The sequence below is a fragment of the Mixophyes fleayi genome, chromosome 6 (genome assembly GCF_038048845.1).
Source record: "Mixophyes fleayi isolate aMixFle1 chromosome 6, aMixFle1.hap1, whole genome shotgun sequence".
Taxonomy (NCBI): Eukaryota; Metazoa; Chordata; class Amphibia; order Anura; family Limnodynastidae; genus Mixophyes; species Mixophyes fleayi.
Window position 1 is genome coordinate 160,979,772 of NC_134407.1, and position 72,089 is coordinate 161,051,860.

Sequence of the window (72,089 nt, forward strand, 5' to 3'; positions counted from 1 at the left end):
CTCCCCTGGTATTTATCAGGGACCCCTGCAAGGTAGTATTGGCTTAGCTGAAAAGGGTGCACAGGTCTTTCAATTCTCCAAGACAGTCACCAGTGAAGTGATGGATGAAGACAGGAGTAGACAAACGATATGGGTCAGAACCAACCAGGAAGTGAGGTACACAAGGGCGATCCAGATAATTGTCAGAGCAAGCTAGGAGTCAGGACCAGAGTGATCAAATAGTAGCAAAATCATGATCCGAAAGGTAGGTCTGGAGAAAAAGCCAGGTCAGGAGCCTATATCACTAAGAGTAGGGGACAGGAAGCAGGTAAGTGGATATAGCTAGGAGAACGCTGGAGCAGGAAGTGATCCAATACTCTGGCACCCTAGTGGTGCCATAGCCTTCTATTTATAGTGGAGAGTTAGCCCTGATTGGGTAGGAGGAAATTCGTCGGCATCACTGACCGCTGATAACTGAGCCAGGGAGCGTCCTGTTGCCAGAAATGGGACGCAGCTCCTAATGCGCATGTACGTGCAGAGCATCTGCCAAAAGAGAAGGAAGCATCCCACTTCTTGGCAACAGGCCGCGGCTGCATAGAGGAGACAGATAGCCGTCCCCGGCCCCTGATAGTTACTAAGTGTCACAATGTATACAGGTGATCTTTGGATCCCCCGGATCTGCCCAGTTTGGCACTACTCTACCCAAAGGCGCAGAGTCTAAAGGAGCAGGTGGTCTTCGCCAGGAACCCCCGCAAGGAGGTATGTTCTTTGCAGCCCCTGCCCCACAGGTCGTGGCCCCTTGGGTGAGCACCAGACAGACCCGCTAGGAGAGCAGGAAACAGAGAAACGGTTACTAATGGTAACCGGAAACTGTGGTCTGTACACAAGGAGGTGACACTGAATAAAGGATTGTAGAGTCTTTGGAAGAGCATGGAGTCCAATACAAATGGTCTGCGGATAGGTAGACACTGAACTGTGAGCAGTACACGAGGAGGTGACACCAAATAACAGATTGTAGAGTCACTGGAACAACATGGAGTCCAATACAAATGGTCTGCGGATAGATAGCACTGAACTGTGGACTGTACACGAGGAGGTGACACTGAATAAAGGATTGTAGAGTTACTGGAACAATGTGGAGTCCAATGCAAATGGTCTCTGGATAGATAGCACTGAACTGTGGGCTGTACACCAGGAAGTGACACTGAATAACGGATTGGAGTCACTGGAACAGTGTGGAGTCCAATACAGTAGTGTCACGGGCACTAGGAGTCTTTACCCAGGGATCACCAGATGGTAGGCTTTCCAGAGCAATGTAGATGGTAATCGAGTACTCTGGTAGCTAGGTGATCACGGAACATGAAATGATGGCCGATGAGATGCTCAGGAAAGTCTATGACTAGCAACACTGGTAATAATGAGGTAATAATACACAAGGAACTGTATGGACAAGGACACGTGAAGATAGTCAGTGGTCTGCGATAGCAAGCTGTACCACTGCTATAGGGAGGAGGAATGTCCAACAGAAACAAGGAGGTGATGAGAGTCAGCGGTCTGCGGGTAGCAAGTTGTACCGCTGTCTGAGTGAAGGAATGGAATCCAAGTGGAGGTATCCGGGTAGTCAGTGGTCTGCGGCAGCAAGTTGTACCACAGCTATGTGAGAGGATGATGGAACAGGTGATACCGGAAACAGGGATCAGTGGTCTGACATCAGCAAGTTGTACCACTGAATATATATGTGAGGAGGTGCACAGGGGAAGACTGCAACACAGGATATACACAGGCACCTATACACGATCCACAGTAATATGCACAATATAGATATACATATAGATATAAATGACTGAGCAGGTCTGCAATCTAGAAAGTCTCTTGAAGTAGTCCAGCACAATTATAACACAGTCAATGATGGCAATAGACTCAGCGGATAGCAGACTCCAGAGAGAACCAAACACAGTCCAGCAAGATATGCAATACACAGCACAGTCAATGAGAAGTATGCATACCGTGGTTCAGCAGTAGCAGTCAGATGGGATAGCAGCGGTACCTGAGCGGCGGGAGACCGCCTGGATAGGAAGTCCCTGGATAGGTGAGGCAGCGGTCTAGCAGGTGCAGTGCACAGGTGAGTAGACCAACAGGGACACGAATTCACAGGAGTCAGCAACACGTGGAACTGGACTCATAGGAGACCCAGGAGAATGGAGATGATCCAGCAGAGGGTAGTAGATGAGATACAAATCAAATGCTGACAGGAGGGTAGAGACCAGTGGAACACGTGAAGGCGTGGAGAGTGGATCAGCAGGAGATGGAGGATAGCGCTGACCACAGCAGCAGGACTCAGCGGCACACGGAGGTAACCAGTAGCAACCACAGGAACCAACAGCGATGGGAAACAGGAGTGCAGCGCAGGGCAGGAGCTGTTGATCACGAAGTGTAGCAGATGGTAATGAAAGCGGCAGGCTCGAGGAAGTCACAGCAAAGATGAGATGAGACTGTAGTGCACGGAGGCAGCGGATAGTAATCAGCTGGCAGTCACGATGTTGAACACAGACGAGTTGAAAGCAGGAGACTGTAGTGCACGGAGGCAGCGGATAGTATTCAGCTGGCAGTCACGATGATGAACACAGGCGAGTTGCAAGCAGGAGACTGTAGTGCACGGAGGCAGCGGATAGCAATCAGCTGGCAGTCACGATGTTGAACACAGGCGAGTTGCCAGCAGGAGACTGTAGTGCACGGAGGCAGCGGATAGGAATCAGCAAACAGACTTGATGAGAAGCAGGTGAGTGAAGTAAAAGCTGGAGTGCACGGAGGCAGCGGATAGCAATGAGCAAACAGTCACATAGATGTAAAATAACGTAGAAGTGGTTTAGAAGACTGTAGTGCACGGAGGCAGCGGATAGGAATCAGCAAACAGTCATGATGATACAGTTGATGGTAGAAGTGGTATGGAACCACAGTAGTAGAAGTGGTTTGGAAACCACAGGAATCAGCAGCGCTGAATACACGAGTAATACAGGAACACCTTCAGAGACTCATGAGGAATGAGACTCCAAGATCAGGCAACGTGGTGTTGACCACAGGTGCTTAATATAGGGAGGTTGCCTGATCTGCCAATTGAGTTAAAGGGACATACACTGAAGTATAGGAAAGGGCTGCGCATGCGCAGACCCTCAGGATGGAGGACGGCCACGGTTCCTAAATGTCCGGGAAGAGGCACTCACAGTACGGTGAGTGACAGTACCCCCCCTTTTAAAGGTGGGCACAGAACGCCTGGAACCGGCCTTGTCCGGATTTTTGGAGTAGAACTTCTTCAAAAGGGCAGGAGCATTAAGATCTTCAGCTTTGATCCAAGAGCGCTCCTCAGGACCAAAGCCCTTCCAATGAACGAGGAAACGGAGGACTCCTCGCGAAATTTTTGCATCTAGTACCTCGGTAATCTCAAAATCCTCCTCCTGATGAACTTGAACTGGCTGCGGAGCTGAGGGAGGAGTTGAGAAACGGTTGATAATAAGAGGTTTGAGCAAGGATACATGGAAGGCATTAGAAATCCGAAGACTCTTAGGAAGAAGGAGTTTCACACATACTGGATTGATAACTTGAATGATCCTATATGGACCAATAAAACGAGGGGCGAATTTCATAGATGGAACCTTCAAACGAATGTTTTTAGTAGATAACCAGACACGATCTCCAATTTTTAGTGGTGGAATAGCCCGCCTCCTCTTATCTGCGAAAGATTTATATTTGATAGATGTCTTCTTTAAACAGGTTTTGACCTGAGACCAGATATTTTTAAAGGTCTGACAAGCAGTTTCCACTGCAGGGACTTGGGTGGGCGGGAGGGCAGGAAATTCCGGAAAAGACGGATGGTGACCGTGAACCACCAGCACTTGACTTTTTGAAGATGACTCCTGAGATCCATCTTCAACGTCCGATGACGTCACGAACGCCCGATGAGGAGGAAGGCGTTCAGACTGAACCTTATCACACAGATCCGTAGATGAAGGATCCTGTGGAGGAGGACCTGGTGGAATAGACGAATGCTGTCTTTTGAATGAAACCATTTGAGAGAGACAACGATGATGACATTCAGCTCCCCAAGATGTAACTTGAGAAGTGCGCCAGTCAATCTGGGGAGAATGACATTGAAGCCATGGAAGGCCTAAGACAATCGGACTTGTCGTAACAGGAAGAATTAAAAACGAAATCTCTTCATGGTGTAGCCCACCAATCTGAAGCGTTACTGGAGACGTACTCTGGGTGATGAGACCATTGATGAGACGTGATCCATCCATAGCAGTCACAGTAATCGGTGTTTTCAAAGTAATCACTGGTAGGGACCATTGATTCACTAGGGATTTAGAAATGAAATTTCCTGCTGCTCCAGAATCAATCAATGCCTGTGACTCAAAGGATTTGGTAGCAAAGGAAATCGTAACATCAAAAGCGCAGGCTTTTAATTTCGTAGAAGATGGAGAGGACTCCAGGAACCCTAACCTTATCTCCCCAGTATTGGTTAGAGCCCGGCATTTCCTGGGACAAGAATTGAGCATATGCGTAGAATCGGCACAATAGATACAAAGTCTATTCTTTATTCTTCGGTCCCTCTCCTCTAAAGTTAATTTGGAGCGACCTATCTCCATGGGTATCACCGGAGATGAAGCTGTGTGAAATTGAGGATTTGAGAGAAGAGGTGTTTTAACCGAAGTTGTTTTCTCAGGTTCTCTTTCACGAAACCTCAGGTCTACACGATGGCAAAGAGAGATCAAATCTTCTAAAGAGGAGGGTAGTTCTTGTGAAGTCAGTGCGTTTTTAATTTTATCGGAAAGCCCCTGCCAGAAGGCGGCAATTAATGCTTCAGTGTTCCACTGAAGTTCAGAGGCTAAGATCCTAAATTGAATGACATACTGAGCCACAGTGCGAGATCCTTGGCGAAGACGGAGAATGCTGGATGCAGCGGAAATAACACGACCTGGTTCATCGAATACACTTCGGAACCTGGAAATAAATTCGGCACTATCCTGTAACAATGGATCGTTTCTCTCCCACAGAGGGGAAGCCCATGCGAGAGCTTGTCCAGAAAACAATGAAATAAGATAGGCCACTCTGGAACGATGGGTAGAAAAATTTTGAGGTTGGAGCTCAAAATGAACTGAGCATTGAGTAAGAAAACCCCTACAAGTTTTGGGGTCTCCATCGTATTTTGACGGAGTAGGCAGGTGAAGCGTGGAAGCTGTAAACACCTGGGATGGCACTGGGGAAACGGAGGAAGGCACAGGAGCATCAACAGTAGTTGTGGCATCTTGCACAGACGGTCTTTGGGAGGCTAACGCCTGGTAACACCGCAGTAAATGCCGTTGGCGAACTTCCTGTTGCTCAATACGGGTAACCAGATGCCGCAGCATCTCTTTGGCTGTAGGCTCCGTATCTGGGTCTGTCATGGCCTGATCTTACTGTCACGGGCACTAGGAGTCTTTACCCAGGGATCACCAGATGGTAGGCTTACCAGAGCAATGTAGATGGTAATCGAGTACTCTGGTAGCTAGGTGATCACGGAACATGAAATGATGGCCGATGAGATGCTCAGGAAAGTCTATGACTAGCAACACTGGTAATAATGAGGTAATAATACACAAGGAACTGTATGGACAAGGACACGTGAAGATAGTCAGTGGTCTGCGATAGCAAGCTGTACCACTGCTATAGGGAGGAGGAATGTCCAACAGAAACAAGGAGGTGATGAGAGTCAGCGGTCTGCGGGTAGCAAGTTGTACCGCTGTCTGAGTGAAGGAATGGAATCCAAGTGGAGGTATCCGGGTAGTCAGTGGTCTGCGGCAGCAAGTTGTACCACAGCTATGTGAGAGGATGATGGAACAGGTGATACCGGAAACAGGGATCAGTGGTCTGACATCAGCAAGTTGTACCACTGAATATATATGTGAGGAGGTGCACAGGGGAAGACTGCAACACAGGATATACACAGGCACCTATACACGATCCACAGTAATATGCACAATATAGATATACATATAGATATAAATGACTGAGCAGGTCTGCAATCTAGAAAGTCTCTTGAAGTAGTCCAGCACAATTATAACACAGTCAATGATGGCAATAGACTCAGCGGATAGCAGACTCCAGAGAGAACCAAACACAGTCCAGCAAGATATGCAATACACAGCACAGTCAATGAGAAGTATGCATACCGTGGTTCAGCAGTAGCAGTCAGATGGGATAGCAGCGGTACCTGAGCGGCGGGAGACCGCCTGGATAGGAAGTCCCTGGATAGGTGAGGCAGCGGTCTAGCAGGTGCAGCGCACAGGTGAGTAGACCAACAGGGACACGAATTCACAGGAGTCAGCAACACGTGGAACTGGACTCATAGGAGACCCAGGAGAATGGAGATGATCCAGCAGAGGGTAGTAGATGAGATACAAATCAAATGCTGACAGGAGGGTAGAGACCAGTGGAACACGTGAAGGCGTGGAGAGTGGATCAGCAGGAGATGGAGGATAGCGCTGACCACAGCAGCAGGACTCAGCGGCACACGGAGGTAACCAGTAGCAACCACAGGAACCAACAGCGATGGGAAACAGGAGTGCAGCGCAGGGCAGGAGCTGTTGATCACGAAGTGTAGCAGATGGTAATGAAAGCGGCAGGCTCGAGGAAGTCACAGCAAAGATGAGATGAGACTGTAGTGCACGGAGGCAGCGGATAGTAATCAGCTGGCAGTCACGATGTTGAACACAGACGAGTTGAAAGCAGGAGACTGTAGTGCACGGAGGCAGCGGATAGTATTCAGCTGGCAGTCACGATGATGAACACAGGCGAGTTGCAAGCAGGAGACTGTAGTGCACGGAGGCAGCGGATAGCAATCAGCTGGCAGTCACGATGTTGAACACAGGCGAGTTGCCAGCAGGAGACTGTAGTGCACGGAGGCAGCGGATAGGAATCAGCAAACAGACTTGATGAGAAGCAGGTGAGTGAAGTAAAAGCTGGAGTGCACGGAGGCAGCGGATAGCAATGAGCAAACAGTCACATAGATGTAAAATAACGTAGAAGTGGTTTAGAAGACTGTAGTGCACGGAGGCAGCGGATAGGAATCAGCAAACAGTCATGATGATACAGTTGATGGTAGAAGTGGTATGGAACCACAGTAGTAGAAGTGGTTTGGAAACCACAGGAATCAGCAGCGCTGAATACACGAGTAATACAGGAACACCTTCAGAGACTCATGAGGAATGAGACTCCAAGATCAGGCAACGTGGTGTTGACCACAGGTGCTTAATATAGGGAGGTTGCCTGATCTGCCAATTGAGTTAAAGGGACATACACTGAAGTATAGGAAAGGGCTGCGCATGCGCAGACCCTCAGGATGGAGGACGGCCACGGTTCCTAAATGTCCGGGAAGAGGCACTCACAGTACGGTGAGTGACAGTACCCCCCCTTTTAAAGGTGGGCACAGAACGCCTGGAACCGGCCTTGTCCGGATTTTTGGAGTAGAACTTCTTCAAAAGGGCAGGAGCATTAAGATCTTCAGCTTTGATCCAAGAGCGCTCCTCAGGACCAAAGCCCTTCCAATGAACGAGGAAACGGAGGACTCCTCGCGAAATTTTTGCATCTAGTACCTCGGTAATCTCAAAATCCTCCTCCTGATGAACTTGAACTGGCTGCGGAGCTGAGGGAGGAGTTGAGAAACGGTTGATAATAAGAGGTTTGAGCAAGGATACATGGAAGGCATTAGAAATCCGAAGACTCTTAGGAAGAAGGAGTTTCACACATACTGGATTGATAACTTGAATGATCCTATATGGACCAATAAAACGAGGGGCGAATTTCATAGATGGAACCTTCAAACGAATGTTTTTAGTAGATAACCAGACACGATCTCCAATTTTTAGTGGTGGAATAGCCCGCCTCCTCTTATCTGCGAAAGATTTATATTTGATAGATGTCTTCTTTAAACAGGTTTTGACCTGAGACCAGATATTTTTAAAGGTCTGACAAGCAGTTTCCACTGCAGGGACTTGGGTGGGCGGGAGGGCAGGAAATTCCGGAAAAGACGGATGGTGACCGTGAACCACCAGCACTTGACTTTTTGAAGATGACTCCTGAGATCCATCTTCAACGTCCGATGACGTCACGAACGCCCGATGAGGAGGAAGGCGTTCAGACTGAACCTTATCACACAGATCCGTAGATGAAGGATCCTGTGGAGGAGGACCTGGTGGAATAGACGAATGCTGTCTTTTGAATGAAACAATTTGAGAGAGACAACGATGATGACATTCAGCTCCCCAAGATGTAACTTGAGAAGTGCGCCAGTCAATCTGGGGAGAATGACATTGAAGCCATGGAAGGCCTAAGACAATCGGACTTGTCGTAACAGGAAGAATTAAAAACGAAATCTCTTCATGGTGTAGCCCACCAATCTGAAGCGTTACTGGAGACGTACTCTGGGTGATGAGACCATTGATGAGACGTGATCCATCCATAGCAGTCACAGTAATCGGTGTTTTCAAAGTAATCACTGGTAGGGACCATTGATTCACTAGGGATTTAGAAATGAAATTTCCTGCTGCTCCAGAATCAATCAATGCCTGTGACTCAAAGGATTTGGTAGCAAAGGAAATCGTAACATCAAAAGCGCAGGCTTTTAATTTCGTAGAAGATGGAGAGGACTCCAGGAACCCTAACCTTATCTCCCCAGTATTGGTTAGAGCCCGGCATTTCCTGGGACAAGAATTGAGCATATGCGTAGAATCGGCACAATAGATACAAAGTCTATTCTTTATTCTTCGGTCCCTCTCCTCTAAAGTTAATTTGGAGCGACCTATCTCCATGGGTATCACCGGAGATGAAGCTGTGTGAAATTGAGGATTTGAGAGAAGAGGTGTTTTAACCGAAGTTGTTTTCTCAGGTTCTCTTTCACGAAACCTCAGGTCTACACGATGGCAAAGAGAGATCAAATCTTCTAAAGAGGAGGGTAGTTCTTGTGAAGTCAGTGCGTTTTTAATTTTATCGGAAAGCCCCTGCCAGAAGGCGGCAATTAATGCTTCAGTGTTCCACTGAAGTTCAGAGGCTAAGATCCTAAATTGAATGACATACTGAGCCACAGTGCGAGATCCTTGGCGAAGACGGAGAATGCTGGATGCAGCGGAAATAACACGACCTGGTTCATCGAATACACTTCGGAACCTGGAAATAAATTCGGCACTATCCTGTAACAATGGATCGTTTCTCTCCCACAGAGGGGAAGCCCATGCGAGAGCTTGTCCAGAAAACAATGAAATAAGATAGGCCACTCTGGAACGATGGGTAGAAAAATTTTGAGGTTGGAGCTCAAAATGAACTGAGCATTGAGTAAGAAAACCCCTACAAGTTTTGGGGTCTCCATCGTATTTTGACGGAGTAGGCAGGTGAAGCGTGGAAGCTGTAAACACCTGGGATGGCACTGGGGAAACGGAGGAAGGCACAGGAGCATCAACAGTAGTTGTGGCATCTTGCACAGACGGTCTTTGGGAGGCTAACGCCTGGTAACACCGCAGTAAATGCCGTTGGCGAACTTCCTGTTGCTCAATACGGGTAACCAGATGCCGCAGCATCTCTTTGGCTGTAGGCTCCGTATCTGGGTCTGTCATGGCCTGATCTTACTGTCACGGGCACTAGGAGTCTTTACCCAGGGATCACCAGATGGTAGGCTTACCAGAGCAATGTAGATGGTAATCGAGTACTCTGGTAGCTAGGTGATCACGGAACATGAAATGATGGCCGATGAGATGCTCAGGAAAGTCTATGACTAGCAACACTGGTAATAATGAGGTAATAATACACAAGGAACTGTATGGACAAGGACACGTGAAGATAGTCAGTGGTCTGCGATAGCAAGCTGTACCACTGCTATAGGGAGGAGGAATGTCCAACAGAAACAAGGAGGTGATGAGAGTCAGCGGTCTGCGGGTAGCAAGTTGTACCGCTGTCTGAGTGAAGGAATGGAATCCAAGTGGAGGTATCCGGGTAGTCAGTGGTCTGCGGCAGCAAGTTGTACCACAGCTATGTGAGAGGATGATGGAACAGGTGATACCGGAAACAGGGATCAGTGGTCTGACATCAGCAAGTTGTACCACTGAATATATATGTGAGGAGGTGCACAGGGGAAGACTGCAACACAGGATATACACAGGCACCTATACACGATCCACAGTAATATGCACAATATAGATATACATATAGATATAAATGACTGAGCAGGTCTGCAATCTAGAAAGTCTCTTGAAGTAGTCCAGCACAATTATAACACAGTCAATGATGGCAATAGACTCAGCGGATAGCAGACTCCAGAGAGAACCAAACACAGTCCAGCAAGATATGCAATACACAGCACAGTCAATGAGAAGTATGCATACCGTGGTTCAGCAGTAGCAGTCAGATGGGATAGCAGCGGTACCTGAGCGGCGGGAGACCGCCTGGATAGGAAGTCCCTGGATAGGTGAGGCAGCGGTCTAGCAGGTGCAGCGCACAGGTGAGTAGACCAACAGGGACACGAATTCACAGGAGTCAGCAACACGTGGAACTGGACTCATAGGAGACCCAGGAGAATGGAGATGATCCAGCAGAGGGTAGTAGATGAGATACAAATCAAATGCTGACAGGAGGGTAGAGACCAGTGGAACACGTGAAGGCGTGGAGAGTGGATCAGCAGGAGATGGAGGATAGCGCTGACCACAGCAGCAGGACTCAGCGGCACACGGAGGTAACCAGTAGCAACCACAGGAACCAACAGCGATGGGAAACAGGAGTGCAGCGCAGGGCAGGAGCTGTTGATCACGAAGTGTAGCAGATGGTAATGAAAGCGGCAGGCTCGAGGAAGTCACAGCAAAGATGAGATGAGACTGTAGTGCACGGAGGCAGCGGATAGTAATCAGCTGGCAGTCACGATGTTGAACACAGACGAGTTGAAAGCAGGAGACTGTAGTGCACGGAGGCAGCGGATAGTATTCAGCTGGCAGTCACGATGATGAACACAGGCGAGTTGCAAGCAGGAGACTGTAGTGCACGGAGGCAGCGGATAGCAATCAGCTGGCAGTCACGATGTTGAACACAGGCGAGTTGCCAGCAGGAGACTGTAGTGCACGGAGGCAGCGGATAGGAATCAGCAAACAGACTTGATGAGAAGCAGGTGAGTGAAGTAAAAGCTGGAGTGCACGGAGGCAGCGGATAGCAATGAGCAAACAGTCACATAGATGTAAAATAACGTAGAAGTGGTTTAGAAGACTGTAGTGCACGGAGGCAGCGGATAGGAATCAGCAAACAGTCATGATGATACAGTTGATGGTAGAAGTGGTATGGAACCACAGTAGTAGAAGTGGTTTGGAAACCACAGGAATCAGCAGCGCTGAATACACGAGTAATACAGGAACACCTTCAGAGACTCATGAGGAATGAGACTCCAAGATCAGGCAACGTGGTGTTGACCACAGGTGCTTAATATAGGGAGGTTGCCTGATCTGCCAATTGAGTTAAAGGGACATACACTGAAGTATAGGAAAGGGCTGCGCATGCGCAGACCCTCAGGATGGAGGACGGCCACGGTTCCTAAATGTCCGGGAAGAGGCACTCACAGTACGGTGAGTGACAAGTAGTTGCAGATTCAGTGTGGAGTCCAATACAATAATAAGAGCTGGAAGATATGGAGGAGCACAAGCAGCCAGATCCTAACACAAACAGGAGTGAGCACAAAGAACAGGCACCTAATAGGTATATCAGGTACCTTAAATGCCCAGCCAATGAAGAAGGATCAAGAGGGGAGGTTTTAAATAGAGGAGCTTATCTGTGCATCTGCAGACCTCAAGACAAGATGGCACCCACCATCAGAACGATGCGGTGCCACCTGCAGGAGAAACTACCCGCCTGTGACACTGTGAGACTAAGCTTAGTAATGTACATAAAAGTATAGTTGTTTTTCACGGAGAACAAATTATATGAAAGCAATAAAATATAACATATATCTACATATGGTGTTTTGAATGACAGGGTGCCTCTCCAGATAGCACATTTTCTCAAGAACAGTCCAACTATCTTAGATTTTCAATAACAAATGGTGATTTCCGCCAACGATACCAGATTTTCTAATATTTATCAAATTTATTATGACTCTTATACATGTATCTTTAGTGACCAACTACAGTCATGGCCAAAAGTTTTGAGAATGGTCTTTACAAAGTTTGTTGCTTCAGTGTTGTTAGACCTTTTTGTCAGATGGTATACTGAAGTAAAATTACAAGCATTTCATAAGTGTCAAAGGCTTTTATTGACAATTACATTAAGTTTATGCAAAGAGTCAATATTTGCAGTGTTGACGCTTTTGTTTGAAGACCTCTGCAATTCGCCCTGGCATGCTGTCAATCCACATTCTGACTGATGGCCACCCATTGTTGCCTAATGAATTTTTATTGTCCACCCGCCTCTTGAGGATTGTCAACAAGTTCTCAATGGGATTAAGGTCTGGGGAGTTTCCTGGCCATAGACCCAAAATTTAGAAGTTTTGATCCCCGAGCCACTTAGTTATTACTTTCGCCTTATGGCAAGGTGCTCCATCATGCTGGAAAAGGCATTGTTCGACACCAAACTGTTCTTGGATGGTCGGGAGAAATTGCTCTTGGAGGATGTTTTGGTACCATTCTTTATTCCTGGCTGTGTTCTTAGGCAAAATGTGAGTGAGGCCACTCCCTTGACTGAGAAGCAACCCCACACATAATTGGTATGAGGATGCTTTACTGTTGGCATGACACAGGACTGATGGTAGCGCTCACCTTTCCTTCTCTGGACAAGCGTTTTTTCAGATGCCCCAAACAATCTGAAAGGGGATTCATCATAGAAAATTACTTTATCCCAGTCCTCAGTAATCCAATCCCTGTACCTTTTGCAGAATATCAGTTTGTCCCTGATAATTTTCCTGAAAGTGGTTTCTTTGCCTGTCTTCATGACACCAGGCCATCCTCCAAAAGTCTCTGCCTCACTGTGCGGGCAGATGCACTCACACCTGCCTACTGCCATTCCTGAGCAAGCTCTGCACTGGTGTTGCCCCAATCCCGCAGCTGAATCAACTTTAGGAGCTGGTCCTAGTGTCTGTTGGAAGTTCTTGGGCGCCCTGAAGCCTTCTTCACAACTATTGAGCCTCTCTCCTTCAAGTTCTCGATGATCCAATAAATGGTTGATTTAGGTGCAATCTTACTAGCAGCAATATCCTTGCTTGTGAAGCCCTTTCTGTGCAAAGCTATGATGACTGCACGTTTCCTTGCAGATAACCATGATTAACAGAGGAAGAACAATGATTTCAAGCACCACCCTCTTTTTAAAGCTTCTAGTCTGTTATTCTAACTCAATCAGCATGACAGCGTTATCTCCAGCCTTGTCCTCATCAACACTCTCACCTGTGTTAACGAGAGAATCACTGACCTGATGTCAGTGGGTCCTTTTGTGGCAGGGCTGAAATGCAGTGTTGGGATAAAGTTCATTGTCATGGCAAAGAGGGAGAAATTAATTGCAATTCATCTGATCACTCCTCATGACATTCTGGAGTATATGCAAATTGTCATCATAAAAACTGAGGCAGCAGACTTTGTGAAAAATAATATTTGTGCCATTCTCAAAACTTTATAAAAGCCTGTAAAAAAACTGTATATCATTGACCAGATCAACCAATCTCCAAAGAATGGACGTTCTGGTGCCATCCATTTTCTGGCAATAATAACTTTTGCCAACATAAAGAGAGTGGACATTAGCTGTCTAATTAGTTTATGTATCTTTTCGGTTAGACCTAAACCAGATATACACATTTTTGGACTAATAGATGGAATTTCCAAATTAGATTTCATTATACAATCCATGACTTCTCCCCAGAACGTAGCTACATGAGAGCAATCCCACAGCATATGCCAGAAGTTGCCCTGCTGGCCCACATGTAGGACAGGTTTCCACTTGATTTCCATTAAATTTGCAGAGACGAATAGGAGTAAAGTAAGCCCTATGTAAGAGAAAAAATTGGATTTGCCTAAATCTTGCTGATGCAGTGACTTTATAAGTACTCTACTACATAAATGTTTAAAAGTAGGTCCTAGGAATTCCATGCACCAATTCAAGTTGGTCAAATCATCGAAGAGACCCTCCCTCATATTGTTTACCCAGATAGTAGATCCCAAATTTGCGCCAGGCAGCCGCAACATCCATACTTATAAGTTCACCAAGGTTAGTATTGAATCAAAGGGGGGTTCCCGGATCATATCCGGAACCATCAATGAGCTTGGAAGAAAGGTGCCATATTTTCAATGCATGAGACAGCAAAGGGGAACATTGCCTATTGTGTCTATTTGCCATAAGGAAATGGATCCGTACATAAAGGGAGCCTTCTTCAGCAGTTAAGTAGTCATGTAGGTCAGTGTAAGATCTAGACATCACCCATTGCCTAATATGTGATAACTGTGAGGCATAATAGTATAACTGGAAACTTGGGAGGGCAAGTCCACCCATTCTTTGAGATCTACACAGAGTGGTGAGCTTAAACTCTTGTCCCCCCATACCAAGGACACTATATAATGATCTTCTGAAAAACAGCTTTAAGGACATAAAAAGGCAATTCTTGCAGGACATACTGTATAACAATTCCGCTAGTACAATCATTTTAATGAGATTGATACGCTCTGTGATTGTGAGTGGCATCTTCTTATAAGCCTGCATCCTATCTTTCATATAGTCAATTTGACGCTGAATATTATATTTGAAATATCGGGACATATTGTTCGAGATCCAGATATTCAAGTACATAAATTTATCGGTCCATTGCAAGGCAGGATGTGGAACAGGAGTAGTCGGACAGTGTTCCGGAATTGAAGATATGTTAGATTTGTCCCAGTTGACTCTAAGTCACTAGAATGACACAAATATAGTTAATACAGACAAGAGAGCTGATAAGGAGTGTTGCATGCCCAAAAGAAATAATAATATATCAACCGCACACAATGCTATGGTATCCATCTCCAATCTATCTCCAACGCGCAGGCCATGTATATCTGGATGTACTTGTATCATATAAGCCAGTTTTCTTTGATTTTTCGTGGTCAATCTAAGGTCTAACTCTTTCTTGTTGTGTTCAAGATTTCTCTGAAACTCCTATATTTTACATTTTTTTTAACTTGTCTCTTTAAGTCTCAATTTCCATGGTGTATACCTGAAGGATCATCGTATCATGTCTGATTAATAAATTTATGAACGCCACAGAACATTGTGTGAGGGTTTTCACCCACTCTTTCTTTAATTCAGAGATGACAATTCATAACATGGACAAATTTTAGTTCTCAAGGAATCATATTTTGTTTCAAATAACTCTAGAACGTCACCCTGTTCCACCATGCTTTGGATTGTTTGAATAGGAATTGTTTCAATTTAATTAAATCATCATGCCAACTTTTGTGATGGCATGACCATAGTGATTTTCTTGAAATAATACATGTAATATATGTAATAGTATATGTGTGGAATGGAAAGAGATACCTTAATTCTGTATGATAAGATTATGATTATATGCTCAATAGGGAATAGAACCATTTAACATATTCTAGGGAAATATAAATCTGTTTATGTAGTATAGCCTTATACAGGCAAAATAATGAGATAATTTGGGAATTTGTGACAGATCATCTATAGGTGAATTACATAGACAAAACCCTTTCATTAGAAGGGATTTATTTAAATCTCAGACTTTTGAAATAATAAGGACTTACTTCTATATTTTGTCCTCATTTACTAAATCCAATGTTTTATTTGCCATAACATGTGACATAACAAATCCCCATTTAACAACATGTATTTCTAGAGGACTACTAATAAAATTTGGGATTATGCCAAATATCTCCCAGTGATACAAGTAATGAATGTATGACATGAAGAAAAAATGGTCTATATACTAATTGGGTATTATGGCTTGGACCATCTGTAATTTATATCCTACATTCATTTCCATGATTAAAAAAGCATCAATAGAGAACTTTCTTCATATTGTCTGAAATGTTTGCTTATGCGATTGTGTTTAAGTAGGTTTCTATGTGGTGACCTTTCTGTATAATAATTTCAGCAGATAGAAAATTATTTTAGCTGTATAATTTGGAGAAATAGCTTTACAATATGGCTATTTCCGCTGTCTGTTGACAAATAGTTCCTTTGTCATCCTTAATTTTATGAATATGAGTCAAAGCTCCTTGTTTATTAGTGCTTTAGCTATACTAGGCTTATATCCTCACCTAAAAAATGTATATCATTGCAAATAGTATTGAAGAGAAAGTATGCCTTTTTGAAGATGACACACAGATATGCAACATGGTCGACAAACCAGGAGGGATAAAACAAATGATTGATGATCTAGGCAGACAACAAGAATGGTTAAGACTGTGCCAACTACAGTTCAATGAAGAAAAATGCAAAATCATGCAGTTGAGTCTCAAAAATCCAAAGGCTAATTAGAGTATTAATGGCACTATAATGGAAACTACTGAGGTGGAAAGAGATCTAGGAGTTACTATTTCAGGTGACTTAAATGCAGGAAAGCAATGTAACAAAGCAATGAGAAAGACAAGTCAGATGCTTGGTTGCATAGGGAGAGGAATCAGGAGCAGAAAGAAAGAAGTAATAATGCCACTGTATAGGTCATTGGTGCGGCCTCATCTAGAATACTGTGTTCAGTTCTGGAGGCCATATCTCCAGAAGGATATAAATACATTAGAGACTGTACAAAGAAGGGCAACTAGAATGGTGCATAGCCTACTGTACCCAGAAAGACCAAAAGATCTTAATTTGAATAGTTTGGAGCAGAGAAGGGAAAGGGGGGACGTAACAGAAATGTTAAACTATATCAAGGGTTTCAGCAAAGTACAGAAGGGAAACATTCTTCAATGGCGGTATTGGCACACGAGGACATGCAGTGAAACTGGAGGGAAGTAGGTTCAGAGGGAATTTGAGGAAAAATGACTTCACAGAAACAGTAGTGGATTAGTGGAATAGCCTCCCATCACAGGTGGTAGAGGCTAATACAGTAGAGCAATTTAAACATGCTTGGGATAGACATAAGGATATCCTTACAAAGAACTAGGAATCAAATAGGGTTTGAGGTTACCATAGGTTAAAAAAAGGGCAGACTAGATGGACCAAGTGGTTTTTATCTGCTGTCAAATTTTATGTTTCTAAAAATACACTTTAAATATCCACCTACTATCACAATGCCTTGCTGAAGGTTTTCAATCTGCTCCAACATCTGGAAGTTTATACATATTACTGGAAGTCAAGGGTCGATGTAAGAAATGAGGGTATATGAAACGGGACAGGAGGGTGAAGAGTGAAGGCAAGGAAAACAGCATTAAAATCACACAAATTAAAGCATAAAGCTATAACAAAACATAAATTTAACTGTAAAATAAATTATAGATATACATAAAAATATGTTGCATGAGTGGACTGGTCACAAACATTTGCAGCTAGCAGCCATCAATTAGGGGTATATGATGATGTTACACTGAAATATAAACTTTACATACCTGATTGGTCATGTTGGTCATTTTGGAGGAAGGTCAGCTGATGCTAGGATGACAACCCACCACTGACCAGTTTGCAAAAATCATCAAATAACTATTAGACTGCAGATTTCATGTAAGTATTAATGAAGAAGTATAATAAGTTTCATAGCAGAAATTCACCCATCCTTATATATCATGTCATCACTTGCTCTTGATTCATAAATGTCAAGTCTATTTTAGAAATATCATGTACAAGCACTAAACTTTTCCATGTGTTTATTTTTATAAATATATTCACTGAAGGTGTTCTTGTTTTCAAGCTTGACCTTTTAGAGATTAGAGCATATACCATTAGCAATTGGAAATCCCCCTCTTCAGGGTCTTCATCTTTATGTCAAACTGATCAATCAAACTCACAATAATTTTTGTAATCATATAAAAAGCTAAACATATAATATTCAGCGTTCATGGCCCATCATCCATTTTCTAGAACGGTAAGTAGGTTTGCCAATTGCAGGATCACTTTAAGACATTAGTGATTGTTTTTTTGTTTTGTTTTTCTAATTTGACATAAGGTATTTTAGGAAGAACATAGTCAAGCAAGGACCTTTTTTGTTGGGACACAAAGGGGCTAATGTAGAAGCTATTTTAGGCCCTCTTCTAGCCATTACAGTGCCTAGAACAAATACCCCTTTTTAAAATAGTCATGGCCACCTGTCCTATTTTTACAGGACAATTCAGTTTTCTAATCAGACATTGACAAATGACAGCATCTAAAGCAGGGGTATCCAACCTTTTAGCTTCCCTGGGCCACATTGGAAGATGACAAGTTGGTTTGGGCCACACATAAAATACACTAACCCTAAGGATAGCTGATCATCGAAAAAAACATAGAAAACATAGTTAACATATCAAACTTACTTGGAAATGAAGTTAGTAAGAGTTAGGAAACCTGTTGCAGAATCCTGATTAAAGCAGTATTCCCATTACCAGCTACAATCTAACTTACCTGCATCTGTCCCTTAGTGGGGTTCGGGGAATTAAATGCCCAAAACTTTTTTTTCCTCTCTTTCTGCACCCATGAATCATTTTTTTTATTGACCAGTATGAAATGGTCACCGATATAGATAGCATCAGGAGGACTAATAGAAATCTACAGAGATTTAAAGATAGGGTGGCGGGAAAAATGGCTCATGGAGCAGCCTCCGATGAGGGTAACAGTGGGTGATATTTTCACCCTACACAGCACTGCACATTTAAAATGGTTTAAAATATTAAAAATACAATCATCTCTTAATATTTATATTAGATACATACAGAGAACACAGCTAGTTCATAACTGCATGGTGCAGAAAGCCAAATTCAGAGTAACAACAATAAGATACTGGATAATCTTTCACTGCTGCTGATAGTTTGCGCGGGTGACTCCTCTGTGCTGCACTACGCAATGGATGTCGGGTATGATGATGTCACCCCCGACATTCACTGCGAGCGCCACACGGAGGATGAGACCAGGGAGGGAGCCGGAGCGCCAGCTGACGTGACCGCAAGGTAAGTATTTTCTTTTTTTTTTTTTTTGCAGGATTTTTTTTTTCAGTGCTGCCCCTTGCCACAACCAAAACTCCTGCTGGGCCACATTTACAGGCATGCTGGGCCGCATGCGGCCCGCGGGCCGCGGGTTGGACAACCATGATCTAAAGTGTATCAAGTGCTTTATTAACTGGATTTGCCTGTTAAGTGAGCTCCTGATTGGCTGATAAGTTGTTGAAACTTTCTGTGATGTCACTTTCCATTTCTTTGTGTCTGAATCAATTGATCTATACAGAGCATTTATTTATTTATGTTAATGGGGAGACTACCAGCCTTTCACTCATGCTAGTTCACAACCTCATTCTACTCCAGAAGTTTAGTCTTCCTATACCTTTCGACACCTAAAATGTGGAGCTTTAATAGATTGAGAAAACATGATGTTAGATATGTGGCCCAGTGTTTGGTTTAAACTATATGGAAACCAATTAATGTAAGAAGGTAAACTATATTTTGTTTTCTGAAAGTATCTCCACCCCATAAAATATATGTTATTGTTTAATGTTTGTGTGTGTGTTGGGAGCTGTGTAAAATAAATATGTATTTAGCGACTACCACATCATCTCACCTCCTTATTTTACCAAAGTGAACCTGTCAATGCGCCTGACCCAGTATTCTATTTACAGCGGTTACAGAATGCTTCACACTACTATAGATGCCGCAGATAGAATGCCAGGACATGGCGCAGGTAAGTTTGATTTTTGTTGGGTTGCAAAGGTCACAAGCACCATTTAATTAAAATATAAATTGATACAGTCAGGGCGTAAAAATATACACAAGCATTTTATAATAATTTATTCATTTCTGACATACCATATACTGACATTTTATCACTCAAGAACTACCAAGGCTCCAACCGTACTAGATTAGTAGCAATCAAAAGCAAATTTACAGAGCTTTATTGTGGCTTAGCATTGCTAATCAGTATAAATCAGAAAAGCTATTCTAGATTTCAAAATGCATATTATAAGACATTTGTATAGACAATTTTCGTACTCTTAATTTTTGTTTTTATTCATATAGAGGATTGGTTAATTTTATGGGTGAACTACTGTAAGTTATGCTTTATGGAAACTTATGGATACAATTCTACTGATTTTTATTTGACTGTATTTTCTTAGATTTGAAGATATGTGTGAAATTCACTCAGCTGCTCTCCAACCCACTGTGGCTTAATCAAGAGGTGAAATTCAAACACAGGAGGAGAATAGACATGTATCAAAGTGCTGAGGGATTGAATAGCTCACAAACAGTGCGGTCACGGATTTTCAATCCCACCTATTCTGCCTTTCGTGTAAAGGTGGTGTTGCTGGTTAAACATATGTAATATCTAAAGGGGTTATTCACTTTTGGACAACATCCTTAGTATAATCTGCCCATGTATAGCCTACTCCCAAGAATACCTCCCAATCTATTTCCAGAAGGAGGAGTTAGCTTGCGCCATAACTCATAAAGCTAAAGGGCTTAGTCAGTCCAGTCTTCTTAAACAGAGCTTTATTGTAGTTCTCAGTTTTGAGCTGTATCACTGCAGAGTGAGAATAAGCAGAGTCCTGCGTGATCCAGCTTTAATTCATTTTACACTGAGATTACTTTTTCCAGGTTTTTTTTCTTATATTCATTAGCAAAGTAAATAGATTGTTTTAGCTTGAAATAAAGTAAGCTATATCTTGATTTATACTGTAAATCTTTACAATGACCTAGCTACCTTGATTAAGGTACAGTATACAACATGACTGCTGTTGAGTCCTAATTTGTTTTTTGCTTTTAGTTTAATATTTTTTTTTTTTATTTAAACATATAGAAAATTTTACTTACAAAAATCATATAATGATATTCTATTATAATGACTGCTATAAGTGTTATGATGATTTTGTGTGTTTACCAAAATATTGGTCATTCCGCACAGAGAGCCTTTAGTTTACCATTTATTACTAACATTGCTGGGAATTGACATTAGTAAACAATACTAATCATATAACCATGGGTCGAAGTGGGCTGCTATATGCTAGTATGTCATAATGCCACTTCTACTACTGCCTTCATTGTAAAACTATCTGATTACATTCCATACCACCACTTCTAAATATCCACTTCGATCACTGCACAAAATGCAGTGTTACAGTGACTCTAGTCACTAAATAATAAATCATACAACATTTTGTCAAAAGTTAACATAGTATCCAATATTTAAAAAAAAATAAAGTCATAAATTGACCATGTGACAGACTTAGAGCCCATATGTTTTACAAAGACCAAGTCACAAAATTGTACGTCTTTTAGACATTGGTACCGTTGGGTATATGTTCTTACCAAGCAAAAACTTTTGAAGAAATGTATTATGTATTCATAGATATTACTGTTTTAATATTGAACATACATTGTCTGTAATGTATTTTTATGGTAGGTAAGACAAAATTTGCTTTAAGGTGTAGTCTCCCATTAAAAACCTTTAATACTATAATGTTTGATAAACTTACAACTACCTTCAAAGATAGATTCAAGAATTAATCCAAATACAATAGGTGTATCACACTGTAGTGTCACATAAGTCTATACGTAGTTTCACATAAGTCTATACATTGTCAATAAACATATACATATAATACTCATAAGTCTATTTTAAAACTATAAATTAAAGATTGTGAGCTGACATTAAAGCTGTATTATCGTCTGATAAAATAATCTTCTTGATATGGAATTTATGTTCCTAACCATAATTAATTCCTATATAGTGAATATCTTGAAGATGACAACCTTTCCTTCCTGCCTTCATAAATAAAATACCATTCTACAATCACCCTTGTGCATTGAAAATTGATTTCTTAATATAAACATCCAAAGACCAATAAATATGCTTTAGAAATTGTTTATCTTCAAAAAACAGAATTTTTTTCATTTACATTTTTTGACAAAATGAACAAGTACATTGCTGTTGATTATTCCCTTAACATTATTACCTCTACATATATATTTATTGTTCATATTTATTAGTAATTAGTTAAAATTCCTGGTCATATTTGTGAAGATCTTGTTACAAAGTGATTTTCCAACAGTTTATTCTTGTAGTATAGGTTCATAGTTTGGAAATATGGAACAATATTTCATACACATTCTGTACAGTGGTAATTTCTCAAAGTGCGTTATAATCTTGCACCCCAACTAAATATTCCGCCTATTTTAATTTGTCCTTTAGATCAGTACCTTTAACAAATCTTGCTACCTGCAACCACAAGACTCAACCACCATGTCCTCATATTGTTTGTAGACCACATTGTTAGCAGAGTCTATATATAGGATGCTGATTGGACTGAGCCTTGTTGGAACACAACAGGTAGGGGGCGTAGTCTCTGGATCCATTGAGTTCATCAAAGTTTGGATCACTGCATGATTTGTAGGCTCTAAGTGAGACCTCAGTGGGAATTCACATAGGCCTTCACAATGATATGCCTCATACTCCAAAGGTGCAATAATCCAGTCATCCCACCCCATGTCCTTGAAGTTGACATGAAGGGGCTTCTTGCTACATCTTGCTTTTGAATTCTTATTCGGCCTCTTTCTTGCTGGGAATGGAGCTCTTCTCTTTCTCCTTTGGTTGAATAAATATTCATAAACAGTTTTATCATCTTGGCCAGACCTGGCTTTAATTTCATTAAAAAACAAGTCCCGTTTCTTTGTCCTACCAAAGACAAGGAAAATAGCTTTCTCATTAGTCTGTCGACCAGTTCTATTAAACCCCACAGTCTTTAAGTCAACAGGCTTCCCCTTGTCCAACACCTCTAGTTCAAAACACAAATGAGCAGTGTTCTTGAAGTTTTTGAAAAGTTTCCAAATATCAAAAACTTCCCACTTTGGAGTGTCGATATTGCTCAGAGCTCGGGAGTCCAGAAGAGAAGCTGGTTTCTTGTTCGATGGGCAAATGTATAATTTTATCTGTGAGGATTTTCCAGAAAGCTGGAATTTGGCATCTGTGGGTCTTTTCCTTAGAATACGCAGTTCTGCACCAAGCAAGCCATCTTTTTCCAGTGCACTTATATCAAATAAGTATTTTTGTCTTCTTGTCACTGTCATTCGTTCATCTTAAAAAAAATATATATATAAAAAAAAGTCAATAATTATTTATTGAAAATTATGAATATTTTGTTTAGCTGGCTTGTTTTACTATGAATAAACACATTTATTAGCAATTCATAAGAATGCTATAGCAAGTTTCTATGCTTTATGTATAAAGTAACATCCATTTCAATAAACACAACATTTATTTAATAAAAAAATGCTGTGTGCACAAATCTGCTGTAACTCATAGCAGACGTTAGCTGTAATTGTTTAAACTGCAACAAATCACATCTAAAATCTGATTGGTTGTTATGCTTTACATAGCACTGTTTTTTTTGTTTTTCTATAACCAAATGCACACAAAAACCCTTCTGGCTTACTCAGAGCCGCTTCTATTACAAACTGTCCTTAATAAATATAGTGCTGTTTGTTACTGACCGGTGACCGAATTAGGTCCTGTCACATGTTTTAAATATTAAATTTCTCATTTTTGGCATGTCTACTGATCAGCACTATGGTATTAAGTACACTCATTAGTAAATGGACCATTTGCCTTTATGGTCATAATGTGCTGTTATTGGAACATCAATTTCCTCTATACTTGAGGCACAAATCTTGCAGAATCTGCTTGTTTTCACTGCTGTGATTAAGGGCTTATATAATGGGGAAATTCACATGATTTACTGCACTGCAGGATCCAAAGTGCTGTGCGCTTTATTAGCTACAGGTGTTTATAATATGCATTATACAATACTTTGCTGAAAATGCCTCTATTGAGTCTTTTAACATGTCCTGCACACTAGTGGAGTACTTAAAATTGATTTTAATTATAAACATGATGGTTTGTATATTCATTATATTCCATAGAGACTGCAGTATAAAATATTTTGTTACCAAGGAGATCTTTTACAACTAAACCTTCACGAAAATAGTCAAATAGCCAAAATATATGTTGCCACTCAGTAAGTCTTCTCTAAAAAACCTTAGAACAATGTTTTGTCTGTTTCTCTGCTATAAGTCTGTTACATCAGAGGAGCAGACAAATTGTTTATTTTCACTTGGAAACGGAGTGATTTTTTTGTCAAACTATACAATCACACATAGTTCCTGTGCAGAATAACCCTGCAGCTCCGAATTATAATAGATTAAATCAACTTTTAGATAAATACACCTCGACATTAAGAATTTTAAATATAAACTTCATCAAGGAAATGACGAATGTTCTCATACTTAAAAATGAGAGAAAAAAGCTTAACTTTGAATAATGTCACATCTAAAACAGCAATAAATGACCTTATTGTTCTTGAAAATTTTGAGAAAAAAAAATCCAAATTGTACTTTATCGAAAAGTAAGATTTTAAAACTTCTATGATAAAAATTGGCTTAGGAAAATGTATGTAATTAAATTTAACTATTAGATTAAAAACAGAACAATAAATCAATACATGAATAAAATAATTTTAAAAAAAATACAGTTAAATAGCAATAAAGTGTCATAACTTATGAAACATTAGCAAAATTCAGAACAAAGAATCAGAACATTCAGGAGAAATTCAGGACCATAGAAAAGCACGATACTTTTCTTGTTCACTCTAACAGGTGCAGGTCACTTTTTCAAAGAACCCTGTCTTTTTTTTGTCTACAAAATTATATCAGTAACCATTTCCCTGCCTCTAGCAAAGTGAATCATTTTAGCTGTGCAGAATCATGCACAGCTACATGAAAATACTGTAGTATTAACAGTAGTTGTTTTCCTTTATCAAACTCATAAAATATGTATATGTGTTTTGAATGGAAGAAAGAAAAATGAAGCTAGACGTGAGCCATCAATAGATGTTTGTGAACCAAGAGCAGGTGGTACACAATTATCTGAACTTGGTAATAAAAGAAACTCAGCTTTTACATGATATTGTTACGGACAGAACCAATGATTTTGCTACTTGCAAATATTGCAAGAGGATCTCATCATAGTTGGCACATTCTTACCTTGACCTTTGTCTATAAAACTAGTGATAGTGTTAGCTAACCCAGCCTCGAGTTTCAGACTTCCATTTACACCTTTCTTTTCAGCATCAGATAGAGTTCTGTACAGTGATAGCATGTATTCATGAGGAGTGATAAGTGGGTGCTTAAAAGTGTCTTTTTGTTCTTTCTCTGGAATAGGGGTTGTAGGCTTTTTGGGTTTGAATCCAGCAGAATCTGCATGGACATTGACAATTTTGGTAGAGGCCTTTCCGCCAAGGAGCAATGGCCTTGTGTTCGCAAGTTTCACCGCAGGTTGCTTAATCTCAGTGTTTCCATTTTTGGTTTCAGGAGTAGGTCTTTTCGAAGCTTCCTTCTTTGGTTCATCATTTTTGGGTAGTAGAACCTTGGTTTGGAGAACAGCACCCTTAGTCCTAACCTTTGCAAGGCCAGCTCCATGTCCAACATTTCCAGCTCTAGTTGTGTTGACCTTCAGTAAAGGGGTCTTCTCCTTCCCTGCTGCTACAGGAATCCCTAATTTAGTTCCTGGGTGAGTTTGCCCTTGTTCAGAAAGGCCGAATACCAAAGGGACTAGATTGAGGTAGTCCCAAATCAGATACCAAAGCAGTAAGGGGATAAGTTTCAGTATTTTCATCTTCTGATTTCCCTCTGAACATCACAGAAGAAAAAAAAAGCAAAGGGTCCACCAAATTGGCATACGACAACATGAAACAAATTAAAAACCAATGTTATCAGGAACAACTTTCTTCTTAGTTTCCTCTTTAAATCTATTTGCTTAATGTTGGTATCCAGTCCCATAGTGGAAACTAACATGAATTCTGCTCTAATCTATTTTCTCCAGTGAGCAGCTGTAAAGAACTTGCTCCTGAAAGGTAAAGTTTGCCTCCCGCTTTTCTGCTTGAAAACTGTCTGAATACTTGAAGGAGTCTTGTTTAAATCTGAGAGTTTTTTTTTCCAAGGAGGAAGAATGGCGTAATGCTGCCTCTGTGTAAAACCCTTTTTTAAAGATTTGAATCCTTTCCAGTGAAAATATTTCACACACAGCGTCTTGCAGGTGCTCAGAAATCTTTTACAAACCTGAACTCAGGAATTGGAACCGGAATTCCAACCAAAACCAATTTAATTACTCTCTGATGTCATGCTGTCTAAACTAATTTAAGTGCGATATATTTCTTAAAAAAAAAAAATCTTTAACCTTTCCATTAACGTGAGTCATACCCTATGTGAAACCATTCTGTAGGACCAAAACGTCAAATTATGTCATTTAAAGAGGCAAAGGGTCTCTATTAACCTTACATGAACCTAGGGGGAATTACAACATAAATATTGCTAATCTTTTTTGTGTTAATTAGAACCCTTATAATACCACTACACTTAACAAGTACTTAGTCTCTCAGAACACAGACAACAAGCAGTTATGTTATTACAATTAATTACTTAGATACATTTTTTTTCTTATTTCTTAGAATATTTTTGGCTCAGCTCTTTCAAACTATAAAAAAAGTTAAATTAAATTACATGTTAATGTGGTAATGCCATAGCACTTTCAAAATACTTTATAAAATGTTCTATAAAATTAAGTAACGCAGCATTGAATAAATGAGAATTTAAGAGGAAAAAATGTCCCTGTTTCATATAAAATACAGCTATGCTTTTCCAGATGTTTTTCTTCCCAAAGGGTTTAAGACCGGCATGACGTTGAGCAGCAGTGTCCCCTGCAGTCTACATTGAAAATAAAAATTCCTTTTGTTACATTTTTCAACCATACCTGTTTGTACATAACAGCAAGTGAAGCAGATAATCCAGTAGTCTTACGGGGAAAGAGGGTGAGGCAGTATTCGCTATAAAAATCATACACTTCACGGCAACAGAAAATTGTTTCTGGTGACTGTCCTTACCAATATAAATATGTATATTTGTAACAGAATAAAAGGTCCTCATTTTTTCTGTATGCCTACATTTGAATCTATGTTATAAAATACATTAAAATTCTATTATCATATCACATTCACGCCTAAGAAGGCTAACCTGTGAGAAAATGGTTGAATTTTATACCACAACCAAACAATCCTTTGTAGGATAGATAAATGGACAACAGCTGGGGAGGGTCATGCCTTGATATGCTGCTACCTAACATTAGGCAACATTTGCAAACCTATAGGTTGGAGTGGAAGTGTGCTGGTGCACATCTCTCATATAATTTAAAAAAGGCAGCTGTTCAGTAATTTAAATGCATTATATTGATACTAAAGTCTCAGGGGTCTTGATGTGCTGCTCTGCGATTGGCTGCTGTGAAGACTATATCTCTTAGCAGCCCGTGGGACAGGAACTGATGCAGAGGTAGACATTAATGTGCCATTGTCCCATACCCTCACGCTTATTCCGATCCCTGCTCTGCTCTAAGTGGGGACTCAGAACTGAAGGAGTATGCTACCTGCACCAAAAAAATAAAATAAATAAAGGTAACATTATTGTCAGGGATTAGGTCTTAGGCAACCAAGCAAGATTCCCTTTTTAGTTTATCCCTCAAAGCCACCAAAGATACACATAGTATAACTGCATGGTCATTATGCTGTAGTTATTACATTTTAGCATTCTGTGCATTGGGATGTCCTTAAAAAAGTCTAACAAACCATGGACCTGTAGCTGTAGACTTCAAATCGAAGACACAGTTCTCCTGAAAGTCTTAGTATTATGTGCAGAACCTGTGTCCTGAAACCCCTAGGCAACCTCCTTTTCTGTCTACGTTTCATCCTAACCTCATCTCTCCTGTTCGCCATGCACAGGAGGGATGAGAGGGAGGACGTTAAATAAAAGTGAAAAGTTGCGGACGAATGAATGAGGATATAGGAGAAATGCAAGGAAATTGGTAGAGATCGATGTAGAATAGACCAAAATAAAAACGGGTATATCCCTCCATGTGTTATGTCAGGTACTTGTAAGTTAAACCCCACAAGATGACTTATTTATCACCTTTGATGGATATCAGGAATTCTGAAGAAATTGCCCAGATATTTCACAGCATAATAAATTATAATGTATATCTCTCTTAGCATGTAGAAGTACGGTAGAGGAAGCTCATTATGCACGGGTACTACTACTGTGTAGAGAATGAGAAAATGAGATGTATATATGGACAATAGTTTAGTGTTAATACAGTGTAATGCATTTGCACACTCCGGGCCTGATTCATCAAGGCACGTATCTGCCAATTTCGTACGCAAAATCAGTCTGCGCATGTCCAGAACCAGGAGTCCGTGAACGCAGCCCTGTCCACTCTGTTTTCGAGCGCAAAGGACACTTACTACAGTCTACGATTTTGGGGAGTGAAAGGGACAGAGAAAGGGCCTTTTTCCGTAGTCAATATACAGTAGGGATGTGCCAGATTCAAGTGCAAGCAGCCACATCTGAATCAAGGTACTCGCTTTTCTGTCTCATCTCTTGCTCCGGCTACAGGGTTAGTCTATGTTCTGATCAGTAGCGATGAGTCTCTTATGCATGCTATACCATGTGTATGCTATCAAGAGCAACTGTAAAAATGTATTTTATGTTCAGTAGACATTAAAAACATCCTAATAAATGTTTTTTTATGTGTTAAAAAATGTTTATGTTTGAGCATTAATGCCTTTATTATTAAGAGGTGACATTAATTAAATATCTATCTATCTATCTATCTATCTGTCTGTCTGTCTATCTATCTATCTATCTATCTATCTATCTATCTATCTATCTATCTATCTCTATCTAGAGAGAGAGATCTATTGATTGTGTACTGTTGTCTAAGATCGGGGACAATACATATTAAGGGTGTAATGTTAAAGATTGGATATTATATCTTAATTTCAATGCATCCCAAAGTACCCCATAAAAGCATACTCTAACTACTTACATTTTTTTCTTTTTCCTTTTTTTGTGCTGGTACTGATAGTTATGAAATATGCTACTCGCTGTAATGGGTGCTAAAAGGGTACAAAGCCATGCAGCACAATCCCCTATCCCACACCCCAGTTACTTACCTGATCCCGAGGGAACACTATGGAACACCATGTTACTGTCCACAAACCCTTGAACTGAGACTAGTCTTGCTTCTCCTCCTCCTGCACGCCAACCGGTATGACCCCTGCGGAGTAAACAAACGTGAGGCTCCGCTAACCTTTGATGGAAGGGCAATATCTGAGGTGACGGCTACGAGAGCCTAGGAGCAATCCCACCCAAGTACTCCACCCACCAAAAGGTGGGAGCCCATTCAGACAAAGGGGAGTTATACTCACCGGATAACTCCTACCCTTAGTTCCTGCCCCTGTGCGTCCTTCTGTCACCTGCAACAACAACACCCAGCCTCCCACCAACTCTAACCCTGAGACTATGGTGGGGCACCCATACGCTGATACCAGCGGATACACCGGGGACTAACCCTGCACCAACTAGGGGTCACTGAGCAACTCTGAGGGGGATCTGCACTAAACCCAAATCCCGGGGACTTACCAAAGAGCAGGTCTCCTCACTAGGGGAACATGCACAATACCAAGACACGGTGATGGAACCCCCCTGATCAGGTGCCTTCACCTGGAACCGTCAGCGGCCGCTGTCGGAACTCAGACGGGACCTGCCCAACCCTGTGGTACCACCGCCTGCACTGGAACCGTCAGACACCCAAGTGTAACCGAAGGCGGGGCCTGTCGAAACACAAGGGTCGTGCTGCGCAATGGGAAACTCAACCACGGCCTCACCAACTCTACGTGACCCCAGGGACTTACGGTAAGGGCAACTGCTGTGTATCTTACCCCTGACCGTATGTGTGATGGAGCTAACCCCTTCCACAAAGTAACCACAACAAGACGAGGGGAGAAGGGGAAAACAGGAAACAAGAGCCTAACTTTAATGGGGGCCTGACGTCTTGCACCTGTGAATAGATAACCAAAGCACAGCCACACACAGTACACAATGCTATACAGTATACTCGTTCGATACCCAATACCCCTGGCTGCACTGATTCCAGAATAGCAGTAGTAGGTGACATCTACCTTATGATCCAAATGCGCCACCCAATAGCAGGAGCCTTGTGCTCACACTGTTGCCAGGCCTATTGCCCCACCTCAAACCAGGGTCTTATGCCCGCTACCATGAAAGGCCTTATGCCCTGCTACAACTGCCTATTGTGCCTTGGGCCCAAAAGCTACTGCTGGGGCCTTGTGCCCTGCTCACTCTACCTATGGGGCCTTGTGGCCTTCTCACTAACTATGGGGCCTTGTGCCCTACTCACTAACTATGGGACCTTGTGCCCTGCTCACTAACAATGGGGCCTTGTGTCCAAGAAAGATCTGCCTCTCTCCTAGCTGTGCCCGGGCCTTGTGCCCACTATCTGCACCACAGGCCTAATGCTTGATTTGCCCACAGGCATTGTGCCTGATGAGAGGAAGGGGACTATAATGTACTACAAAGGGCTATGTATAGAGGTGCGGGCCTCTATGTATAGAAGGGAGAAGGGATGCCCTAAAGAGCCTTACCTTTTGTTGATACCTTCAAGGGTCTTCACCAGGGATCCTCCAGCTGCCGCCGTCCTCGATGGTCTTCCGCGATCTTCAGTGCTTGATCCCGTCGGGTCTTCAGGAGTCGCTCTTAGCCCTAACAAGTGCTCTGACTCCACTGTCTTGCCGCCGGCTTCTTGCTTCTTCTGGACGTTTTTCTCGGGCTGCCAGTGTTCGTCCTCTCCTCTTGCCGCCGCCGACTAATCCCAAAGGCACGGGTGCCTTAAATAGAAGTTGGCACACCAACGTCTGATGACTTCGCCGTGTGCCAGCGCGACACCGCGGCAAGCCCTGATTGGCTCGCCATGGCGCCAAAATTCAGGTGACCGAGCGGGGATTCTCTGATGGTTCCCTGTCCCGGTCACCCGCACAGGCACCGCCGGACTGGCAATGGGAACGAAGAGGGACCACCTGGACACCTCGCATCCAGGTATGTCCCTCACACTCGCTGCTTCAGCTGTCGTCCCACTGAGTCTCATCCTGCTTTACCAGACGTGCTGGAGCCACATGCAGCAGGGTATCTGCAAATGAAATGAGGGCTGGGGCAGGGGAGGGCTGTCAAATTTTAGTCCGGGGGCAAGATTTGACTTAGCAGCCTATTAGGAACATTTTAAAAGGAAAAAAATGCAGGTGGCCCAGTGACTCAGCCCGTAGTAGCCCACTATGGAACTGGCCTGGGGGGCAGATGTCACCCTGCCCCCACCCAACCTGCCGCTGACTCGGGGATGTCCACAGACATGTCCTGTAAAGAGGAATCCTAATTCCAAGTGTGGTCTAAGGGAACACCTATATGAAGATATACCACCATGGGAAAGCGTGACGTTTTACAAAGACGTAGATGCAGCGAGATGGGAGGGGGTGGGTTATTCTCTCTTCATGACATAGCTTACTTGTTGTCAATACTACTATCAGACTGGTCCATGATCATGTCTGTGTGGATATCAAAGCCTCCGTGAACTGTATTTTATTTGTGGGCCTGCTCAAAGCAGGAGGACATTGATTTCAGTCCCTACCGCATTGGTAGAGGAGTGAAAAGTGTGGCTCAGCAGCCGGGATGCGTATTAAAGTGACAAAGATTCTGGTGAGGTATAGGCAGGTCCCCCATCAGATATCATGAGGCCCGGTACAGATGACGCGGGCCGGGCCCCCCCTGATGAGCGCCCCCTCCCCGATGAGTACCCCCCCAACAGAAAAACCTGAAAAAAAATGTAAAATATACTTACAGTTACAGAGATGTTGCAGCTGCTCCCTCTTCTTCTGCGGTGGCGGGAACAGTGGTGTGATGTCAGGTCACACCACACAATCAGTGTGAAGGGAACATCACATGATCGCAGGGGCGGAGCAATGATTCCCCTGTGATCATGATTGGCAGCTGCCTGGCTGTCACAGGCAGATCACATGATCGCAGGGGAATGATTCCTCCATCCCTGCGATCGCATTCTGCTGCCTAGCTGTCACGCTGACAGCCAGGCTGAAGACAGCAACAGACAGCAGCGCAGACCAGCTGAGACTGGAAGACAGTAAGTATGTGTTGCGCTGCCGCCGGGCCTCCTGGTGAGCCTGGGCCCGGTACAACAGTACCCCCCGTTCCCCCCTGATGGCGGCCCTGGATGGTGTGTAGTTCATATTGTTGTTGTCTATTTGCCTAGGTGATTTATTTAACCCACAAGGTACTGGGAAGACCAGGGGTGATGCACAGGGCTGCCCTACAGGCAGACAAGTCAGCTGGTAGAGCGAAGAGGGGTAAACACTACTCCGGTATTCTCACATGCGCCTACATCGCCCTACATATATCAAAGTACATATCTGCTCTTGTCTCTGTAAAGACAAAGCAACAAACAGTGCAAAGGTGTAAATGCCATATCAAAAATTATATCTCCTACCACTTTTGAATCACTCATTTCATTAAATAAAAGTTTTCTGTTTTTTTCCCTGCTAAAATACTGATTGTTTAAGCCTCTTTCATGGCTTATATTTATCATGAAAATTAGGGGACATTGGGACTTTTTTTTACATGTGGCACCTTTCTGTGTTTGTCTAATGTAAAACAGAGCTTCAAAGTTTACCTAATGTGTTTTTCAGTCAAAATGGACCTGGACGAAGCAATTCAATTTAATAAAGTCGCTCCCCAAAAAAATTCACGTTTTTTTTCCCACTAAAATTAGATTGAGTCTAGCTGAATCATATGCATTTCAGGAAAGTAGAAAATGTTTACTATTTATGTATTATTATAAATGATACTTTAAAGTGCTATAACAACAATATTAGATACCTATAATAACTGACATAATTGGAAATCATTGTATGCTTTTGAAGCACGAAGATCCTTTCATCTGGCATGTATGGTGTTTGCTGAATTGTATTGAGTTGTATCCAGTTTTATATTTCACAGATTTTTTTTTGTCCTATGAACTCTTTTGTGAGTCAAGGAACACTGCATGAGTATACTTGTCTTAACTTTTTCCATTATAAAAAGAAGGATTCTGAGAAACTAGAAGGTGAGTGCCACCTAGAGGAAAATGTGCAAAACAAGTAAGGAAGCAACTGTATTGTTGAAGGTTATTTACAAAGCACAAAACAACCATTATGCAGCACAAAATCACTATTGGATCACCTGTGTGCCTCACTTTGAACAAATGTGCCTAGAGGTAAATGTTTACTGAGCAAGATGACAGTATTTGCAGAGAAGCAGAAGGTTGCATTTGCCTATTGAAGGACTTGGGCAGAGTGAAAGTGTACCAAGCAAAGTATAGAATTGGGGGCTCATTGTGCTGGGAAGTACAGAAATTTGATTTCAGTTTCAATACTTAATTGATATCCCTGCCTAGTGTATTTATTTTTTTAGAACAAAACATAGACTCATTATATTGCCTGTATAATGGCTGATGTTTCTGCCATTACCCCACCTCGTAGCCAGGGATGTATTTCCTTAGCTGGATTAGAATTCTGTCACCATGAAAAGGATTCAAAGTCCCAGAAAGATAAGTTATTCTTTTAAATTAATGAGCAGCTTCCTTATAATTAATTAGAGATGGGCGGGCTCGGTTCCCCGAGATCCGAAGCCATCCGAATTCCGCCTATCCGAATACCGAGCCGAGCAGGCTCGGTACTCTCCCGCCTGCTCGGATTCCAAATCGAGGCCGAACGTCATTGTGACGTCGTCGGATCTCGGGGCTCGGTTCTCGCAATACTTGAAAATGATAAATACCTGCCTCCACAGCAATCCATCGCCATTTGACATGTGAAACACTAATTTTTCTGGCTGTCAAAAGTCATATTTATCAGCAGTATTTCTACAATATTTTGCACTACAATTACTTTTGGGTTGTCCCATATCCCCCAGTGTGAAACATTAATTTTTCTGGCTGTCAAAAGTCATATTTATTAGCAGTATTTCTACAATTTTTTTGCACTACAAGTGTTTTGGGCTCATTAAAATGGATTCAAAGCAGTCCACATATGAGCAGAATCAGCAAGCAGGTGCTGGCACCAGTCCTGATGGTAATGTTCCCAGTACGTCATCTAGTAAAGCCAATGTAAAAGTACATAGTCTTTTTAAATCAGGGAAAAAAACACACACCAAAAAAAATGTAGTGTGTTGAAGCGAAAAAGAAGTGTAACTGAGGAAAAGTTTACTGCCTTTTCTATTCAACTACAAGTGGAGGGGGTGGGGCTATAGAGACAGAAACCAAACTGCCTTTGTCCATTTCTTTAGATATTTAACTATAAGTGTAGGGTGTAATATACAACCAAAGACGATGGCTGCATTGCCAATAGGCTAAGATGGAGAGGAAGACAATCAGGTTGGTGAGCAGATTTGAGGACGGCCTACCAGGGATTAAACTGTTTTCTTCCTAATTTATTAGCTTTAGATTTACCTTACTTATCCAAGAAACAGATGGAGCCCTAAATTTGGATATTTTATGCCCAAAAACAATGATTTTTAAACACAAAATTTCTAACTGGTGCTAAAAAAAAGCTATAAAAAAGAAAGTATCAAGTTGCAGCTCAAAAAGATTCTGTAAAGTCTTAAAGAAAAATACTACAAGCAAATAAGTAAATTGGGGAAACGTTTTGGTATTGTTAGTAAAATTAGAGTTTCTCTGCAGTTTGCACAGAAATGAGTTACCTCTATTGTAAAACTGTGATGACAGCATATTAGGAATCATACATCTGTGTTTTTGAGCATTGAATCCATGCCTAAGGAATCCCTCTGTGTTTAAAATGGAAAACAGTGAGGATTCTGTAATCTGAGGGAGTGGTAAGCTCTATTTAAAAATCTTGGAGTAATGAAACATATACCGATCTTTATTTGTTCCACCAAAAGGTCCACCCCATTTATTAGTGAGCTTATTAACATCTTGGCTCTCTCCCTTTTGACCCTGCTTGAATTTGGGATTTTTAGTATCTTTCACATTTATGTGATAATATATGTGGTGATGTATTTTATCAATTTGAATAAATGTACCAGTTTACTTATTTGAATTTTTAGCTTTATCTGATTATATTTAATATATAATATATACTTTTTAATGAATAAATAATGTATATTTGTGTAACCTTTGGTCAGTTTATTTGACACAATATATAACACATGTAATTAATATAAACACTATTATTATTAAGAATGCTACTGTTCTGCCACCCTTTTCTTTTTTGCTTGAAATATTACATTAAGGCAGGGTTTCCCAAACCCAGTCCTCAGGGCTCCCCAACAGTGCAGGTTTTCCGGATCACATGTGACATAATTAGGACCACCTGTGGATCTGTTACAATGTGTCAGTCAGTAATGAATAAACCTGTGCTCCAGCAAGGAGATATGGAAAACCTGCACTATTGGGGAGCCCTGAGGACTGGGTTTGGGAAACCCTGCATTAAGGAGTTCTATTATAGTGAAGTAGAATAAACTTTGGTTCATTGATAGCTTTATTAACAGTTATGCTAACCCCAAGAACTGTAGATATCCTGCTCTTTAATCTTAGCTACACCTTGTTGTGAGCAGCGGCTGCCCTCTGCTTGCTCTTACCTGCGTCCTGGCTGTAAGCTGGGACGTCACTTCCGGGAGCTCAGTCCCGGCCATTGCCAGGGAAATTGTCGGTACACTATTTCAGGCAGCGCCACATCCCGGGATCTGGGGCAGTTGGGTGTGTGCGCAAATAGGTTAAAATAATTAGCATTCTTCTGTGACTTATTAGTTACTTGGCCCAGATCGAACAGTTGGACTGTCTGACTATTTAAGGCAGCGAGGGCTTAGCTTCCCTGCCAGTTATAGTGTTCATGCTATGGATTGCTGACTTGCTCTCTGATTACTCTGCTGAATTTTTGTTTGACCTTTGTTGTGACTCCTGGCTTGACTCTGAACTTTGCTTGAACTCATGTGCCCTTTGATCTCTGCCTGTTTTTGGATTACTTGTGTTCGCTGCCTGCCCTGCCTGTCTCCCAGCCATCCTGCTGGCATCTGACCCACATTCTTTGGACTATCTCTGGTATCCACCTCTAGTATTCCAGTTAATATCTACCTGGCACTACAGTTTGTTCTGATAAGCTTCTACTACTATACAGCTAAGTCCTGAAGGCAACCGAGTGCCTCCGAATGCACTAGTTCTACGGGAAAAGTGGCTTGAATAGGTGAAGATCTTTACTAGTCTAGTTCTTATCAAACAGCCATGGCCCATAACACACAATCCTTGTTTGAACAATTCCTTGTGCTAGCCAGAGTGGTCACACTGGCATTATTCTGAAGAAACAATAGCATGGTCTCACCTAATGTAAATAATACCATAGAGTTTGCAATATTGAGCTGGTTGCTTTTACTAGCACAGGATGCTGCTCCTACAAGGCACTCACTCGCCTACTTCAAAGTCCACATCATCCATCTTTTCTCTCTAGTCCACCTCTATGTTCATATCTTTTATCACCCTCCAGGTTCACTTTTCCAATTCCATAATAACTCAGCTGCCTGGGTCATGTTTCTTGTACTTTGATCTAATTACTCTCATACAGGGTGATTTCAACATTCCCTTTAATAACTATGCCATGTCTGCTGCTACAACATTTTTTTTGTGTACTTCCTCCTTTAGTGGACTTCTTCTCCTACCTACTGTGAAGGACATTCTCTTGACCTCATCTTCTCCAGTTTTTGCTTCATCTCCTGTTTCTCAAACTCAGACTTCCCGATTCCTGACAACCTCCTTTCCATTAGCTTTATTTTACCTCATGCTCCTCTCCCTTACACCCAAATCCACTGTGATACCTAAATACTTTCGACCCGATCCACTGCTCACCGCCACTAAAGCAACTTCTCTATTTTATAACTACCATGCCCTTCCCTGATATGACTACCTCTTTTTATAACAGTGCCCGATAATTTGCAAAGCAAATATACTTCACTGCTCTATTGTCCACCCTGTCTTGTAATCACTGATGCCTCTGCTATCTTCAACTGGCTTCTCTTCCCACTTGCATTACTTCCCCCATCCTCCCTCACAGCCCAGGATTTTGCCACCTACTTCAAAGACAAAATCAGCACCATTGGACATCTTCCCTCCACCCATCTTATGATGCACTCCCAAATTCACCCTTACTTCATTCTATACACATAACTCATCTCATTGTCTCTCTGCACTTGACTCTATTCCCTCTCCACTTTTCCAATCCCTCTTTCCCACTGAATGCCGGCCTCTAGTTCACTTCTTCAACCTGCCTCTCTCTACTGTCACACTAGCATAATAAAGAAAATAAATAAGTACCTAGTTTCTTTCTCCAAATACTACCCTATTTCTCTTTTCCTATTTGTCTCCAATATACCTGAGCAACTTGTGTACAACCACCTATCTCACTTTCTTCTTACACCCTTCTCAAATGTTTACAATCAGCCTGTCACGGTCACTAGGAGTCTCGACCCAGAATCTACCAATAGATGACTTTGCCCACCAGAGGCGTGGAGTCTAACACAGCGGCTGGTCTTCTCCAGGAACTCCCGCAAGGAAGTATGGGTTTTAGCGGCTTCCATTGTGCAGGTCGCGGCCCTCTGATGAGTAAGGTAGAGTTGACGGATAACAGCTATAGACGATGGTTAGGTGCTAGCCATGGCTAGATAGTATAGAAGGCTCAGAAGTAACAGAGAGTCTCGGGAGAGAAGAGGCCGTGCTGTGGTCAGCGGAGGACGGAAGTAGAACGAGAATGCTTCTGAGGGAGGCAGGTATAGTAGCAGGTCACAAAGGAACGAACTGGGGTTGAGTGATATAAGTATTTCCACCAATGTGGAGACGAGGTCTGTCCATGCTGTAGGTACGATACAAGTCTGCGGCTGAAAAGTATTACCGCTAACGCGGAGATGAGTTTTGTCCAGGCTGCAGGTTATGATACAAGGTAGAGTGGAGCTGTCTGCGGCTGACAGGTATTACCACTAAGGTGGAGATGAGGCTTGTCCAGTCTGCAGGTGCGATGCAAGGTAGCGTGGAGATGTCTGCGGCTGACAGGTATTACCACTAAGGTGGAGATGAGGCTTGTCCAGGCTGCAGGTACGTTATTAGGTAGCGTGGAGATGTCTGCGGCTGACAGATATTAGATCCAGGAGGTGTGAACTCCTTGGTTGCCTCAGTAGAATGAGAACCAAGAACATGGCTAAGATGGTGGACGACCGCGGCGTCGCACGGGCGCAGGCAGAGCAGTGAGTGGGCTGACTCTTGACCCAGAGGAACCAGAGGACCGGTGAGTGACACAGCCTTCTTTCTGGCATTCTACAGAGAATGACCTCACAAAAGTGTTCAACCTTCTACTTGCAGTAGAGTATGAGAGTCAACATGTCCAAAGCAGAGCATAACATCTTGCATTCTCCCAGAATCACCACCTTTCCTCAAATCTCGCTCAGCATCAAGAACATCACAACATCAGTCCCCCAAGCTCACTGCCTTGGTGTCACCCTAAACTCCACCCTCTGCTTTACTCAGTACATCCAGTCTCCTACATATTCATGTAACCTTCACATTCTAAATATTTCTTATCCATTACCTCACTATCTCCTTATTCAGCTATTGTAATCTTCTCCTATCTGACATTCCCCTCAATCATCTGTCTCTACTTCAAGCCACCCTAAATGCTACAGCAAGACTTCACCCTCACCTATAAAGCACTCAACAATATCACTCCTATATATATCTCATACTTCATCTCAAAATACTCTTCCTCACACCCTCTTAGATCTACATTTGACCTATATTATACCTTCTCTGTGATAACCACTCCTCAATTGTGCATACAAGAAATACTTCCGCTATGGTGCTACCTACTTATAAAACTCACCTCCAGCCTCCAAATATTTAAATGCTCTCTTAAAACCCACCTCATTACTGTAGCCTACCCAAATCCCTTCTATACTATTCACCTTCCTGTACATCCTCAATTCTGTCCTAATCTCCATGCACATTCTCTCTTCATATCTTAGTTCTGCCTTTATTTACTAAATTACAAGACCTCTAGTGAGCAGGGCCCTCTCTATGCTTTGTCTTCATATATACTTTTATTTTGTCCATATTTTATGTAGTTGTTTTATGTATAGTTTGTTTCCACTACTGTTCAGCGCTGCGGCATCTTTCAAATCAACAACAACAATAATAATAATAATAATATGGGAAATGATGGGAACCATTTCAAACCATCTCCCTTGCAACTTACCCTGCTTCAAGTCAGTTTCATTGTTTTGGGCATCTGTCCAGATCTTTTTATATCTGTAGTGGGCAATAATAAGGAGACAGAAGTTCAAATAATATGACTTTTATTGTCAGAGGAGCAGGTATCACACAGCACTCAGCACCATTGGATGTTTAGGCCTAGTTAACATCACTGGGCCTCATAGAGGTTTTGCAGCATACCTGCCTACTCTCCTGGAATGTGCTGGATTCCCGGTGGGGCCTAATGGCGTGATGATGCGTGATGATGCGTGATGTATTCATGTCATTACACAGCATTAATTTCATTACACTTTTTGGACCTGGTGCTGCTGCAAATCATGTCATCCTGTGGGATCTGCTAAAGGGGAGGTCCAAAAAGTAGGCAAGTCTGTTTTGCTGAGCTTTGTATATTGGTCAGTTATCTCATTGAACCCTTAAATCCTTTCCATTATCTCTCTTTCCAACAGGTTCAGATCCCTTCACCTCATACCAGCCTGATGTTGCTAAACGAAATTCCCAGGGTGTCTCCTCTGGGTCACACACACAGTCATTGGGACGTGTGAACAACAACACCAGAGGGGGTTGTGTTAAATTTAGAATGGCATTTACATAAATCCTATGGTGACATGCTTAAATGTCCTGGGAGGACCCCAGTTTACATGTAGAAAGCAATCTGGGGGTAAATGTATGAACCTCCGATTTCTGCAAGTCGCAGGAAATCGGCGACTTTGCAGGTAAAATTTAAAGCGGTGTTGGCTTGTAAAGGCAAGTTTGCCTTTAAAAGCCATTGACGCTTTAAATTTTACCTGCAAAGTCACCGATTTCCGGCGACTTGCAGAAATCGGAGGTTCATACATTTAAATTTGGTGAGCTCCTACATCACACTGTGCCCCCCCCTTCATCATCTGATTGTGCCCCCTTCATTATCACACTGTTTCCTCCCTTCATTATTACACTGTTCCCCCCCCCTTCATTATCACACTGCCCCTCCCTTCATTATCACACTGTTTCCCCCTTCATTATTACACTGTTTTCCCCCCCCCCTTCATTATCACACTGCCCCTCCCTTCATTATCACACTGTTTCCCCCTTCATTATTACACTGTTTCCCCCACTTCATTATCACACTGTCCCCCCTTAGTTATCACACTATCCCCCTATTGCCCCCCCTTCGTTATTACACTGTTTTCCCCTTTCATTCTTGCACTGTTTACCACCTTCATTCTTGCACTGTCCCCCCCCCCTTCATTCTTACAGTGCTTCCTCCCCTCATTCTTGCACTGCCCCCCTTCATTCTCACACTGCCCCCTTCATTCTTACATTGTTGCCCCCTTCATTATTAGACTACCCCCCCTTTCATTAATGCACTGTCCTCTCTGTTCTTACTTATCTTTCTATGATCTTCTCCTCTTCCGTCTTCTTCTCTTCACTGCTGCTTCATGTGTGACTCCCCAGTGACAGTGTCGGGACATGATGACATCACGCCTGACACTGTCAGTGAGCAGGGAGCCCGGGGCAGAAAGGAGGGCGACAGGCGCCGCCAGTCACTTTTTTTTTAGCTGCGCCGGTGCACAGCAGGGGGTAGGCGGCATGACGCCCATCGCTTACTGCATTCCGCTGGCCCTGCCAGAGGCCTACAATGTCTCAATCCAGCCCTGTGGACATTATTTGCTATAGAGCTAGAAGTGATAGTTTGCATTGGAAGAATTTGGCTGATCAAGAATGATAGAACTTGTAGTTCCGCAATAGCATATAGCTACAGCAAGTGAGAAGGAAGAAGTGACCAGCAGTGGTTAAAAAAACATGGAGGCATAGGTAGAAACAAATAGGCAACCTACTTGCTGTATTTAAAAAATATAGGGAATGAAAATTGACATATGATAGTTTTTATTATATTTATTTATAATTTTATGAACTATCATATGTCACGTTTCATGGACCTATGTTTTTTGGATGATTGCTTTGAATGGTCTTTTGAAAGTTCATTTGTTCAGTGACTATGTATGAGCTATTCATGTAATATTGGTAGTTTCCTTAAGTAGCTTTTTAGTACTAGGTTCTCATTGATTTACATATAAGATTGTTTTTGTGGCCAGTGGTCTTATTGATTTTGTATCAGATTTAGTATGACTATAGATGGATGCTTTAACTTAGTAATAAATGAGTTTGGATATTAGTATTAGTTAAGTAGTGAGATTTTCCATTAATCAAATGATCCCCATTTAGCATTTAGGCATTCTTGTCATTGGGGTTTAATAGGAGATGCATGTTTGTACTGATTAATTGTATTGATTTTCAGTAAAAGAAAAAGGGTGGGGGTTGCTTTTTGTCGTGGACAACTGTGTTTAAGCCTTAGTGGTTAGAAGTGACTTGCGAGGGGTATGGATAGGTGAGCTAGCTATGAGTAGTCTCTCTTATTGGAAGTGTTGTCTAAATGGATTGTAATGTTGGGAAAACAATAAACCGTATTGCTTTGTTTATATACATCATCGTGTTTATGTTTGGCAGTGTGATAGAGCAGAGGGATCTGTTAGCTATGAGTAGATTTGACTATAGATTTCTTTATCTCCCTGATAGCAACACAATTAACACTGATATCAGGGGCAAACGCAGGATTTGTAAAGGGGGGTTTCCACACCACGCCGGCAGTGGGCGTGACCAGCATGCATGGGGGCGTGGTTATAATTTTAGACAGTGCTTAGCTGCTCTCCAGCTCTTCCTATCCCCATAATATACATGGGTAATGCTGCCTGCACTACTGTTAGGTGCACGCAGCTCTCCCTTTTCAAGCAGAGCTGTGTGAAGCGGGGGCAGGGTCCAGCCACCAAATTATACAGTGCTCCAGGCTTGGAGGGGGGTTTACAGGCACTAGGAAACCCCCCCTCGGTTTGCCTATGGATATATAATTGTTTTTTGGGAAAATATATACATGGAGTATTGTGCAAACTAGATTGATAGAATCTGATTAGTCAATTAGTGAAAGCTGGTAACAGCAGTTGAGCAATTAAAAGTAAGGAAGTGACATATGATTGATTCATATAATATCCTTTGAGTTGAAAGCTGAGGGCTGTGAGGACAAATCATACCCCTGATGAAGTTGGACAGAATGAGACATGTAGGGTTTTGGCCCCACGACATTGTTATTTTTTAGAGTAATTTTTTTTTTAACTGCCAGTGCGATATTTGTGAAACAGTTACACTTGCTGATCTAGACAGCTTCAAGTGTTCCTCCTTTGTATCAACATCACCGTGGACTCAGATAAGCGCTGTTTTTATGCTAGCTTTTGTAAGGGTCTTTAACCTTGTTTAAAATATAATTGGTTGTTTCAAAGATTTCACACATGGGCGGTTGTCTTCTCGATGTGTATTTCCTTCGTAGATAATGAAATGATTACAAGTGAGAGCTGAGAATTCTGTCTGTAGTACATCTATCGTGCATTTGACAGATATGCTTTATTTTTATTTGAAAACTCTACACTGCTTTAGTTCATCAGTTTTGTTGATTGTATATTAATTACTACACCATGAGAGCCCTTTCTCCCTATCTTTTTTGATCCTAGATTATTCCATTTTGGGTGTGGGTGTTTAGAAGAAAGGAGCTGCTATTTGCCTTTGGACTTTATTTTTTATGTTTTTTTATGTAGGTAATTATTTATGAATTTAGTGTATACCATTTTCAGTGCAGCAAGGGAACTAAGAGATTGTCTACTTTCTGTATATTTAAATTAGTAACCGCTGCTAATTGCTCCATCCTCCAAACTGAAGCAATGCACTTGGCTGAAGAACAAAGGAGCACCTGATGGTCTACATTATCTGGATATAGAAAACTTAAGTCCTCCACTTACTTTACATCCGGCTGTAGGTTAGCCCCTGCTTAATATGTGGAATTCGGGTGATCATTCTTGTTAATGCATCTATCTAGCTTTCACAGGCTGTGGGTGATGTCACAGGCTTTGAATGTGGACCCAGTGTCTTATCTGAGCCTGAGATGATAAATGTAATAGACACCCAGTCTTCACTAAGGAGCACGCAAATAGCTGATTGACCGTGCAGTCAGGGCCGCCATCAGGTGGGTACAGAGGGTACTCTTGTACCGGGCCCGGGCTCACCAAGGGGCCCCAAACAGGGCCCCCTGCCTGGCCTGGGCCCTGACTGCCCACATTTCTTTGTTTTTATTTTATTTTATTTTTTAAACTTTTTTTTTTGCGCGCGTGCGCAAAATAAAAATAAAAATATCTGTATATATATATTAGGGGACCCCTTAACTTACCCGAACTTAACTTATTAAGTTCAGTGATTTTTTTTTGCATTGCCATGGGCCCCCTTTTCCCCTGGGCCCCCGGGCACCTGCCCATCGCGCGCAGTTGAAAAGATGGCCCTGGTTCATTGGGGGGGGGTGGAGGTGGTCATCTGGGGGCCCTGACTGCTTCATTTGTACTGGGCCCCATGATTTCTGATGGTGGCCCTGCGTGCAATAATACACGCACTGGTCGCTACACCCATGTTCACCCCACTAGGCAGCTGTAGACTTTGGAAGGACCAGAGAACAAGTAACAAAACACAAAACAAAGCCAAAGTCAAGCCTATGGTTCAGGGCACAATAAAAAAAAAGCTGGAAATCATAAAACCAGGCCATATCTGTAACAGAACATTAATCAAGCTTCACTGAATACAGGATAAAACATATAATTATGCCGCAAATAGGGTTTGATAACTATGTCAGTAAGGGACGTAAACTGTTTTTTTGTGCGCATAATGCGCAAAGTTACTCAATTTGCCACATAATGAAGCAATGTTCAATTAATCTTCGAGCACAAAGGACACTTACAACAGCTTATGATTTCAGGGAGGGAACAGGGTGGGGAACAGTGGCGGATCAAGGGGGGGGCGATCGGGGTCGATCGCCCCCCCTAGCAGGGGCTTACTGCCGGTGGCTGCACACTGTGCAGGTCCGTTCAGCAGTGACAGTATGCTGCCCGGCTACTCTGATTGTGTTTTAAACACAATCAGAGCAGCGGGGCAGCACACTGTCACTGCCGAGCGGACCTGCACATACTGTGCAGCCGCCGGCAGCCATAGAAATTAGAAAGGGGGCGGGGCCTAAATCGCCCCCCCCTTAAAATCGCCCGGGGTATAGTAAAAGTCTGGATCCGCCCCTTGTGGGGAAGGGATGGATACCCATAGTCAATGTACAGTAAGGGCGTGCCACTCTCGTTTGAACGCAACATTGTCCGATCCAAGCTCTGAGTATCTCTCAGATACTTGTTTTTCAGCCATATCTCTTGTTCCAACTAGTCTAAGTGATGTTTATGTATGCTAGAACATGTGTTTGCAATCAGGAGCAATTGTAAAAATGTATTTTTATGTACAGTAGACATTCATAACATCCTAATACAGGTATTTCATGGATATTTTTTTTTAAAATGTTTTATCATTAATGCTGTGACAAAACGAGTGTGATATGTGAATTATAGCAAATACTTTTTTTAGCCTTCTTTTGTTTCCCCAGCTCACCAGACTATAACTGCATTGTCCAATAACATGTGGCTAAGGGGACATTGTAGTTCAGTGTACATATGTATATTGTTTATTGTACATTGATAACTTGAAGTAAGGTTGCTATTCATTGTCTTTAAAGTAAAGCCAGGGGGATTATGGGTAGGGATCAGGTTGCCATGTGCCTGAGTAGGAAAACTAATTAGTGTCCATTGTTCTCACCAGGCTAGTCCAGACAGGCCATCTAACAGGGGAGGTTCTCTGAAAGGACAGCTCATCTTCACTCCCCTGTCCAACCCCCCCCCCCCCCCCCCACCCTTAGTCCAGCACTGACCAATGGTTAAGTAGAATAGACGCAGGGGTTTGCCCAGGGAGGGGAAAGACTGTGGAAATTAGACCTGTGATATATAAGGAACAACCCCAGGGGGGAGGGGTGTTCATGCTTGGATTTCATTCAGGAAGGTGCAAGATGGAGTTTTGAATTGTCGTTTTCTAACTCGAGTCTATATATGCAGCTGAGAGGGATCCATGGGTCATGAAATCTGGACAGCAGGTGACTATATTTCCTTAAGTTAGTGGGGTAAGGGACAGATGATGTGGTAAATCTGCCTGGCATTTATTTACTGTGTGTATATAATATTCTAGTGTTGTTTATATAACAATAAATATACTGTTGTATTTTTATAACTGCATTTTGCCTGAGTGACCATACGAATCCTAGAAGGTACTGGGTAGCACTAGGCCAGATATACCCAGTATCTTCACATTTTGGTGGCAGCAGTGGGATCACTCAGTCCCAGGTCTTCTCTGGGTAGAGCTGCAGGGGAACTGTATCGTGATACATTCCAGGGCTCTGCAAAGCAGTTAGCACTAGAAACCAGTTACCACATTATCCTGAACTTACTCCTAAAGGCTTTAAGGTAGAAAGTGTCACGAAAAGCGTTGTGGGCTTTAGGCGAGGGAAGATGCCGCCTAATTGCTGATTTGATAAGGGGAGGCGCACCCCGCCAGAGGAGAGCGGAAGATGGAACCGTGTCTCAAAGAGAGAAAATCACAGTGAGGTGATCCCTGGAAGTAAAATGGGTGTGAGCTCTAGGAACAAGAGAGAAGATCACAGCCCAGTGTTGAAAAAGTTCCCAAAGGAAGGGATGAAGCAGTCCAGTACAACCAGGAGAAAGGTGTACTGGGATGAAGGACTGTGGGAGTGTCTGCGGAATGGGGATAGGGATGTGTTGCACCCCCCCACCACAATGCAGCACATTTTGGATTATTGGGATGAGGAGTGCCCAAAGATTATTATGTGGGAAGGAGCCAGTCTACAGGAGAAATTGGAGAACCTGTTGGATGTGTTCCTAATGTTGAAAGAGGAGGCAAGTGCCTGTAATTTTTGGGATGAACCAGAATGGGATGATTTTACACATGAAGTTATTTGTACTATGCAGAATCTGGCCAAGGGAGAATCCAGATACAACAATAATCAGCAGTACAAACAAGATGGAAATGGACTATTACAGCACAGTGACATGCCTGATGAATCCCCTGCAAATGTACTAATAGAATCTGCCCCATTAGCAGATTCTACAGATCCACTAGAGACAATGCGTATGGAGGAGCTGATAGTGGAATGCCAGATCCGGGGTGTACCTTACCTGTACTGCACGCACAGGGATATCTTCAAACATCTTTTAAAAGATCAGGAGAATCCCATCAATGCTTTCAGTGTCTATAGGAAATGGATGCTCACTTTAGGTCCCCACATACCTCTCTGGGAACAAATGCAATGTCTGCAACAGAGTTTTGAAGAAGCAGAGAATGAGGTATGGCGACAAGGATTTACAGACCCTGAAATGTGGCAGGATCAGTGTTATCGAGTGAATACTGGAAAATGCCAATTGGAATGTCTTTTGTCACACTCTAAAACGATGACTGCTCAGTCTGTTAATCAGGGGGAGGTCCATCCCAGTGGATTATACACAGTTGCCCAAGCTACTATCTTGGGGGAGACTGGAGAAGAACTGCTTGGTGAGGATGTTGTACCCCTGACTACTCAGAAAGGATCAGGAGAAATCCTTCCATTTGGGGACTTGGATGGACAAGAGCTACCAAGTAAGTACCATGTAGTAGCATCTTCTGATAATTTGCCAGTGTTATTGGAACCTGAGACTGTGTCTAAGTTAGAACAGAATTACAGAAAAGACCAGTTATCCACCCCTGTTGTGTCTGCAAATGTTTTGGTTAATGAAGTAACGCAGGATACCGTATGTGTGCTCTCCGGGGCAAGTGATGTACAGCTGTACCCAATTGTGGCAGAAGAGAATCATAAACTTGCTCAACATATGATCTCAGCAGAAATCATGATTACAGACTGTATGACAGAATTAATTGGAGAGGATAGAATAATTGTCATGTCAGAGGCCACTATCATGGGGCCCTGGGAAAACTACACTTATGCCTTTCCCTATGCAGAATTGGCAGATGAGGAGATGTTAATGGAGTGGGTGTCTGAGAGGGCTCCAGCACAGCAAGATTCACCAGCCCCACAAGCTTTGATGCATCGCACTCCAGCTCCAAATCTGGGAATCCAGGACCCAATACCAGAGGCCTGCACTGGACCATCCACTTTGTTTTACTGCCAGGAGGACAAGTATGTGTCCAATGAGGATTCACACTACCCCGATGCGCCAGAGGCGAGGGAAGTAGTGCCACAGTTGGATGTGATAGCAGCGGAGTGGAGATGCACACCAATATACTTACAGGGGCACCCACATGTGGTTTGGGAGGGGGACAGAGGATTCCCCATAAGCAAAGAATTAATGGAGCCCCCACGCTTGCCTGCCACTGGGAAGTTGTCCCATGAGTGTTTGGGGGAGGGGGGATTGGATCTTTGCCAGAAACAAACGGACAAAGAGCCAGAAAGTTTGCCTGCCACTTGGCAGTTTTCACTTGAATATGTGGGGGAGGGGAGCATGGTCTCCAGAAACAGAGGACAGGCCAAGGGACTATTTGCAGTTGGGCAATTAAGGGTGGATAAGGCACACAAGGGATGTTGGACTACAACTCTCCTACCATGGATGTGTGCACAGGAGTGGCCCAGTTTTATTGTTGTCTCATCTTATGACACAGGGCAGCATAAACCCCCCACTCCAGCTGGGTGGGAAGATATCCCTGCAGCCATGGGATCCTGGTGGGAGATTGAGGAACTGTGAACTGCTGTCTACCTTGCCATCAGACCCAGGAAAAACCACAGCAGGCCAGAGATTTTGGACTTGTAAGAAATGATTACTTGGGGCTAGGGAGCCACTGGGAAACAAGGGCTAAAAAAAGTAGGGGAGGAATGTGACAAAACGAGTGTGATATGTGAATTATAGCAAATACTTTTTATAGCCTTCTTTTGTTTCCCCAGCTCACCAGACTATAACTGCATTGTCCAATAACATGTGGCTAAGGGGACATTGTAGTTCAGTGTACATATGTATATTGTTTATTGTATATTGATAACTTGAAGTAAGGTTGCTATTCATTGTCTTTAAAGTAAAGCCAGGGGGATTATGGGTAGGGATCAGGTTGCCATGTGCCTGAGTAGGAAAACTAATTAGTGTCCATTGTTCTCACTAGGCTAGTCCAGACAGGCCATCTAACAGGGGAGGTTCTCTGGAAGGACAGCTCATCTTCACTCCCCTGTCCAACCCCCCCCCCCCCCCCGCCCCCGCCCCCTTAGTCCAGCACTGACCAATGGTTAAGTAGAATAGACGCAGGGGTTTGCCCAGGGAGGGGAAAGACTGTGGAAATTAGACCTGTGATATATAAGGAACAACTCCAGGGGGGAGGGGTGTTCATGCTTGGATTTCATTCAGGAAGGTGCAAGATGGAGTTTTGAATTGTCGTTTTCTAACTCGAGTCTATATATGCAGCTGAGAGGGATCCAAGGGTCATGAAGTCTGGACAGCAGGTGACTATATCTCCTTAAGTTAGTGGGGTAAGGGACAGATGATGTGGTAAATCTGCCTGGCATTTATTTACTGTGTGTGTATAATATTCTAGTGTTGTTTGTATAACAATAAATATACTGTTGTATTTTTATAACTGCATTTTGCCTGAGTGACCATACGAATCCTAGAAGGTACTGGGTAGCACTGGGCCAGATATACCCGGTATCTTCACAAATGCTTATAATATTAACAGGCGACATTAATTCAATCAGTTTTTCTTTCCCTGTGCGTTCTTTTGTGAGTATACCCGATTTCCTTGCGTATTGTCTTCTGTATGCGTCCCTTCATGAATCAGGCCCTTAGTAACTAAACCCTACATTTAAATAAATTTGATTCAAAGTTGTTGTATAAGTGTCACATGTAGATAGTGGAGGCAGACATTTTATTTACTGAATTAATATTATTCAGTGTAGTCTAAAAACAGTCCAGTCACAAAGTTTGTTACATCAATCAATCACAGCAGTGATTAGGATTTTGGATCCCTATTTTTTTTATAAAATCCCTAATTTTTTTGCTAAAATCACAGAATTTGGTTCCCCCCCCCCCCCCCTACATTATTATTAACCTTAATTACACATCAAGTCATTTGCAGTCAATTTGAACCATCTCACAGGTCACAATTATTATTTTCATACACCTTCAAAGACTGCAGCAACCTGGCTGGATGCTAAGCGACAGAGTAATGACTCAAACAAACGGCAGTTCCTAGCACATCTAGGAAACATTGCCACACAGCAGTGTCAGTAAAGAAAAGTGGTGCAAGATGGAATTGTCCTTGGATCATGAAATCAGTTATGGTTCACTTGACTGCTCCACCCGTTCCTTGGATAACTGTGGCAATTGTACAGCTAATACATGGCATCGAGCGCTGCCCCCCCAGGGATACGTGCTTTTATCAGACCCACACCAATCCAGGGTGCCAGACAATGCACTAAAAATAGGCATTGTAATTCACAGCAAAAAGCAAGTTCATCACTGAGCTTCGAATCAATATTACTGTGCAATAAACCTATACACACACTCTAGAATTTACAATGTTTTTTAAGACGTTAGCCTGATATTGCACTATTTGTAGGTCAGAAACAATCGTTATAGACAATAGTTATTCAACTAGACTCATCAGTATTGGATTGAGCTAGCTGGCAAACCTAGTTTATGTGGAGTCATCCATGAATTTGTTATTTGGTTATTAATATATACTTTTCTGTTTTAGATGGAGAAGGACATTTGGCTAATATTACATGGGCAATTTTCAGCCTCTGCGATTAAATCTCATGAGATTACACACTTAAGGAAACACAATGCAACTTTAAATGAGTATATGCATTTAATCTCATGATATGAATTGAGCCCTAATATACTTATCACCAATCTTTTTAACTTTTCATAAGCAGCTAAGAGCTACACTCTCATGTTTTTATGTTGCCAATATGTTATTGCTGTGGTTTTGTCTCCATCTACTGGTGAAAAGATATTTATGCATACCTCTAATGTTTTTGCTTCTGACTTTGGCAAGGTGATGGGTAAAATTTACAATTTCTGCGGAATAATTGTCTCATTACACATTTGGCAGTATCATTTAGAACAGTCTGACAATGGAATTTGGCATTAAGTGTTCTGCACCGAATGTTGTCCTGCCTAACATTCCCTATGACACCACACTTTGCAGTTGTAACCCCTTGAGAGACTAATCTCACGCTTCACCTGGCATTTGGGTGCAGCACTCTACAGGTATATGCTTATGATATTAATAAACCCACTTCAATGCACCTTATTATGTGGTAGCATGCTCTATAACATAATTAAATTCACTATAAAAATTGCTTAGACTGTTACGGCTGAGTGCCTGAGCAAAAGGTTTGCTAATTTTAAATTCTATTTATAGATGCTCACTGAACCCTGTGTTTTGGTTTTGGTTTTGGATCTGGATTACCTTCGGGTTTTGGTTTTGCCAAGACGGCCCTCGCGTGTTTTGGTTTTGGTTTTGTTTTGCTTTTTTTTTACAAAATGCCACTTTTTGGGCTAAAATCACATAATTTAGCTATTATTTTGTACCTATATTATTATTAACCTCAATAACACTAATTTCCAGTCATTTCCAGTCAATTTTTAGCACCTCACAGGTCACAATATGATTTTCATATACATAAGACTGTGCCATAGCTCACCCCCCAAATAGTTGCCAGTGTTCAGTGCTTCAACAGAAGTAATCGGCCTTGAATTTATTTTTCAAAGTCTTCACTCATATTGTATTGTGCAATAGCATTATTAATATGCCTGGCAGTGTTCTTTAAAGTGTACATTGTACTGTGCCATCGATATAGATTCACATCAGTCGAGAGCAGACCAGGAGCATCAAGCAGCTGCTGGCACCAGTCATGATGATAGGAATGCCTCTACTTCATCTACTAAAGCCTATGTTAAAGACTCAAGTGTTTTTAAAGTGAGGGAAACCAAAATGTAAAAAAACACAATTTACCTTGGTAAATTAAAAAACAGCTGTAGGGGGCGTGGCTTGGACTCCATGGTGGTAGGACGTGCTGTCCCCCTTCCGTCTGCTCCATACTCGAACACCAGTGAACGGCTTCTTAGAGAGTCTGCATTTAAGATGAATAAACCCGCAGGAAGAGGTCGCAGGGGTACGACAGGAGAGATCACTCAGCATTTCTCCCGCCAAGACAAAGCTCTCACTTCATCTCCTCCTCATTCACCCCTGGGGACTCCTGTTGAACAAGACCCTCCAACCACAACCACCCCTTCAACCAAGGCGGACTTTGCTAAATTACGGAACTTAATTGTAGAGCGCACCAACGCTTTCTCTGCCAATCTCCAGAAGGCTATAGGAGACCTTAAAGCAGAAATGGTTGTGATCTCCAAAAGAACCTCGGTTCTGGAAAATAAAATGGAGTCGTCACTTACATTTCAAAATGGAGCCTCAAAAGACCTAGATTTCCTGCTAAAGGAAAACAATTATTTTAGAGATAAGCTGGAGGATGTGGAGAACAGGGAATGTCGCAATAATCTCAGATTACGAAACATCCCTGAATCAGTTGAACCTAAAGATCTAGAAGAATATGTGAGTAGGTTCTTCTCCTCTCTGGACTCCGCTTTATCCAATCACCCAATGCAGATTGAACGGGTGCATAGGGCCCTGAAGGATACTGAACCTCCTCGTGATGTGATATTGAGATCATTATCCTTCAAGACCAAGGAACTTATAACCAACGCCTTTCGGAATTCTTCTTTTACTCTCTTTGAAGGGTCCCGTATCCAAGTATTTCAAGATCTCGCTTCTTCAACGATAGCCAAGAGGTGCGATCTTAGGGAGGTAACCCGCATCCTTAGAGAAAACGGCTACAAATATCGTTGGGGTTTTCCTTTTCGTCTGATAATTGAAGTGGAGGGCCGTCAAGAGTCGATCCGTACACCGAACGAAGGAAAAGACTTACTTCACAGGCTCCATCTCTTTCGTCTCAACAGGATCGTGGGCAGAGATTCCCAGAGTTCCGCGTAACGACCTCCTTGATTTGTAAATCTGTGTCTCTAATAGAGGGAGACTTGAAGTAATATTGTGTCTTTACTTGTTCTGTTTATATTTTATTTCATTCTCCTAACAAGTGTTAACATTTTCATGTTAGTTTCTTAATCGTCTTAGACGTTGATGTTACTGGTTATATGTTTAGCTGTTGTTTAATCATACTATTTTAATTACAGACAGGCGGGGGACGTTTCCGGTCCTCTTAGCCACGCACCCGCTTACACTGGGACGTTCATTTCGAAGTTTAAATATTACAAGCACTCCCGTACTCTGTGCCTTGGTTTAGATAATTGAGCAGGCAAACTCTGCCTAGTTTTTAAGTTATTATAGATTTTCATGCACTGTCCCAGTAGATTTCTCCTCTGCCTTTGAGGCTCGAACCTACTCCCTTGCCTTTCTTCTTTAGACATTCATAACTTTTCTTTCCTTCGCTCTCTTTTGCTCCCCTCTTCACCCTTTCCTCTCCACCTCCTTACACCCCCCCCCCCCCCAGGTATTACTGTCTGAGAGATTACATTCTTTTTTTTTTTTTTTTGGTATTTCTCCTTAGAATACTGATTATGGCCTTTACAACACTCTCCCTTAATGTTAAAGGGCTAAATACACCTCAAAAGCGCTCTGTTATTCCATACGTTCCATATACGGGGGGATATCATTCAGTTTGCCTCCCGTAGAAAAAAAGAATGCAATGAGACTCTTAATAATCTTACTCTTCAACTTAAAAACTCGGAAACATTGCATAAGGAGTCTAGTTCCTACTAAGTCCTGGAAGAGATTCAAAAGGTTTCTCACAGAGAGAACGCTAAGGCCCCCGGCCCCGATGGCTTTATGATGTTATATTACAAAACATACTCCAAGGAACTGGTGCCCCACCTGACTCAGCTGTTCAATTACATTGTGATGGGGGGCAAATTTCATGCTGAACCCACTCGCTCTACCATAGTGGTGATTCCTAAACCTAATAAAGATCCAACTTGCTGCCCTAGTTATCGCCCCATTTCATTAATCAACGCCGACATTAAACTTTTTGCCAAAATTCTGGCGAATCGTTTAAATGCCTATTTGCCAACCTTAGTCTTCCCAGATCAGATGGGCTTTGTCCCCACTAGACAGGCCTTAGACAACACTAGACGCACAATAGATATTATTGCCCATATTAATCAGAACAAGATCCCGTCAGTGGTTCTGGCATTAGGCGCCGAAAAGGCCTTCAATAGACTCTCGTGGCCTTTCATGTTTAGCACGTTAAGTCACTTCGGATTAAATGGGGCCTTTCTTTCGGCCATTCAGGCCCTATATCATCGCCCCTCCTCATCAGTATTGACCAATGGGCTTCTGTCCCAAGCTTTTTCTCTGGGCAATGGCACCAGACAAGGGTGCCCCCTGTCCCCCCTCTTATACGCTCTATGCATAGAACCTTTGGCTGCTGCTATCAGACGAAACCCGGACATCTCAGGAATACGTACTGGCCCCCGCCACTTTAAAATTTCGCTATTCGCCGATGACGTACTATTAACACTTTCAAACCCCCTTATTTCGCTCCCGAATCTTCTTGAAGAACTTAAAGAATATGGGTCCTTATCAGACTACAAAAAAAATAACTCTAAATTGGAAGCCCTTTCACTCCAAGTCCCCATTGCCACCAAAAATATACTTGAATCCTCGTTTGATTTCCAATGGCGCCCTAAGGTGGTATGATATTTAGGGGTCCAGATCACAAAAGAACATAAACAATTATTTCATGCCAACTACACCCCCCTTTTTGACTCAGTAAAAAGGGACCTGATTAAATGGGACTCAGTTTTTGTCTCCTGGTTTGGTAGTATTAGTGTGATAAAGATGACCGTTTTACCTAGAGTCCTTTATCTCTTCCAAGCATTACCAATTCCAATCCCAGGTACTTTCCTAGCGAGCTTGCAATCTTTATGCTGTAAATTTATTTGGCAAGGGAAAAAATTGAGACTTCATCATCATCATCAACATTTATTTATATAGCGCCAGCAAATTCCGTAGCGCTTTACAATTGGGAACAAACATTAATAAGACAATACTGGGTAATACATACAGACAGAGAGGTAAGAGAACCCTGCTCGAAAGCTTACAATCTATAGGACAATGGGAGTTAGAAACACAAGGGCATGTGCTACATCATATTGCACAATGGACCAGCCAGACTGCAAAGGTATTAAAAGGTCAGGCCTTTCTGTTTGAGTGCTAGTTCTACAACTTTCTTTGAGGCATCTTCTTGTAAGTTCAGTCCTGACGATACAAGACCTTGCAGCACGGTGCCTTTGCGATGTTCTTTCACAGTCTTAAAACATACTGGTCGGTTAACTTGCTGCGTTTGTGTGTTAGGATTTTAGACTGTAAGCTCTGAATGGGGTAGGGACTGATATGAGCTAACATAACTTATAACTATATCTTATAACTATCTACATATCTAACATAACTTATAATGGTTACTGCTCAGTTGTCATCTGCTCTGTACAGCGCAATTACTGGCGCTATATAATTAGCTGCTGCAGATGAGGATGTTGACAGACAGGTGCAGGAGATGCTGTCTGTGGCTGGAAAAATTTCTGGACTTTACTGCCATTCTCCAACAGCATGTAGGAGATTGCAGCTGCTACCACAATAATACAATTTGCCCTGTCACCAACTGAAGCAAGAGGTGGTAACAATGTGGAATTCCACCCTATGTATGCTTAAGTCGATGGAGGAACAGCGAAAGGCCATCCACGCTTACTCCACACCCCATGGAAAAAAAGGGGGAATGTATTTTAATTCAGCGCAGTGGAGAATAATTGCACTGTTATTTATGGTCCTGAAAGTAATATTAAAAGTCTACTGTAAAGTGAGTTCAGCACAGCTACCTTGATTCCCTTAATTAGACTTTGGAAAAAAAATTGTGAATATCAGACCGGTAGATCAAGTACTTTATTTGCTTTGCCAGGATCTAAGAGTTATCAACATTTTTAAATCTGATCACTACATTTTGGCAACTGTGCTTGACACTAGGTTAAAGAGTTATGTGTTATATTTATTTCCAAATGACACATATCTCAAGAGATGCATTGAGTTGCTGGTCAGCCAGTTGACAGCTCAAGTGGTACATGACACCACAATGTATACTCCTTCAGTTTCTATTGTGACTGCAGCTAGGAAAAAAATAGCTTTACCAAGAGACCCAGTGGTGGTGATACCTGAGTCTGCACAAAATTTCAACATCTGCTTTGGTCTAAAAGAATTGCCCCAAAACCGTGACAGCTTTGGCTTAATATGTGCTACAAATTCCATGAGAAAGTCCTTTGATGGCAATTACATCAAAGTACAGAGACTTCTGTAATATAGTCTTACAGCATGGAATAATTAATATTGTGTGAGCAACAATGATGTACACACTGATGAGGATGAGAATGGTGACTGTAGATTGCAGGTGCTGGGATGTAGCTGAGAGAAGGAAACTAGCTAGTTTTTTCTCCAATTTCCTCTGAATCTACTTCCCTTAGTACATAATATCATTGTGCTCTAGTACTTTTCCTTCTTTGAAGAATGTTACCCTCCTGTACCTTGTGGAAAACCCTTCAAAATTATATATTTCAAAGTTTCTATTATGTCCCTCCTTTCCCTTATGTTTCTGTGTAGGCAATGACACTGAGACTGAAGAGTGACAAGAACACTGTTGTTAACCCTTATGTTTCTCTGTGAGCTCTGTGAACAACAATGCCAGCTTATTACATTCTCATTCTCCTATTTCTGGGTGAGCTCTGGCACAGTACAATGTGACTGAAGACTTGGAAGAACACTGCCAACACTTCTCTTTCACTTGCATTAATAACGCTGCCTAACTGCACTGGAGACTGCTAAGAAACCTGCTACCCCTTCAGTGTCTTTCTGTGAAATGGCGCCGGATTTCGTTTTCGGGCGTTATTTATAGAATGAAAGTCTCGTAAGTTCCGACGATGCAATGATGATGTTTTGCCTCGTTTTCATGCCCAAACGCACGCGACAGTACCGAGCCGGCTTGGATACCCTAAGTTCGGGTGGGCTCGGTTTGGGGAAACTGAGCCCGCCCATCTCTAATTCTATTGTACAAAATTGATTGGATCATTATTGGACTTGTTGGTAAAAGCAGTATGAAATTGCCTGCAGATATCTGCTATCAGCCTGTGTATCATTTTTCAACCAGATTACAGGTTCCAGGGATACCGGAAGAGATCAAGCTGCTCGGGCCGAACGTCAGGACCGCACCGTGTTCGGCCAGTTTAACAATATGATACGTAATAGAATATAAGATGTATTTTGACTAGGAAAATTAACAGGACTTCTTGTGACATGTAAGGATCTTTTGTGGGACAGTGGTAGTATTTAATTACAGGTTCACTTCTTCTTTGATAGCCCCACCAACAAACACAACTAACTTAAGTGTTCAACCACTCCATAAAGATAACCGCTTATTTCTGTATGTGACAACAATTGCCCACGAAGCAGTTGAAAGACACAGGGCAATGAAAGGGTCAATTACCTGATTGGTTAGTTGTAACTCACATTCAGTCTTGTGGAATGTTTAATACATGTAATTGTTGATCTGTAGAAACACCAGGTGGAGCTCTGACATTTAGTACTAAAAATGATATACTAGTATCATATGTGTGCTCTTTCCATAAGAAATTTGGGATTCGTTTCAGATTATAAATCAACAGGAGAGAGAAACTGCTTTAGGGCAAATACACACTGACTTTTTTTGTGTGGCTCGACATTTGAGACATGAGTTGAATATATAAAAATGGAGGCAGAAATTAAATTCTATGATCCCATGATGTTAGCAAACCTGCTTTAATCATCATTTTGAAATTATGTTTCAGTAGTGTTTTATTTTAAAGGAAATATACAAATGGACTTTTAATGCATGAACCAATGTATACACAAAAGCATGCATTTATTATTATCATCATCATCATCATCATCATCATCTACAGGGGAGCCACAGATTTCATAGAGAAAATAGCAATTACATCAGAAGACTGAGCAGAACATAAAGACACCTTTCCATGAGGACAATCAGGGGAGGACAGGAGACAGGAAGAGTGAACTGCTTTTGTGAGCTTACATATTAGAGGGATGGGGAAGAAATGGAGATGATGGGGATTGTTGGAGTGCCAAGGTTGGGGCTTGGAACATAAGAAAAGAAGAATGGTGAGTGCATCTGCGCGCACAGTGAGATGAAGACTTTTGGAGAATGGCCTGGTGTCAAGAAGGCCAGCAAAGAAGCCACTTCTCTCCAGGAAAAACATCAGGGACAGACTGATATTCTGCAAAAGGTACAGGGATTGGACAGCTGAGCACTGGGGTAAAGTGATTTTCTCTGATGAATCCCCCTTTCAGATTGTTTGGTGCATCTGGAAAAACGCTTGTCCAGAGAAGGAAAGATGAGCACTACCATCAGTCCTGTGTCATGCCAACAGCAAAGCATCCTGAGACCATTCATGTGTGTGGTTGCTTCTCAATGAAGGGAGTAGGCTCACTCACAATTTTGCCTAAGAACACAGCCATGAATAAAGAATAGTACCAAAAAAATCAGTTCGGTGATGAACAATGCCTTTTCCAGCATGATGGACCACCTTGCCATAAGGTAAAAGTGATAACTAAGTGGCTCGGGGATCAAACCATCGAAATTTTGGGTCCATGGCCAGGAAACTCACCAGACTTTAATCCCATTGAGAACTTGTGGTCAATCCTCAAGAGGCGGGTGGACAGTCAAAAACCCACAAATTCTGACAAACTCCAAGCATTGATTAGGCAAGAATGGACATCCATCAGTCAGTATGTGGCCCAGAAGTTGATTGACAGCATGCCAGGGCGAATTGCAGAGGTCTTCAAAAAGAAGGGTCAACACTGCAAATATTAACTCTTTACATAAACTTAATGTAATTGTCAATAAAAGCCTTTGACACTTATGAAATGCTTGTAATTTTACTTCAGTATACCATAGCAACATCTGACAAAAAGTTCTAAAAACACTGAAGCAGCAAACTTTGTGAAAACCAATACTTGTGTTTTATTCTCAAAACTTTTGGCCATCACTGTACTCTGTTATATATTGAATTGTCTAGTTTCTTCTAATGTTGATGTCACATCCAATATGTATTGTGGATGTATGCTGATATAACTGCACAGTTTAATATAAAGTTATTATTCCACAAAGAACTTCTCAGTGTGTGCCTATGGACAGTGTATGAAAGAAGCACCATGTGCAACACCATTGACCACAACACATTCACATGCAGAGAATCTAAGTACATAGAATAGACAGAAAATGCTGCCACAATGTTCCTGACTGCAAGTGGAATTGGGTATGAGGTCCATGGAACCAATGAGTTCCTATCCCATACATGTATTTTTAGGAGGTAAATAACATTAATAAAAGGGGCCTAAAGCAAACAGTAAAACTTTTATTCAGGTCTAATAGCCTGTTAATCATAGACCTTTCAAAATTTTCAATTGAAAGCCAGGGCCCCCATGTGACCTGAAGTTTGCTCTGGCCATAAAAACTACATCATCCTTTTTGGTGCCAAATGAAGTGAAACAGCAGTGTAAAGCATACTTGCCAACTCTCCCGCATTGTCCGGGAGACTCCCGCATTTTGCGAGAGTCTCCCGGACGAGTGTGGCAATCTCCCTGATAGGAAGGGGGAAAAATTTAGTTTAAACGCCGCGATTCACCCGGAATCGCGGCGTTTAGCCCCGCCCCCACTGTAAAATGACGCGATTTGCGTCATTCCGTCACGGGGGCGGGGCCAAAATGACGCGATTTCGCAGCCCCGCCCCCTGCACGCCCACGTCCCAGCCGGCATCTCCCGGAAGAAAAAATAAAAATGTTGGCAAGTATGGTGTAAAGCTATCCCCACTCATGCTGTTAGCTTAAATAAGAATTATGAACTAAAGATTTGTTTTGATTATGTAATGAAAATTCATGTTTGTGAGAAAAAGACCATTTTGGTATAATCGGGACACATTAGTTGATGGTGGTGTGCAAGTAGTTGCATGGGGTGTATGTAAATAGGGTGTTGGTGTAAAGTTATGTGCAAATAGGTATTTGCTGAATGTGTCTTCCTGAACAAGAAATGTTCATGAAAATATTCATACAATAAAATGGTAAATTACTTATTTTGAACAGTCATAGCGAGGAAGAGTCAGACATACTTCCTGACTCATCTTTTCACTCTATGTCAGACTGTTATGTTGTAAACTGAATCACCTCTCTGGCAGCATGTGTGTGCTTTGCTAGTACTGTAGTTCCTGTACACCACTGTTATTCAGATAAAAAAATGTATTGAGCAACAAGATTAACCCATCATAATCACCCATTGTAGGTCCTGTTGTAGTAGATATTTGTTTTGAATAATTAGTGGCCTGATGTCACCCAACCAAACTGGATTGGGGGCTGAAATGCGCAGTGGGGTTGCAATGGATTTCCTCCAGAAATGGGTGACCCAGTCTAGGGCACCCTAGTAATAAGGCATCACTTATAATTAGAGATTATCGAGAACCGAACCCACCCGAACTTTGGGTATCCGAGTACCGAGCTGAGCAGCTCGGTACTCTCCCACCCATTCCGAATCCAAATCGAGGCCGAACGTCATTGTGACGTCGTCGGATCTCGGGGCTCGGTTCTCGCGATACTTCAACTTTATAAATACACGCCTCCACAGCAATCCATCGCCATTTGACAGAGGGAGAGAGCAGGGTGTAGTCATAGGCTAATTAGAGCAGGGACAGAGAATACAATATTGTTCTTGCAATTGCTCTAACCAAAATCGCTAGTGCAGAGAGTAGGATAGAGGTTTATTATTTTTTCTTCATATTTGGCACTCCCCAGCGCTTTTGGGGTGTCCCCCATAATTGTGCATAAATATTTCTGGCTGTCAAAAGTCATATCTGTCAGCAGTATCTACTAAATAATTTTTAGCACTCCTCAGTGCTTTTGGGGTGTCCTCCCTAATTGTGCATAAATATTTCTGGCTGTCAAAAGTCATATCTGTCAGCAGTATCTACTAAATAATTTTTAGCACTCCTCAGTGCTTTTGGGGTGTCCTCCCTAATTGTGCATTAATATTTCTGGCTGTCAAAAGTCATATCTGTCAGCAGTATCTACTAAATAATTTTTAGCACTCCTCAGTGCTTTTGGGGTGTCCTCCCTAATTGTGCATTAATATTTCTGGCTGTCAAAAGTCATATCTGTCAGCAGTATCTACTAAATAATTTTTAGCACTCCTCAGTGCTTTTGGGGTGTCCTCCCTAATTGTGCATTAATATTTCTGGCTGTCAAAAGTCATAACTGTCAGCAGTATCTACTAAATAATTTTTAGCACTCCTCAGTGCTTTTGGGGTGTCCTCCCTAATTGTGCATTAATATTTCTGGCTGTCAAAAGTCATATCTGTCAGCAGTATCTACTAAATAATTTTTAGCACTCCTCAGTGCTTTTGGGGTGTCCTCCCTAATTGTGCATTAATATTTCTGGCTGTCAAAAGTCATTTCTGTCAGCAGTATCTACTAAATAATTTTTAGCACTCCTCAGTGCTTTTGGGGTGTCCTCCCTAATTGTGCATTAATATTTCTGGCTGTCAAAAGTCATAACTGTCAGCAGTATCTACTAAATAATTTTTAGCACTCCTCAGTGCTTTTGGGGTGTCCTCCCTAATTGTGCATTAATATTTCTGGCTGTCAAAAGTCATATCTGTCAGCAGTATCTACTAAATAATTTTTAGCACTCCCCAGTGGTTTGCGCTCAGAATGGATTCAAAGCAGTCCACATATGATCTGAATGAGCAACCAGGTTCTGTCACCAGTCCTGATGTTAGTGTTCCCAGTACGTCATCTGGCCAAGGCGATGTCAAACAACAGAGTGTTTTCAAATTAGTGCAAAAAACAAAAACCCAAAAAATTTTTACTGTATTGAAGCGAAAAAGAAGTGTAACTGAGCAAAAGTTAAGTGACGATAAAAAAAAAATTGCAAGCATGCCATTCTACACACGCAGTGGCGAAGAGAGAATGAGGCCTTCACCTTTGGCTATTAGTGGCAGATCCCAAAAAGTTACCCAGCCTACAATTGGTGCACAACTACTGTTACGCGTCAAAGCCGAGCTGCAAGATAACAGTAAGGCATTACAGGAGAATATTTGCTCTGATTCACAAATGACAACAATCCCTGTGGAGAGTCCATCCAACAGTGGGATGTCTAATCGTGAGCATTCTGCTGATGTGTGCCTTAATAGCCCGAGTGTAGCCGGTGATACCCAAATTGAGGATGCCACTTTGGAATTAGAAGAGGGTGAGGGGGAGATTTGTGTAGGCGACGAGGACGCTAATGATGATGTTGATGATTATGATGCAGACAGATACCAAATTGCCTTTCTCAATTTCTATTTATATTCTAGATTATATAACGGCTGAATAGTTTTCTATTTTACTCCTAGTGGAGAGAGGATCTGATGCAGACAGATACCAAACTGCCTTTGTCCATTTCAATTTATATTGTACAGTATATAACGGCTGAATTTATTAGTATTTTATACAAGTGGAGGGGGGCCTAGAGAGACAGAAACCAAACTGGCTTTCTCCATGTCAATTAATATTGTACAGTCTATAATGGCTGAATTTTTTGGTATTTTATACAAGTGGAGGGGGGCCTTGAGAGACAGAAACCAAACTGGCTTTTTCCATTTCTTTACATATTTAACTATAAGTGTAGGGTGTAATATACATTCAAAGACGATGGCTGCATTGCCAATATGCATAGATGGAGAGGAAGACAATCTGTTTTGTGTGTAGAATAGGCCTACCAACGAAGAATTAAACTGTTTTTTTGGATGATTTATTACCTCAACAATTAGATTACTTGTCTCTAAAACAGTTGGAGCACTAAATTGGGTTAATTTAGGCCCAAAAACATGGATTTTCCAAAAAAATAGCAAAACAAAACCAAACAAAACCAAAACCAAAACCAAAACACGCATTGGCAGTTTTGCAAAACCGAATCCAAAACCAAAACACGACGGTAATCCAGATCCAAAACCGAATCCAAAACCAAAACACGGGGGTCAGTGACCATCTCTACTTATTATCAAAATCTAATGGTAGCAGGAATCCCAGCCACCCAGGATTGATCACTGTTACCAGTGAGTTTACAATGCTTAAATGCTGTGAACACTTGCTAAAGATTAAACTAAAAAAGTACAAATTTAGTGTGATCTTCTTTGCACACTACCCATACTATCAAAAAAAGATATTTGCACAGTTATGCTACAAAAAGAAAGCCATGTTAGTGCCCAAAAACAAGATAAAATTCACCAGGTTGACTATGACACAGTGCTATTCATTTTCACACAAATAAGACTTTTTGCTTTATATGCCCCCTGTCCACATAAACCATACTTACCAACTATGGGAGATCCTGATGAGGAGGTCAAAGGGACAAGTGTTGGGGGCAAATTGCTTCATCACGGTCCTGCCCCCTACTGCTCAACAATGATATTGACATAATCGCGCAACAGGGATGAGGCCTTGATAAAATGATCTGATTGCACCATGGCAAATTTGTGCGTAATCCAGGAGGATGGCCTATGCCGGGAATCCAGGAGGACTCCCTGAAATTCGGGAGTATTCCGGACATTTTGAGAGAGTAAGTAAGTGTGACATAAACTAAAGTATAGGCAGTACATTTAATGGTGGGCTACCCAGGGACAGAGAATGCTTGCTTCTTCTCTTTCCCCTGCTCATGTAACATTCCAGAGTGTTAGCAGAAAGGTGTGACTGGATCTCACTGTGTGACCATGTGACATGGCACATGATGTGTGGGTCTCATAATGTTTTCTGCAAGATATTCCTAATTATTTTATGTAACAGTAATAGAAAGTTAAGCAGAATTTTATGTATTCTTCTATATATTTTCCTTTTTGATCTGTCCAATATTCTACTATTTCTTACTGCCAATAGGGTGATCTTGTGCACTATGATTGTGAAATTTGAAGGCTCAGGAAATGAATGAGACAATTAGTCATTAGCACAACATACTGGATGTTTCAATACTGCTTTCCCTATGAGACAGTTCAGGTGACTCACAAAAGCCCCAGGTGGATTATGAAATACTTTACTACCTATAAACATAATAGAGAGGAAATGTGATTACCACAGAACAAACTTGACAGATAAACTATTGCTTCTTTATTTAACATGGATCATGAAAACAAACATTTTCTCCACAGTCCATAGACCCACATGTGACCTCTATTCATAGTGTATTTGTGCTTAGAATCTGGTGCAAGTTAGTTGTGGTTTAGATACAGAATTTGTGTATCTCTAACTCCATCTTAAATAGTATAGACATTTTGTCTGCCTCTTTCGGTAAACAGTCCTGTCCCGGAACTTGTATAGTTTCTCTACCTTTTAAGTTTTTGTTGCTGATTGTTTTCTGTGTTATGAATTCCTTAAAGGGAAAGTAAAGCCACTATTTCACATTAAAATATACCAAAAGCTGTGTACTTCTGAGCTGAATAATATGAAGAGTGCCTATTCTTAATTACATATGTCCCCATAGTATCGTTTACTCCTCTGCAGCAGGTTGCACATCATCAACTCTCAGGATACAGTTCCACAAATTAAAAGTTCATGGCTTAAATTAATCATAAGAGAAAGTGGACATCTGGGCTACCTTTGTTACATGTGCCAATTGTGAGTGCGTTAAACTCTTTAGTACATTGATTAGAGTGCTTCTGGAGTGTGCTTCCCCACCAAAGTACAACATGTAAACACAAAACATCGCCCATTAAAAGTATTCCACAAGACTCGAAGAGCTGGTGCAAAACTGTAGTCCTTTTACGGAATAGAAATGGCTTTGTGAAGGGGACACTAAAAATGTCTACCTGTCAGTAAAATATTTTTGCTCTGCAAAAGGATCGATGTGCCTATTACTTCACCCATGTCCTTTCCTCTTCATCTCCTTGCATGTACAAACGTGTGCTACTCTACAAACACCGCTTTCTAAGCATATGGGCCTTCAGCGGAATTCTGGGCAGACTTACAAAAATTGGGGTGCACATAGCTTCAAAGCTGCATTACCATTGCCCAATATACATTTTGTGCTTTGTTAAAGGCCAGTAACCCCAGTGACTGACAGTTAGGCAGACTTTGTAGAAATGCACACAGGTTTTGTTGATACATATTCGGCGCAGGGCAGTCTCACCCTTTTGACCTGAATAAGATCCCATCAGGACACTTGAAAAATGTGAGAGGAGTTGCAGCTGAATGTGATGGAGTGGAGAGGCAGGGCCATCTTTTCCATTGGGCACGATGGGCAGCTGCCCAGGGGCCCCACGGACGAGGGGGCCCCATAGGCACGGCTCTTAATGAGAATAAATAATCCTGCAAAAGAAAAAACCCTGCAAAAAAACCTACAAGGGTCACTGAGCAAGTACATCTATCTATCTCTATCTCTATATATCTATATCTGTATCTGTATACATCTATATATCTATATATCTATATCTAGGGGCCCCGGTGCACTGCTTTGCCCGGGGGCCCATAATGTTGTTAAGATGACCCTGTGGAGAGGTAATACTTTACCATTTAATAGAGCTGCACTGGGATATGTTACGTGAACACTAAATAATGTCTTTCACCTTCATGGTTCATATCTTTTTATCGGTCCTTTAAGTCATGCTTATTGTTATTTGAAAGGTGTAAAGGTATATAGAATGCTGCAGAATGGCGACAATGACCTGGGAATGATTCCATGTTAAGATCAGGTACCAAAAGTTTGATATTATAGCTTCAATGGACCTCATATACGAAGCACACTGGCTATATACTGCAAATAGCAGCAATGTTTGCATGAAAAGGCGCACTTTACACAAGTGTAAATGTCAATCAATTTTTTTTATCCTAAAATACAACTATGCCTATTTAATTATTTATGTGTCTATCTATCATAAAATTATATTTTTCTTTCTTAAACAATTAAACATACGTGCTCATGCGGTCATCATCACTACCACGTATCTTTACACCAAGGCTTAGGCAGCAGCCATACGCTTTCTAAGAGGCGTATCCAGAGAAGTGGTTAAGTGTAACTAGGGGCTGTGCTACACTTACTATACTTGCACTAGAATTAGGAATTTGTATAGCTCCTAGTGCTGCTTTTGGTAGGATTTATGTATCTTCAACACTAGGAAGTAGCTTGGGTACTGTCTTTAAGTAGTTTAGGGACATCATAAAAAAGTGTGTAGAGAAGTAAAGGGTTGATTGCTGTAAAATCAGTGAATGTGGCCTTATCTTCCTGATCAGTGCTGTGAAATTGGTGGCACTATTAAAAAATGACGATGACTGTCTCCTGGTATCCACTCTAATTCTGACAGTCTTTCTGGCTCCTGAATCCATTCATTCAAAAGCCAGAAGGGCCAACAACAATGTTAATTGATGCTGAAGCATTGTTATCAGCACCAAGTGTTATCAGGAGCCAGATTAACTGATGCCAGACGGACATAAGAGGCGGCCACCTTCTGTTTTCCAGATAGGTTGCCATCCTTTAAAAGTAGGCTTACATTTGGGGTAGCATGAATACTGGGGATGTACTTTATGGTGCTAATGTATATTGTAGGTTTGGGATGTATTTTGTCTGTATAGCTATTGACAAACCTTTTTTTTTTTTTTATTACACTTTATATACCTTACCTGTGGTCGAAATCATATATCCTAAAAGAAGGGTATATTGGGTCCTAATGGTGTTTAGATGGAAACCAAATTAGGTCAAATCACACTCTTCAAAAACAAAAGAAAACAAGATTGTTACACATAAGATACACCTCTAGTGGCTTAAAAGCAAAACACATACAAATACCAAAAAGGACACTCCAGGAGGAATTTGGAATTGCTGAAGGTTAAAATGAATTGCCTTTATTTACTCTGTAAATACTTCACCCTGTCCCTGGGGGTATGAACTTAATGATGTTTGGAAAGATTCCTGTGGTACTGCATATTGACCTGCACTGTATACACTATGAGGAAAATGTAGATGCTACATCCAGAGTCTGTCCACCATTATCAATCAATCAATTAATTTCTTTACTTATCAAGGCAAATGTCATTGAGCAATGTCATTTACAAAGTGGACATGTGTTACACAAGTCAAGTAACAATACACTTATTTCTAAGCAAGTAGACATTATGATATAACTCCCAACATTTGGGTCATTGGCGTTGCTACAGGGGACGTGGCCACATCACAATGGTAATGAAGTATGTTGAAGTCAGCTAGCATGTTGCTACATGTAGTCTCTATAGTTGTGTTACATAGGTAGATCAGACTGGTAACCAACAACAGATGAGAGGTAAACAATTTTGAAGGTTTTACTTAGACCTAGAAAAATCTAGGACCAAAATTGTTCAGCTCTAAAATCATGCATTGGGTTTAGCAACTTAGATCACAGAGGTCTCCAGATTAAAGCAACGTAAAACTTCTACAGTATTTCAGTTTGTGAATGATCCTTTAAGAAGATAAATAGACGTGATAGGTAATAATTATGGGTTACAGGTATCGGTACTTGCACTTTTTCTAATGTCCAACTGGAGGTAGAGATCTTCAAGGTTAAGTAGTTACCTGGCAGTGTAGATTGTGTGCAGATGAGTGGTGAAAGACTAGCCCTGCGATAACAAGTGGTTATATCTTTATTGTTGTTGATACATTGTCAGAGCCAATTTTTGAGAGAAGAGAATTTCCTGTAATATTACCAGAAAGTTATTTTATTGAACTTTGTGAGGCAGTTGGAGGTAACATTGCCTTCAGACGATAAAATTTGGACTTGGTTTTCTGGTTAACTTTGTACAGTAGTTTCCAAGCATTCAAAAAAATGCTGGTGTTTTGCATTGTGGGACTTGTGCACTGACTTCCATAGGTTGTCTCATTTTATAAGTGCTGCCTTAATGTCTGCTGTAAATGAACCTTTAGACAGGTTTTGACTAAGGGTGTGTTGGTGTCAAAGGTGCTGGATGCCACATCACAAAAAATTATATATGCTGGCTTTACTGACGTGGCAAAATAAAAGGTCTGTCAAAGCAGAGAGGCTTTCAGGTCGCTGATAAATTCAAATTGGTCAATATTCACAATTTAGTAGAAAACATTGATCATGCTGTAGGTTTAGCAAGGCTTGATTAATGCTTCAGGCCACCCTAAGCTAATAAACTTGTAGCGCCCCATCGACTGTCACACCAGATTAATACACTGTAGGTAAAAATGTATGAAACCCCGAAAAGTACCTATATTGCCATTGACAGCTTGTAAACTGGAGTGATGGTTTAATTGGGCTACAGAGAATTATTGCATACCAATGTGTTATTATGAAATTCACAGCTGAAACAGCTTTTCCACAATAGCTATGAGACATTTTCATGTTTTGAAATTTGTTATAAGATAATAAGCAGTGGTTGCTAAAACACCAAAGAACATTGCTATATTCTAGTAACTAACATAATATTGCACCAAACCTTCAATACACAAAGTTAAATATATATAATATTCACTTAAACATGAGATAGTGCTTTATTCACAAGAACTGCTGGACAGCATATTGAAGTTTAACTGGGATTTATCATCAAAGACAGATCCTGTTTAATATTTTAACAGGAACTATCCATTTATAATGTGAACTATGTATTCCAGAATCAATTACATATTAGTTACAGTATTCTTCCTGAAATAAAATGAGAATAACTAAATTTCAGTGTCGCCAGCATAGAGGTGGTACTGTAGGCCAAAGGAACTAATTAGGTCACCAAGAGCTTTTCAGAGAGAAAGGCAGAGGGCTAAGGACTCATTAGATAATGGAAGTGGAGAGGGGATAGAGCAATAGGTAGACACATTGATGGAGCACTTGGAGAGGTAGGAAGTGAACCAGGAGATAACTTTACAATGAAGGCCAATGGAAGAAGAGGGAGAGAGACTGATGGTGTCAAAAGTGGCAGAGGTTGACATGCATGAGTGTAAAATAATGACCCTTCAACTTGGCTGTCATTAGGTCACTGATCACTATAGTGAGGGCAGACTTAGTGAAATGTAAAGATCAAAAGCCTAAATGTGGTGAGTCAAGGAGGGAATGAGAGATAAAGAAGTGAGCTAGTTGGGTGTAAAAAAAAAAAGCCATTCAAGTATTTTGTAAGCAAACGGGAAGAGTGGGATAGAGCAGTAGTTGGAGAGAGAGGTTGGGTTCAGGTAAGGTCTTTTAAATATTGGGAAGATGTTCTTCTCATTTCCTAACAGTCATTATATGCTAATGGAGGAGAAGAAAGGGAAGGTAATGCCATCAAGCCAATTTGGCCAAATCAAGGCATGCAGCAGGTCCAAATCTGCTGTTGCACTGCAGAGCAGCTGTTTGAGCTTTGTAAAAAAAAACAAAAAAAAACATCAGACTAAACAGTTCCCTGCTACAGTAGCTTTACCCTATTTTATTATTTTTAGATACCAGTTTAGGTTTTTTTGGAGATGTCAATGAGTTTGCCTTTGCTTAGATGGTGTGATCATTCGCCATTGCTGTAATTGTGTGATAAACAGTTCATAATAGCTTTACATTGAAGCTATGTGAGTGTTTACCCACACCAGCCTATATGTACAATTACACAGCACATTTTACCACAAAGCTGAGTATACAATTACAGCCACCGTGACAATAGTGGAGAACAGGACTGATAATTTATCATCTACGATATGCCTGTCTTCCATCCTTTATGAGCCTATTAATGTAACCATGGGAGGAGGTGCTGCTATTTTATGGAGCAATTAGTGTCCTAATTCATCATGTAACCCCCCCCCCCCCCACACACACACACACACACACACTCATACACACACCTGAGCAAGTTCACCCTAAGGGCCTCATTTAGTGATGGATGCATTTCACACGAGAGCATACTTATGTCTGTATTGAGTTGCATGTATTTCAAGATATATCCAACTCAAGCTCAGCAGTGTTTCTGTGTCAAATATACAAATGTGTATGCTTATGCTCCACAATATATATATTCCCAATAGACAGCTGCAAGTTGATGCAATATAGTTGTAATGCTAATGAATGAAGTACTATCAGCTAGAGGGGTCAAGACACAAAGAGCCAATCAAAAGTGGCTGCATAGTGTTGCTGGTGTCAGCATCGTCACCAGGTATAGACGTCCTTAAAAGCATATTTTAAGATGCATCCAAGTTTCATTAGGTCGCATCTCAAAGGGGCATGCTATATATACGTATACACATATATGTACAGTTCTTTACTGCACAACTTACAATTGTCCACCTTGTTCCGCCCCCCAGACATAAAGAACCAAAAGTCTTACATATGCTCAAATCTAGATATAGACACATTTTTGTACACATGCGCAGTGTGGAAATGTCTATATTTACGCAACAAAAAATGGTGTATGCCCATCCCTAAATGAGGTGCTAAATGCCTGAAATAAAACCCATCATCAGAACTTTATACATAAGGACAGTCACATGTAAATGCCTCCTGTAATGTGAATAGTAATCTGTTTATTATTGAAATTAGTTCTAAAAAAAGGAACATGAGGGAAGTGAGGAGACAGGTCCAGAATGATGTATTTAACTTGATTTATTTCCCTCAAGGCTCTAAACATGTATCCACATGCAATGAAATATGTACTTTATGTTCTGTTTCAAGAATCATATTATCAGTGAATGGTTTCCTGTTTGGATGATTTTTATTCATATTTCTACTATCTATTTTGATACATAATTCCAGCTAGTTCCATTCAAACACTTGAAGATTTTAGTTGCTACTGCAACAAAGATTGTTCATTGCATTTGAGTTGGATTTCAAATACAGTAAGTTATTTGTTGCTTTGTATAACAGTTGATAATAATCCCATGCTTCCATAGTGCATTTATATTCAACATTTACTGACATCTACTCAGTCTCCTATCCAGAGGTAGGCTGGGTTGGAGGCAGGGGGCATCGACAGTCCCATAGTGGACTAACTTGAGCTGGGTCACTGGGGCACCTGTATTTTATTTCTTTTAAAATGTTCCTAATAGTGTGCTTTGCCGAGTCTTGCCCTCGAGCTACAATTTATCAGCCCTCTCCTGCTTCTATCAATAATTTTACTCTGTGGATTCTGCTCATGTTCTCGTGCATATGTTCTCAGTATGAAGATAATAGACATATAGGGACTGATTCAGATTGAGATGTATGCACGGTTCTTGTAGTGTATCTTTGCGTTTTTTCACACTTCACATGCTCAGAAAGTGAACGTAGCAACTGCAGCTATTCAGACTTTTTGACACATACGACTCCTTATGCCTGGAGTGGCGCGACGGGGGAGGGAAGGGGTGTTCTAACGTAGGCAATGTACAGAAAGGGCATGTTGGAGCAATTGTGTTCGGATTTAGACTGGGACGTAGTTGCAGATACAACTGTAAAAGAGGTTTTATTTGCGGGTGGTCACGGGCAGGTGTAAGTTGCAAATGATTATGATGACAAACACTAGCAAACTGCTTTTAATTAGAGGTTTTCCTAATGATTTGCAGATGCCAATTGAGACTTTAGTAGTTGCTCAGCCATAGATTAGGATTTGCAAAGTGTGTTGTAAGAAATATATTTTTTCTTGTACACATGATGGGAGATTGTTTCTGTCGTATTAGCTAGTTTATTCAAGTTCAAATGATGCTTCATAGTAATTGCGTTCGTAACATATAAAAAAAATTTTTTTTGCATGCTTGCAGTTGGGATGTAAGTGTCTGAGGGGTGTGTCTGTTGTCAAGCTGAGGCATCTGCTACTCATTCGGACCTGGGCGCAGCTTCAACTCTGAATATGGCGTACATACACATACACTTGCATGTAGCATTTTCATACGCAAGTTATGCTTAAGCTTGTGTTCCTCTCTGAATCAGGCCCATGTTATTTAAATGTTTGTACTACTGAGCATGATGAAACAAAATATAATCCACACACCTTCCAATGGAACAGCACCCTGGTTCCTGTGTTGTCAACAATAGTACATTACGTACTTTTTACTTTTTAAAATTAGTTTGAGAAATTGATGCAGTCTTCATTATTGTTGAAACAAGGCTCTGTATTATATTTCTATTTAGTACAGTATATGTTGCATTTAATAGGTCCCAACAACGTTCCCTCTAAAGAACGCAATCCAGAAAGGAAAGAGTTTTAAGAATAATCCAATAAAGACCCCAACATAAGAGGCTACATTTGCTCAATTTAGAGGGAACAGCGGTTGCAATATGTCCTGGGGTATATTTCTAAACTGCGGGTTTGAAAAAGTGGAGATGTTGCCTATAGCAACCAATCAGATTTTAGCTGTCATTTTGTAGAATGCACTAAATAAATGAGAACTAGAATCTGATTGGTTGCTGTAGGGAACATCTCCACTTTTTCAAATCTGCAGTTTAGTAAATATACCCCTGGTGCTCACATGACAGTACCAGTTCTGCTTGATGGAATGGCATACTACTGTAATGGAGGTTTTGCTTTGCATTAATAAAGCCTGGAGAGAACTCACAGTTCAGCCCTTATGAGCACTGAGGATGGTGGTGGAATTCTAGCATTTTTTCAGCTACAAAAGTGTACCATTCTGAAGTGCTCAATTGCTCACAGGGTGAAGGGAATAGGAACACGCCTTATCTGTC

The 72,089-nt window shown here is 41.6% G+C and overlaps 1 protein-coding gene across 1 annotated transcript; it reads right to left on the reverse strand.

Moving 5' to 3' along the window:
• Positions 1-22,334: 22,334 nt before the first annotated feature.
• On the reverse strand, positions 22,335-25,797 carry GDF5 (growth differentiation factor 5). The gene is made up of 2 exons (XM_075215327.1): positions 25,167-25,797; positions 22,335-23,203 (listed from the first exon to the last, which is right to left on the reverse strand). The coding sequence occupies exons 1-2, from the start codon at positions 25,795-25,797 to the stop codon at positions 22,344-22,346; spliced, it is 1,491 nt and encodes a 496-aa protein (XP_075071428.1). The 3' UTR covers positions 22,335-22,343.
• Positions 25,798-72,089: the final 46,292 nt, after the last annotated feature.

What these genes read in the sequence shown, in the direction of transcription:
- GDF5 (XM_075215327.1), bottom strand. Translation starts at nt 25,797, where the DNA reads ATGAAAATACTGAAACTTATCCCCTTACTGCTTTGGTATCTGATTTGG. An exon ending in TTTTATAGACAAAGGTCAAG is followed by an intron (nt 23,204 to 25,166) that starts GTAAGAATGTGC and finishes ATTTTTTTTAAG; the next exon opens with ATGAACGAATGACAGTGACA.